We start from the raw sequence: 72,089 nt of genomic DNA, 5'->3' as shown, positions 1-72,089 counted from the left end.
CATTTCTTTCTTATAAACGTTTCATTAGAAGAATATTTTCTAAATGATGTAATTGGACACATCAAGTTGAGTTTTTGCCATTTAAAATTAATCTGGCCTGTTGAAATGCTTTGTCCCAATATTACACATATACAGAAGAAAAAAGAAATAAATTTTATAGAATCCATCAATCATCTATCTATGGTCTTTGAGCTAAGTTTAGCTGTTGTAACCAAGTTACTTTATTCTATAGAAACTATTTTTAATCTTTTTTTCTCTTTTCATCTGTAAACTGATGATATTAAATCATCTTCTTTAGACAACTGAGCTGTTACGAGTCTAAAATTATAAACTTCTTAATTTAATACTGAGGTATACACTTCTATTAACTGTAAAGCAAATAGCTATGTAAAGGTATTGTGGTTATGGCATTTTATATATTTTCCTTTATGTAGTAGTTACAATCTAATAAAATTGCATGAGAAAATTTTGAAAATTAAATCTCATTATTAATTATCTAGAGGCATTTTAAATTGTTCATATGCATGTGGGGCCCTCTTCAATTAATACTAACACTTACTTTTTTTTTAAGGTTTTATTTATTTATTTATTTATTTACAGAAAGAGTGTGCAAGCTGGGGGAGGCAGGGGTTGGGGGAAGAGCGAGAGAGCATCTCAAGCAGACTCTGTGCTGAGAGGAAAGCCCAAGTTGGTGCTCAATGTGGGGCTGGACTGGGGGCTCCGTATCATGTCCCTGAGATTAAGACCTGAGCCATAATAAAGCAACTGTCTCTTAACTGACTGAGCCACCTAGACATCCCAAGAGACCTAATCACACTTTTTAATAGGACAACAATAATAACATTTTGCAAAACTTTACAGAAATTATACATATTAGCATTCACGTGTGTACTTTTCCGTAACTCTAGTTGTGCTCCAAATTTGGAAGATGGGCTACCAAAATTCCCTACATAATATGCAAATTTTCTGATGCTTTTAAACACGTTAGTTTTGTGATTCATTTAAATTTGTCAAAAATATCAGTTAGTGCAAAGAATTTAAGTGAGTCCAAAACCAAATATTATGAAAAGTAAAAACAATGAAATATCTTAATATTTCTTTGACTACTGTCATAATAGTAACATGTGCCTCCATCTCTCTAGTATTATATCTATCTGTAACAAATTTATGAAAATTAGATCCAACCAAGAGAAAATCATCTGCTTAGCCACTTATACTGCAGTACCTCGTCATCATCTTGGATCAATAATTAAAAATGAACTAAACAGCAAGGCATAATAAAAGAAGAATGTTTAAAAAATTAAAATAAAATAAGGGAATCTGTGTGGTAGAGTGGGTTAAGCATCAGACTCTTGGTTTCGGCTCAGGTCAGCAGTGAGATGGAGCCTCGTATCAGGCTCTGCTCTCAGTGCCAAGTCTGTGGGAGATTCTCCATCTCCCTCTGCCCCTCCCACTTGTGTGTGTACTCTCTCTTTCTAAAATAAATAATTTTTTAAAAATTAAAATTAATAAATACAAGGAAAAACACTATAAAACTTCTACATAATATTCTCATTTCCATACCCTTTTCACTGAGAAAAGCTGGTTGAAAAGCAGAAATTTGGGGGCCACTGCGTGGCTCAGTTGGTTAAATGGCTCATTCTTGATTTCAGCTCAGGTCATGATTTAGGGCCTGGGATTGAGCCCCACGTGGGGCTCTGTGCTCAGCAGGGAGTCTATTTGAGGATTCTTTCTCTCCCTCTGCTCCTCCCTTTGTCTCTCTCTCTCTCTAAAATAAACATAATGACATGAAAACATAATGTATATAACAGAAATGTGTTTCTGAAAGAACTAAAAAATTTAAAGACTTTAGTTGAAGGAAGGCTACAGAAAAATTATGACCAATTACTGCTTCTGCATAGTGAGATCATGGATGTTTTCATTTTTTTCTTTTTGTCACTGTCTTTTCTAATATTTCTATAGTGACTGTGACAAAGCTGATTATGTGAAAAATAATTTGATTTTAGTTTTGTTACAACTTTCCCTCAAAAAATGCTGAATGTTAGTAATTCTACACTACAGAAATCATGTTTCAATACTGCTATACGCCTTTAGCTAAACATCATTTTAGGCAGAAAGTCTTAAGAAAACAAATGAATAAAAGTAAATTGGTGAAGAAAATAATTTCATATCTTTTGAAGGATATATGGGACATATTTTCCATTGAAAATTACTAAACCTTCCTCTGCTCTTATCAAAAGGGAATTTATCTCTTTTGTCCATAGGATGGATGATACTAAAAAATTGTCTTAAGGCATTGTGGCCACTGGACTTAGCAAAATCAGGATTCAAATCCTATTCCCCTGAATAAATAAGTTTGAGATCTCAAATCAGCCATTTCATCTCTCTGAAACTCAGATAGTTTTTTCTATAAAATCTATGTAATGGTAGTAGTTATTTTAAAGACATTTTAGCTGTCTTGAGGATTAACTAAAATAATATATATAAAACACCAGTGTGGGATAAATATTTTTGGAAGACATTTTTTTCCCTCCCCTTTGAAGAAAAAAATTTTAAAAGGTGATGATACTCATCTCTCCCTACCTGGATTTTTCCTTCTCTGCTCACTTTATGGACTCTTACATATGTAAACAATACCAGTATTTAAAATGGTCATTTCTGCCTAAATTCTTATAAGTTATACTCATTGAATAAAATTATTTTCACACAGAAAGCTAAGCTATCAATTTCTAACTTTCTCATTAAGTGTGGTAAATGTGTAGAACTTGACTTCAGTATTAGAATTATTCTTTTGCTTTTAAGATTGTTGGTTTTAAAGTTAAATTTATCTGGTTCTAGTAAAAACACAGTAGTTTTTACTGGAATCGCCCTCTTGTAGTTAACAGACTCCAAATATGATGCAAAAATTATTATTTGAGGGATCTGCAGAGGGACCAAACACAAGAAAGTACTGAAGGGCCTTCAGCTCTTGGATGAATGGTTGCTCACGTGATCATACTACAAAGTCATTATAGGACTAGGATTGGCTTAATAACAAGAAGTACAAAAGACTTTGTTCAGGCCTGAAAATATAGCTAAAGAAAACAATTTCCTTATAATGCATTTGCAATTTTTCTCATAAGTTTGAGATTGTTCCAAAATAAAAGTATAAAAGATGAAAGAGTGAAATAAGTATAAAGACCCAGTTTGAAGATTAACTGATGGAGACAGGCTTATATAAAAAACTAAGCATGGGAAAGCTAGTGTGTCTTTATTAGGATATGGCAAATTATATAAAAGTACTGTCAGAGACATGTTAGTAGCTGATGCAAAGGAACATACCTAATTTTCCTTAGTAAGAGAACTTTCGAAAGGTAGTTTTAGAAATGAATCACTATTCTTACTGAATAAAATTGTATGGTGTGTAAATCTAGCCAGAGGCATCAAGCTAAAAGCTTGGCATCAAATTCCATCAAGTATAAAATCATCTTGTTGCAGTTAATACTGTAACACTAGGGTCCTACTAGTAAATAAATAAATAAGCTCAGATTTTATCCTAGAACTCTTTTTTTCTGTGAAACAATAGAGACGTAGAGTCAACATTGCTTCCTGACATGAATCACAGTGCTATAAAACCAGCTTCAACTTTAAACATCTACACAGGAAGTTTTTCAAGTTAAATCCAGAAAGGACATTTTATCTGGTATGGTTCTGTATACACAGCAAAACAGCGAATGGAGTTTTCCTAAGTTAGGGGCAAGTAGAGTACTTTTTTATACTAGACAAGAATGGATCTGAAAAACGTACATTCTGATGGCAATGATTGAAATGGTACTGTTGGTCTCTTCCTTCCTGTTAGTGATGGTATAATTGGAAAAGAGTATGGGGTATGACATTCTACAGTATAAAGCATTCACTTTTAGATATATAGCATCTCCCCTTTTTCATATTCAGAATATGAATATTTTGAATGAATATGCAAACCCGCCTTCTTTTAAGTTGCATTCTTAAAATACCAAAAAGAAAAATGCTTGTAGACATTATGAATAGGGTCAAAATAACCTAGCATTATTTTTTTAAATGGTTTTCAGGAATCGAGCACTCTATTATCTTCAACTTGTCTCAGCCTCAGTTTCAGAGAAAGTGGGTATGAGGAAAAGACAAGGGACTGTTCAGACAGATCTCTCCTGATTTTCTTACCTCCAGCTGCAATTCACTATTAAAGTTTTTTCTATCTTTTTGAGGATTAACCTTGACTTTTGCTCCTTGAAGGCCCTTCCATTCGCCTTCCTCCCCCACTCTCCCACTCCATACCACCCCGGAAATCCCTGCCGAGGCAAGTGCCTATCCGTTGTGCACAGAAATGGTATCAGGTTTTAGTAGAGTGTGGAAAATCTCAAGTCACAACCATAGTTGCAGAGGTCAGCTAGGATCAGCTTTATCATTAACTTCTCCATCTGGCTTTCTGAGATATTTGAGTTGCTCTCAATTTTCAGTTGCTACCAGACCCAATCCTTAATATGTTGAGAACTCATCTTCTCACAGTTACATCAATTTATGTTTTTAGTGAAATACTTCCAAGTAAGGAGTAGACATCTCTGAAATGATAGTTTCTAGTAACCCAAGACTGTAGCGACCTCCGTTCTATGTGCAGCTAAATTAGGAAGCACCTGAGCCTGTTTCAGTCTTTGTCCTCCTTTCAAGTCCTTCTTCATTTTCTTAAAATTCTCATTGCGATAATCTATTTCCATTGGTTTTCAGCAACATCAAGTGCTTTTTAATATCTCTGACATATTCTATAGTATGTCCCCATGTGTTATGAATTTAAATTGTATTCAATTCAGTCATATGAATAAACTATAGAACAAACCCCAAATATTTAGTTTTGTAACACAAAAGATATATAGAATATAAACAATTGGAAGAATTTGCCAAATATCACTGAAAATAATTCCACAAATCTCTACCCTTGATAGTGTCCTTCACTAACATGACATCATAAGAATATTCTGGGCTTGCTCCCTAAAGGTGCCCTCTAAGCAGCGCTGGATGAACTCCAGGTAGTTTATATGCCGTTGTTGGCACAGTGTATAGATTTCTACATCGTTACTTATTTTGACAGTGTGCTGACATGGAGTGGAGCCAAGGTACAAATCTTGGGTTATACATGTAGCTCTGCCTGTGAGGGGCTGGGACTCTCTGCCATTGTGTGTGTACCTCACAAAAGAAAAAAAAAAATGCAATAGAGAAGACCTGATATGTTGTAAACTTTATTCAGGAATTTTCCACAGCAGGGCGCCTGGGTGGCTCAGTGGGTTAAAGCCTCTGCCTTCAGCTCAGGTCATGATCCCAGAGTCCTGGGATCGAGGCCCGAATTGGGCTTTCTGCTCAGCAGGGAGCCTGCTTCCTCCTCTCTCTCTGCCTGCCTCTCTGCCTACTTGTGATCTCTCTCTCTCTCTCTGTCAAATAAATAAATAAAATATTAAAAAAAAAAAACCACACACACACACAGAGGAATTTTCCACAGCAGACTAGAGTTTTGACTGTATGTGAGTCTCCTATTTGAATGACCTGAGGTCAGGTCTGACTGAGTACAGTTCCTGCTGAGATGCATGTTTTGAATAACACAGTGTTTCCTTCATCTCCCTCTCCTCCTCCCCTGGTTGGCTCATTTTGCCTGCCTGCTCCATTTCAGCATCTTGCAGACTGCATGCTACTTCCTACAGCCATCTACCTTAAATACTCAATTATTAAGCCAGAGAAAGATTGATTTAAAACTATTTTTAAAAGATTTTATTTATTTATTTATTTGATAGAGATCACAAGTAGGTGATCTGAGCAGAGAACCGGATGCGGGGCTTGATCCCAGGACCCTGAGATCATGACCTGAGCCACTGAACCACCGAGGCGCCCCTGATTTAAAACTCTTAAAAAAACATCTTGCTTTTTACTGTGGTAATTACAGCTTCCTAAAGAGTAGTAACATGTGGGGCGCCTGGGTGGCTCAGTGGGTTAAAGCCTCTGCCTTTGGCTCAGGTCATGATCCCAGGGGCTCTCTGCTCCGCAGGGAGCCTGCTTCCTCCTCTCTCTCTCTGCCGGCCTCTGTGCCTACTTGTGATCTCTGTCTATCAGATAAATAAATAAAATATTTTTTTTTTTTTAAGATTTTATTTATTTATTTGACAGACAGAGATCACAAGTAGGCAGAGAGAGAGAGAAGGAAGCAGGCTCCCCGCTGAGCAGAGAGCCCGATGCGGGACTTGATCCCAGGACCCTGAGATCATGACCTGAGCCGAAGGCAGCGGCTTAACCCACTGAGCCACCCAGGCGCCCAATCAGATAAATAAATAAAATCTTAAAAAAAAAAAAATGGTTTAAAAAAAAAGTAGTAACATGTACCTTAAAAAAAAAAAAGGAATAAGTCATTTAAGTCATTGATAAAGCATTTTATGCAGTATAGTCTATGACAAACACATTTTCACTATCCAAAATGTAATGAGATTCAAGAGGAAATTTTTAAAAGGACAAAATTGCCAGCCTAACAATAGGATTATTGGCAATAAAGATTAGCTTGGCAAAAACTAAAGGATTAGTCATACTAATTGTACATATTTAGGTGTAATTAATGTCAAATTATTTTTAAATATGCTAGTATTTGCATTATAAAAATATATAATAAATATGTACTTTGGAAAACATCATGCAAAGTGACTTTATTTAATCTAACTACTTTTTTTTTTGAGATTTTATTTATTTATTTGGCAGAGAGAGACGCAGCGAGAGAGGGAACACAAACAGAGGGGTGGGAAAGGGAAAAGCAGGCTTCTGCAGAGCATGGAGCTCGATGCAGGGCTCTTTTCTAGGACCCCAGGATCATGACCTGAGCCAAAGGCAGAGGTTTAAGACTGAGCTATCCAGGCACCCCTATTCTAACTACTTATTTTTTTTTTTTTAAGATTTTGTTTACTTATTTATTTGACAGACAGAGATCACAAGCAGGCAGAGAGGCAGGCAGAGAGAGAGGAGGAAGCAGGCTCCCTGTGGAGCAGAGAGCCCGATGTGGAGCTCGATCCCAGGACTCCGGGATCATGACCTGAGCCAAAGGCAGAGGCTTTAACTCACTGAGCCACCCAGGCGCCCCTTCTAACTACTTTTTAAAACAACTTCTTTAGACAGTGTTTAATCTTATCAAAGTGATAAGATCCTTTCAAAATTGAATTTCATTTCAGAATGTGATTTTAAAAAGTTGCTGAAGTGGCTACCATCATCCAAATCAAGAATTTCAGAATACAGCTTGATTATTATCTTTTTACATAGGATATCAACTCTGGGTGCAATGACCTGTGTTCTGAAATATCTTGTTTTTAAAAACTGTGTGGTAGACTAAAAATCAGATCTGAGTTCTCGTCTAGTGATTAGTCTACAGATAATCAGAATGGGCTTAATGACCTTGGGCAAGTTAACCTAACCAAACGTAATCTAAATTTTCAGTATAGAGTTTGGATTAAATGAACTGTGACAAGTAACCTTCTTTTTCATATCTGTTTTGTCTTGGTCAACTTTACATATTTGGCTGTCTTAGAAGTATTAGGAGTATTAAATCCATGCAGTTGGCTGTGGAATAGGGTTTTCAACCTTGACACTCCTGATATTTTGAGTCAAACAATTCTTTGTTTTAGTGACTGCCCTGGGCATGGTAAGATGTTTAGCAGAAACCCTGGCATCTTGCACCAGATTTTAGTAGCAGTTAAAACCAAAATGTATCAATCAAAAATGTACCCAATTATTGTCAAATGCTCCCTGAAGACAAAAATCACTTTGGTTGTGAACTGCTGCTATAGAAGGAAAGGTAGTGTTGTCCCATTTAAATAGATTAAATGTACTAATGCACCTTTTTTCTCTTTAAAGATTATTTATTTATTTATTTATTTGAGAGAGAGAGTGAGAGAGCATGCTCGAGCCATGGGGAGAGGCAGAGGAAGAGGGACAAATAGACTCCCCACTGAGTAGGGAGCACTATGTAAGACTTGATCATGACTGGATCAGTTAGGTGCTTAACTGACTGAACCACCCAGGGACCTCTAATATATTTGTTCAATCCCTGATGCTCCAATGCCATATTAGCTGATAATGGACAGAAAGTTTGATTTCCATTAATTGTTATTTTACTTCGTAAGTAATAAATCATGTGATTCTCTGACGTTCAGAAGGAAATGTATATTAACTAATTATTAATATTTCTATATACTGGTTATCAGTTTCAAGTATTTTTGCTTAAATGCTTCTGTTGATTATTATTTAGTATCTGGGATGATACTACAGAGTAATTTAAAAATTTTTATGAAACTGCTTATGATAGGATATGATAAAAACTAGGCCTTAGCTCATCAGTCAGTAGTAATCATAAGATTCAAATTAAAAAATTATTTTAGGATTTTTCTTAAGTTTCAAAATCTCTTAAATTCCTTTCATTTGCTGGATTGCATTTCTAGAGCTTAAAGGAAGCCAAAAAAGGAATTTGCATTTTGGGGAAGAACCACTTTTTTCATATCTTATTGTTGGCTTTATGTCTCAGGTACTGATTATGGAATACTTTTATTTTTTGAGCATCATTGCTTCTGTTCTCCCACTAATTTCTTAAAATAAGGTTATTCAATTTAAATAATGTCATTAATAAAAATGATGTACATTCACTTTTCAGAAATAAGATATGGAAAATGTAAGAAATTGCATTTCTTCAAAGGATTACCATTAGCCTAAAATAGGACTTTTAACTTTCTTGCTGGAGTACTGATTCCATTAATGTAGGAATCCAATCTAGAAAACAAATTTGTTGTGTTATAATTCAAAGGTAGCCACTGAATGACACCAAATACAAATTTATTGATTTATAATAAAAAATAAATGAATCAATATACATGTTTGAAAAATAGCAAATCCAGGGTGGGGAACATTATTTTTCTAGACTATGATTTAAAAAGTACCCTTGTAAGATGCAAGTTCTTACCAAATAAATCTAATATGAAATTTTGATGAATATTGAGTCAGATTAAAGAGAATTGGATGGTCCTTGTAAAAACGTATAAACTAACCATCCATATACTCATTTATTATACAGAATTAACTAAGCATCTAAAATGTGGAAGGGACACTGTCTAGAACTGTGAATATATTGATGAGAAAAAGAATTTTTATGGATCTCAAAATGAATATTGGTTGAATAAGAAATTCTCTACTCCATATACTGTTAATGATTCAAAAATTAACAACCTTAAATTATGGTAATATAAAACAGTGCATATTTTTATTTTGAAATAATTATAGATTCACAGAAAGTTGCAAAGAGAGTACAGACAGGTCTTATATACCATTAACTTAGCTTTTCTTATAGAACTATAGTCAATAAAGATTATCCTTGACCAAAATCTTGCCAGGCTCCTCTGAGCCGTCTTCTGAACTAGGCCTCAACCTTTGGCCTTTAAAGCCTTGAACAAACATTAGCATAGTTTCTAACAAGTAAAGGCATCATTCCTTGGAGGAAGCTAGCTAGTGCCTGCTTGGGAAAACTCAAGGTTGCCAAAAGAATTTACTATTTGTTCCAGCCAACAATTGAAGATAGGGCCTTTGTCTTCTTGTGCTAGTGAGGGTGGGAGTAAGAGCCTAACTTTGATATATGCCTGCTTAGCAAACCCAGATGGGTTTCTGACAGATCACCCCTCATGAGCTTTTTGTAATTTTGTACTTTTCTGACTCTTCTGAGTGCCCGTTTATCTCCTTCACTTATCTGTTGTTCTTCCTTTAAAACACCTAGTCACCTCTGAAAAAACTGATGTTCAGTCCAGTTCATGCTAGACTCTTCCCCGGTGCAATAGTACATAACAATTAAAACCTGTCCTTACCATTTAACTAGTGTCTATCTTTGACATTGTCAATATCAAAACCAGGATAATGACATGGGTACAATCCACAGAACTTATTCAGATTTTATCAGTTTTATTGGCCTGTGTGTGTGGTTTTATGTAATTTAATCACATCTAGACCCACATAACCACTGCCACAAAAAAGATACCTAACTTTTCTATCACCATAGGGTCCCTCTTACTACCGCTGTAGAGTTATATCTTTTTTCTACACCTCTTCCCAACACCATCCTTGTAGTTTTGTCATTTAAAGAATGTAGGTAAATATCATTGTACAGCATGTTTTCTTTTGAGATGGGCTTTTTTCTTTCAGCATAACTCCCTTGAGATTAGTTGAAATTGTTGCACTTATAAATAGTTTGTTACTGTCCATTTTTGAGCAATGTTCAGTGAAATGGATGCATTACAGTTTGTTTAACCATTAACCTATTGAAGGACATTCGGGGTGTTTTTGATTTGGGACTATCACAAGTAAAATATCATATGCATGTTTTTGTATCAGTATAAATTTCCTTTCCTCTGGGATATATAGCTGGTTTTAGATTGCTGAATCATATGGTAAAGGTATTTTTAGTTTCATTGTTGTTGTTTCCTATGAAACTGAAAAAAAAAAAAAAAACATTTTCCAGAGTGATTGTATCTTTTCACATTCTCACCATCAATTGATGAGAAATGATTTCTTTGTATCTGTGCCAACATTTGGTGACACATGGCAGTTAATGATGGAGTAATTAGCCTCATTCTGTGAATTAGGTCATATTAACAGTGCATTTACAAAATATAATTAGAATTGATATTTATATAAATGATAAATTTAAAATACCAAAATTTGTGAATAAAATGTATATAAAGTGAAATAGAAGAATGCGTTAATCTTCAGATTATAATATGTTGCTGTGTACGCTTTTAACATAATTGACAGTGCACAGGCACAGTTTGCAGAATTACATTAGAACAAATAAAATTGCTGTTATTTGGAAAGTTTATAATATAATTTAATAGTCTCAAAAATTGAAGAATACCAAGCTAGGAGCTAATAATAAAGTCAATTACAAGTTTGATTGGTTAGGAGAGTTGTAGTGTTATCTCAACAACATAGAATGAAATAAGCATTTGGCAATTATTCATCTTTGAAAATTTAAGAATTCTTTAACTAATAGTCATAGCAGATTAGGCAGTCCACAGTATGGTTTCCCCAGTGATAGTCTTCTCTTCTACTCTGAGTTTTGGAAGCTATCAAGCCCCACTGTTGTTTAAATACTTAATTTAACTCAACATTTTTTTTAAATTTATTTTTAATTTTTTAATAATTTTTTTAAAGATTTCGTGTTTTTAGTTATATGAAATGCTAAAGTATAACTGTATATTGGCCTATAATTTTTCATTAATTTTTATGTGGAAGAAAATGAGTATGTTTGCATATTATATATTTGCATATATATGATAGCTTGTATGCCTTGTGTGCACATATGCCTGCATGTAAATAACACATCCGTTTGCATGCACATACATGTGCATTTTTTCCCCAATAAAAATATCCATGATGTATTGGGCAGTTTGTATTTTCCAGGTATTGTTTTACAGCCTAATAGTTACATTATCTCATTAATTATCAAACCATCATATAGTATATTTTAAGGTGAAGGTTTGGAATTGTTAAGTTTGAATTGAGAAGCTATGTTATCCACTACCCTGTATTTTATTAACTTCAATAGGAAGAGAGAAAAAAACAGATATGAATAAATTAGTTACTAAGTTAAAACTCAGGTTGAATTGCAGCTCTGATAGAGGGGTTGGCAACTCCTCTCTCACCCACCCTATCCCTCAAACTCTCTCTCACACACACACAGAACAGTAATCTTTTAGAATCTAAAAGACTGTTTTATATACTTGGAAGTATTTACACTTGTGGTTTTTAGATGTTGTTTATAGTTATATATTTTGGTTATTTATAAAAATTCAATGATAAAAATCTACTGCCCCAAATTCCTTTTTTGAAGCTTTCTGAATTTCTATGCATAAATCCTGATTGGATGTACATTACCCAATTCTTTGTTTTTCAGTGTATCTATCTTAAAGCTTCAGTATTTTCTTATTTGACTCTCCAGACTCTACTAATTATTAATTATGTATTTACATTTAGTCATCTTTGTGGAAGACTAGTAGGCATTTTGTTTCTTCCGTAATGGTGTTTAAGACAGTCATTATTTTCAATGACTGTTTTTACTATTTACACAAATAAATGTTGGCATATTATATGTATAAAAAAATCTGCCATTTAATATATGTAGAAAATCATACAATGAATTGGGATCTCTGGCTTTCATTTAAAAAAGAAGGGTTTTTGAAATATAGTTTACATCAAATAGATATTTTAAAGCCCATTAATTTTGTTTCTTCAACATCATGGGAAGCCAATGTAACCAATCCAGTAGCAGTTTATGCTAGAAAGAAGACCAAGAAACATATTGAACACAGTTAATAATACTGTATTGTATACTCGAAATCTGAGAGTTCATCTTCAGTGTTCTCACCACCCATGCACGCATTCACACACAGACATGTTAATTAGGTAAATTGTAATCATCAGTTCAGAATGGATACATATATGAAAACTTCACATTGTACACCTTAAACCTGTACAACTTTATTTATTAATAAAGCTGGGGAAACCACTATATTCTATGACAAGCCTCCGCTGGGACTGACTTCCCAGGTTCCTGGAGTCCACTCGGTTACGCCATTCCTTCTCCTTAACGGCCTCTAAATCCGAACCTGAGGATACAGTTTGCTATCCTGGGTGGTATTTTCCCGTCCTAACACGCTGGGGTGTTACTTTGTCTTCAGTGGCCGTTTGCATATATACCTATCCATTATTCATTTTTTTACTTTATGTAAAATAAATATTTTTACTTTATGTAAAGTTTTGTATTCAATTCTCCATTCCTTAAGAGATGACAACAGAGACGCCTGGGTGGCTCAGTGGGTTAAGCCCCTGCCTTCGGCTCAGGTCATGATCTCAAGGTCCTGGGATCCAGCCCCACATCAGGCTCTCTGCTCTGCGGGGAGCCTGCCTACCCACACCCCCCCCCACCCCCATCTGTCTGCCTACTGGTGATCCCTCGCTTCTGTAACAAGTAAATAAATAAAATCTGTTAAAAAAGACAAATGACAACAAATTTTGCATGTCTGTGAGAACACCAGGCCCCAAGACCCGTCACCGGGTCAAGGAGCCCCACCATCCTGGTCTGTAGCAGGGATTCTCCTCAGAGGCGGTGAGGCCGGAAGTCAGAAGAGGGGCGGGGTTGGAGCAGCCAGGGCAGCGCCTGGCTGAGCGCCCGAGCTCGGGCGGCGTGTCTGACTGAAGTACTGGGCCACGAGGCCACGTCTCAGTCTGTCAGGCTGATGCGTCAAGGCCGGCCTCCCAGCCGGCTCGTCGCGGGAGTGTCTCAGTTCCACTTCAGAGCCAAGCTGTGCCCGCCATGGCTGGCGCGGTCTGAGGTGACAGATGCTCACGATAGGCTGAGGCCTGAGGTGGCCGCCGGCAGGGCGAGGCCGGGGAAGAGCAGCGCCCCTTGGCCGCGCACACCTGCTGCTCCTCAGGCTTCAGGCCCAGAAAGCTGACTCTGCCGGTGCCCAAGAAGGAGCCTCGGTGAGGAGCCGGTCCGGCAGGGGCTTGCAGTAGTTCCTCGTGGCTGCCTGTGGCTCCCTTCCGCAAGACGACAGAGCAGGGTGACGCACACCAGTCCCACGACGTGTGATCGCCTGTGAGACTCCATCTTGCCCCCGGACCGCTTCAGAGAGATCTTTGTTGGTGTGGGGAAGCAGGTGACCCGCCTGGGAAAGGCCATGTCCCCAAGGACGGGGGGCAGTCTTGAGGAACTGGAGGAAGCAAGTGGCCTCCAGGAGCGGAGAGTGGCCTCTAGTCACTTGTCAGCAAGAAGCCGGGACCCTCAGGCCACAGCTGCGAGGCAATAATCCTGCCAGCAGCCTCTGTCCAGGAACCTGGGGGTGGACCCTGTCCGGCCAAGCCACGGTCGGGGGACACCTTGATGACAGCTTTGTGAGCTCCTAAGCAGAGGATAACAGGTCAGCCCTGCTCAGACTGCTGACCCGCAGGCATGGTAAGATCATACATGTCTGCTGTTTTAAGTGGCTACATTTGGGGGAACTTTTATGCCACAATAGAAAATATATATGACATCAGGCTAGATATGAAAAAGATAACTTTCTAAAATATTTTGTAGTGAACATGCTTAACAGCAGGTTTCAGTGGAGGCAACGACGTCTAAAAAAAAGGTCATCAACTGCTTAGTTTCTATCAGATTACTCTCAAATAAGAGAATCCTGGAGAATAAACCTGGGAGAGAGGACACATCTTCCGCCCCTCAAGGAGAATACAGTGGAAGCAGATTTTGATAGCTAATTGGCCAATAATGATTATTTATCCTGGTAAGGGGTTAGTTTTAGAGGCAAGAGAAATTTCTAAATTTCAAGAGAAATTACAAGAGCTATTAGGTAGCCCGTTAGGAATTTTAATGGGGGTTATCAGTTCAAATGCCCATTATGGTCGTGAGGTAATATAAATAAATGAGGTGTGGCCAGAATAAATGCTTATGCGGTCATAATGGTGCTGCTAACTAGGGGTGTGTGCCCGACTGCAAAAGGTAGCTTCGGCTCAATCCGTGGCTGCAGATGACATTTGGAATGGAGTCTGCTCTAGACTGGGTTTCTCATCTTTTTAGGAGATTTCAGAGGCTTGTGTTTGTAAAGATCCAAGTATATCTTGTTAAAACATACTTAAAAATGTATTACCTGGAGGACCTTTGTTTGTGTCTCCTGGTTTACCACAAGGTTGCTTTATAGAATAGTCGATGGAACGCTGGGGAAGAGTCAAAGCAAAGTGAGTCGCAAAGAAAATCTTCAACTAGAAAAGGAGTGAATCATTTTCTTTATGCGGAGAATAGTCAGTCAAAGATACAAGTTTGGAGAAGGTACTACACCAAGATGACATAATCACCAGACATGGGGGGATGATGTTGGATCAATAATCTTGCAGTAAAACTCAGAGAAGTGTAAAATGCCCTTCACCCATTTGGGAAACAGGGACAGTAAAAGCTATAAGAAGGCGGTAGCACTTACATCAGCTGTATTTAATTATTTAATCATATATATGTACATATACATATATATATGCTCTATCATGTAATACACTGTTAAGGATGGAAAATATAAAATTAGCCTATTTACAGTCAACTGTCATTAACTCTGTGGGCTTAGGATTTGTTTACTGTATGCTGACAAAATTGACCCTAGAGATAAAACAACATCTGCCAACTTGAAACCAGTGAAATAATTGCTTATTAGGGAGGGGGATTTATAGATGAAATCAACAGATATAGGAATACTTGACAAATGTGTGTGGAGGATGGGGTAAGGTGGAATCATCCGTGAATACACTCGCTGTCAGATTGCTTTGAAATTTTGATACCCACATCGTTCCTTCTACAGTATATTGCCAACCATCTCTGTAAACATTTTTGCTGCCCTTAATTTATTACTATGAGAGAGTCATTTTGAATATGTCAAACAAAATGGAATACAGATGTAGGACTTTTGACTTTGATCACAGTGCAGATGTGACTACAAGCTTCTGGGATACAGCACTGTAATATCTTGGAAATAATTTGTTGTATATATGACCAGATTATGCACTAATTTAAGGGTGGATGATATGTAAAGTAAGCTTTTATTTATTGGGTCTCATTACTGGCCACTATTTTAAGACTTTAATGTTTGTTTCTAAGCGTCACCTCTGTAAAATGAGATTTGCATTTAAGCCAGCTGGAAGTGATTCAAGAATGGATTTCTGACAGGCAAAGAACAGCTGGAATACTGTTCCTCCTACATGGGGTGCAAAGGAAGATGTCTGGTTGGGTTTCATACAAGTATAAGAGGTGTTCAATGGCAGATGCCTATTTTTTTTTTTAAAATAACATGATATAGCAGAATAATGCTAATATGTTAAACCTGAACTTTACTTTGAAACGTAGAAAGAGCATTCTAATGGTGTCTAGCTAAGTATAGCCTGAATTTTTCAGTTTTTAACTGAAGAACAAAATGCATAACAAATTATTAAAATCATAGGTGTGGAGTTTATTTTGCCCAAGTAAACATGTCCATGCAATCAACACAGTGATCAAGAACCCCAGGACATCCGTGGCAGCCCTCAGGGCCTGTCTCAGTCCTACTCACACTCATCTCCAAAGGTAATCACTATCCTAATTTCTAGCACATGTGTTAGTTTTTACTGTTTTTGACACATAATTGAAATTTTACAGTATTTACTTTTTTTTTTGGTCTGGCTTCTTTCAGGCAATATTATTTGTGCGTGATTCAACCACATTACTGTGTAGAACATGTTTTGTTTTCTTTTTTTTTCCTTTATACTAATATATTATATTGTATTGTATCCTCATACCAAAGTGTATGTGCTCTATTATTGTAGGAGAGTTGCTCATATCCACTTTGGGGCTATAATAAATAGTTCTTCTATAAACATACATATATATCATTTTGTCACATTTTTACTCATATGTGATTTATACATGCTGGGGGGGGGTGTATAGAACTGCTAGTTCTAGAAGATACAAATCATCTAATTTAAAGATACTGCTGTGAAAATGAGTGAAAGAGACTTGATTTAAAATGGAGTCAGGAAGCCATGAAGGGAGAGAGGTCTCATGCAGGTAACATTTGTTTCAACTTATGGAACCAGCAGGAAGAAGGAAGGTTTCTACATACCTCAGTAACAGCAAACTGCCCACCACCTGCAGCCAGTGAGAAACTGCCATAACCTCAAACTCCTGTTCTCCTCCCTTATGTTCAAAACAACCCTTTATACTTTCCTCCAAGAATCTAGCAAAATCTAGCCTCCACTTTGTCTCTTTGGACTTCTATGGTTTGCCATAGTTTGCTTGTCCTAAATTGCAATTTCTCTGCTATTCCTAAATAAAGTCACCTTTGTTTAATTAAATTACCATGTTTTATTTAAGTTTGACAATGTTAAAATAGTTTTTTATGTTTGTCATAAGTAGTCTATTATCTCCATAACTTATTATTTGTTAGGGTTCTTAATTTTAGTAATTTCTGTTGGTGTGGTTTCTCATTGGGATTTAAATTGAATTTTCCTCTTGTTTAATGAGTTTGAGCAACTTTTACATGTCTCAAAGGTTTTTATGTATTCTTTTTTCTCAAATACCAATTTTACATTGCCTTGTTGCTGATGCTGTTGCTTCTTGGATTTCAAAAATGTTTGGATTTCCATATGAACTTTAGAATCTACATGCCAGATTCCAAAACAAAACCAACAAAATTCTGTGATCTGGAGAAGGCCTTAAATCTATAGAGACATTTTTGGAGAATTGACACTTATAAACATTCAATATTCCAATATATGAACATAGATAGTGAAAGCACTTAGGCTTCATTTATTTTCAGGATTTTGTAGTTTTCTGAGTTGAATGTTTGAGCAGTGTTCACGAGGTGTATTTCTAGGTATTGAAGTCTTTTGACGCTATGGTAAATGGTTTCATTTATTTCATTTTTAATTATTTTTAATGATATATTGATTTACATTTGAATTTTGTATATTAATATTTCATTCAGCACAGTTCAGAAATTCAGTTATTGATACTAATTGTTTTGGGGAAATTATTTTGAAATCTTTATATATACTATCTTGAGTCTGCAAAAATTATGTTTTTATTTCTTCCTCTTTAATCTTTGCATTCTTCATTTCTTAGTCTTTCATTTTATGAGTTAGTTTTGAATAGATGCTGTGAGAATGGACATTTATGCTTCCTTTCCAGTCTTCAGGAAAAAATACTTCACACTGAGAATATTGAATGCTGACAATTTTTGATAGTTTCCTGTGGAAAGCAGAATTTTAGAATGGCCCTAGGATTTCTGGCCCCTGATATACATACACCTCCCATTTTTTTTTTTTTTAAAGAGTCCTAACTTAGTTTTAGTCTAGTTTGCTAACAGATTTTATCACTAATGAGTGTTAAATTTTATCAAGTTAATTTTCTTTATCTATTGAGATTATTTTTTTTTCTGGTTGTATGGTAAATTAAATGATTTTGACTCTTGAATTATCTTGGAATAAACTTCACTTGGTCATGGTACTTACATTATTCTTTTTGTATATAGCTTGTTTGAGTTTCCTGATTTATTGGTTAGGATATTTTATCCATAGATTCTCTCTGTGGTCATTGTCTTGATATCCTAGTCAGATTTTGGAATCAAGAATTTGCTGACCTCTGGGAAACCTGTGTGGCTCAGTGGGTTAAGCCTCTGCCTTTGGCTTAAGTCATGATCTCAGGGTCTTGGGATCTAGACCCTCATCAGGCTCTCTGCTCAACAGGGAACCTGCTTCCTCCTCTCTCTCTGCCTGCCTGTCTGCCTACTTGTGATCTCTCTTTCTGTCAAATAAATTAATAAAATCTTTCTAAAAAATTGCTGAGCTCATAAAACCAGGTGAGAAAGAAAAATGTGTGTGTATATAATTTGGCAGAGGAGACATGTGGGATTTGATAATTTAGAAATATTTAGTTAACATTTTTTAGTAGATATAAGACTATCCAGTTTTTCTGTAATTTAATATGGTTGTAATGTTCTTTCTTTTTTGTCTCCATCACCTGTATTCTGTGGCAACCAAGATTTGTGCTCAGCTTCTTAGTCCATTATCAGCTACCTTCTGCTGGATTTTCCAGCTCCCATGTAAATTTGGCAAATGCTTTGAAAGAATTCCTTTCACTTTTTCTCTTGAGCTCTAAATGAAAAAAAAATCTTGCCTTATGTTAAAAGGTGTATTCATTATGAAGGGTTTTTCAGTAGCAAATTTAGTTGGAATTGTCTATATTTTAATCCTGAACCTGTGTTGTTTTGAACCAGTTTGGGCTGATGTTAAATTGTAGAGAATAGAGTGATTTTCTATTTTATCCCCTACTCTGGTTTTATTCCTTAATCCTGGGAGAAGAGTGACTACCTAGACACATGCTCCACAGTTAACTTTGCTACACAAGCAGTTAACTTTGCTACACAAAGTAACTTTCTTACTCAAAAGTTGTTTATTCATAAGAGCATTGCTCTTATTAGTCAAGGGAACCATAAATTCCAATTGTGTGTAGTGACAATAGAAGATCAAATAATGATGAATAAATTCCAGCAGATGGTAACATGTATTTATGCCAAGGAACAAAAGGTTAGATGTTCACTCTTCATCAGTACCTTAGCACTATGGAAGATCCTAGGATTAACTGAAACACTTGTGGAGAGAAAAGTTAGGCTAAACTGATTGATGATCACCTAAATTCATTGAGATTAAATTTCCACCAAATGACAATTGAAGGATTAATTAAATTATAGAAAAGTTTTAAATTTATGTTTTTGTATAATTGAGTTTGCAGTAATTACTTGTATCCACACTATACACATGTGTATATACACACACACTTGTTTTTCTTCTAAATATTGAATATAGTATTTATACCATTTGTGGTTTTTCACTTAAATCATCATGTTCCCATTTCCATTTTAGTGCATATAGATCTACATCATTTTTTTGAAATGTTTCTCATTATTTTATAGCACAGATAGAGTGTATTTTACCTAACTATCTTCCTATTGATGAGTATTAAGAGCATTTCCTATTTTTATTGTCACAAACAATATCATGAAATGCTTACTACCTGCTCCTTTTATTTCTGTAGTAAAAGTGGGTTACTGGCCAAGGGGAGTATGTATTCATAACTATTAGATAGTGTACTAGACCCAATAAAAAAACTGATGATTGTTTACCAAAATGTATTGAGAATATTCATTTTTACTAATTTTTTTAAAAGATTTTATCTATTCGACAGAGAGAGACACAGCAAAAGAGGCAGCACAAGCAGGGGGAGTGGGAGAGAGAGAAGTGGACTTCCTATGGGGCTCAATCCCCGGATCCTGAGATCATGACCTGATACAAAGGCAGATGCTTAATGACTGAGCCACCTGGATGCCCCTCTTTTTTACTAATTTTTCTGTAGTCAAAAATTACCCATTAAATCTAAACCAAGTCATATATGGAGAAAATTATTTTTTTTCTTTTTAATTTTTTTTAATTTTTAATAAACATATATTTTTATCCCCAGGGGTACAGGTCTGTGAATCGACAGGTTTACACACTTCACACACTTCACTTCACCATAGCACATACCCTCCCCAGTGTCCATAACCGCACCACCCTTCTCCCAACCCCACTCCCCCCAGCAACCCTCAGTTTGTTTTGTGAGATTAAGAGTCACTTATGGTTTGTCTCCTTCCCAATCCCATCTTGTTTCATTTATTCTTCTCCTACCCCCTTAACCCTTCATGTTGCATCTCCACTTCCTCATATCAGGGAGATCATATGATAGTTGTCTTTCTCCGACTGACTTATTTTGCTAAGCATGATACCCTCTAGTTTCATCCACGTCGTTGCAAATGGGAACATTTCATTTCTTTTGATGGCTGCATAGTATTCCATTGTGTATATATACCACCTCTTCTTTATCCATTCATCTGTTGATGAACATCTAGGTTCTTTCCATAGTTTGGCTATTGTAGACATTGCTGCTATAAACATTCGGGTGCACGTGCCCCTTCGGATCACTACGTTTATATCTTTAGGGTAAATACCCAGTAGTGCAATTGCTGGGTCATAGGGTAGTTCTATTTTCAACATTTTGAGTAACCTCCATGCTGTTTTCCAGAGTGGTTGCACCTGCTTGCATTCCCACCAACAGTGTTGGAGGGTTCCCCTTTGTCCGCATCCTCGTCAGCATCTGTAATTTCCTAACTTGTTAATTTTAGCCATTTTGACTGGTGTGAGGTGATATCTCATTGTGGTTTTGATTTGTATTTCCCTGATGCCGAGGGATATGGAGCACTTTTTCATGTGTCTGTTGGCCATCTGGGTGTGTTCTTTGCAGAAATGTCTGTTCATGTCTTCTGCCCATTTCTTGATTGGATTATTTGTTCTTTGGGTGTTGAGTTTGCTAAGTTCTTTATAGATTTTGGACACTAGCCCTTTATCTGATATGTTGTTTGTCCCTCTTTTGCTCAGCTTCTTAATTCTCTGTTATTTGGTATTCTGTATCACTAATTCTTTCTTCTGCCTCATTTATCCTAGCAGTGAGAGCCTCCATTTTTGATTGCACCTCATTAATAGCTTTTTTGATTTCAACTTGGTTAGATTTTAGTTCTTTTATTTCTCCAGAAATTGCTTTTATATCTCCCGAGAGGGTTTCTCTAATATCTTCCTTGCTTTTTTTGAGCCCGGCTAGAACCTTGAGAATCGTCATTCTGAACTCTAGATCTGACATCACCAATGTCTGTATTGATTAGGTCCCTAGCCTTCAGTACTGCTTCTTGTTCTTTTTTTTTTTTTGTGGTGAATTTTTCTGCCTTGTCATTTTGTCCAGATAAGAGTATATGAAGGAGCAAGTAAAATACTAAAAGGGTGGCAACAACCCCAGGAAAATATGCTTTAACCAAATCAGAAGAGATCCCAAATCATGGGGGAGGGGAGGGGATAAAAAGAGGTTCAGAAAGAGGAAAAAAAAAAAAAGAAAGAAAAGAAAAAAAAGAAACAAAAAAAACGAACAAAGAAAAAATGTAAAAAAGAAAAAAAAATATATATATACATATATTAGATAAACTAGTTAAAAAACATTAAAAGAGAAAAGGGTAAAAGGTAAAAAAAATTAAGCAGAAGAAGATAAAAAAAATTGAAACAGAAAAAAAATTAACTGCAAGCCTAAAGAATCATGGGGAGAAAGCCATGAGTTCTGTGCTTTGCTTTCTCCTCCTCTGGAATTCCGCTGCTCTCCTTGGTATTGAAACTGCACTCCTTGGTAGGTGAACTTGGTCTTTGCTGGATTTCTTGTTGATCTTCTGGGGGAGGGGCCTGTTGTAGTGACTCTCAAGTGTCTTTGCCCCAGGCAGAATTGTACCACCCTTACCAGGGGCTGGGCTGAGTAATCTGCTCGGATTTGCTTTCAGGAGCTTTTGTTCCCTGAATGCTTTCCGTAGAGTTCTGGAGGACGGGAATGAAAATGGCGGCCTCCCAGTCTCCGGCCCGGAGGAGCCGAGAGCCGGGGGCCCCATGTCGCGGCCAGCGTGACGAATCGACCAGGGTAACCATGAGGGCTAAGAGGATGATGAAAAAAGGTTAAGAGACAAAGAGATCGGGGCAGGAGGGACACTGAAAATGATGTCCAACAGTGCCAATTTTATTCCATATCTTACAATCATTTATAAGGCAGACCAGAATAGAAGGAGCATTACATCAGTACCTAGTTAGATGACCACAAGTTTCTGTAACAAGTTTACATTTACTACAAGCAAACCCTGTGATGCCAGGTAGTTTCGGCTAAAGCCATTAGCAAAACAATCAACCAGGGAATGGGTTATGGGAGGTACAGAACAACAAGGACTAACTAAGACTTCAGGACTCCGGCCACATTGTTCCCTTTTGTAGGGAGAGTTGTGTGGGAAGTCATAAAGGCGAACGCACGACACATAGCACAGACCCTTTCTCAGTGCACAAACTTTCCCGTCCTTAACCTTGTCAAGGTGTCTGGACTTTGAAGGAGACACAAGTCAGGGCCTGGTTTGGTCCTCAGCTCCAACCGGGCTGTGGCCTCCAACAGCTCCACTCCTCAGTGCGCCCTTCAGAGAATAGCGCCCAATTACTCCTGTCTCCCTGGCCTCCGGCTGCCCTCTGAGCTCACGGAGCCTGCGACCCGTTCAAGGTAACCCCAAGCTGAGAGCTTACTCCTCGTCTCTGTCTCTGTAGCTGGCTTCCCCATTCTAATACCTGCAAGCTCTGTGACACTCAGACACCCCTGATCCTTCTGTGACCCTGCGGAACCTGAGGCCATGCTGACCCCACGTGGGCTTCACCCCGGTTTAGCCTCTGGAACGATGTCCCTCAGTGGAACAGACTTTTAAAAGTTCTGATTTTGTGCTCCGTTGCTCCGCCGCTTGACGGGAGCCAGCCCCTCCCCCCACGGTCTATCTTCCCGTCGCTTTGGATTCACTTCTCCACTGGTCCTACCTTTCAGAAAGTGGTTGATTTTCTGTTTCTAGAATTGCTGTTCTTCTCTTCGATCTCCCATTGAATTTGTAGCTGTTTGCAATCTTTAGATAAGCTATCTAGCTGATCTCCTGCTACCTGAAGTAGTCTCAGCCTGCTACTTCTCCGCCATCTTGACTGCTCTCCCCGAGAAAATTATTTTTAATTTTCAATTAAATAAGGACAACTGTTTAGATTCTTATCTATTGTGCTTTTTTTCATCTTTTAGTTAATTTTTTCATCTTTTTAAAAAAGTTTTGAGTTCTAAAATTAAGTCTACTAATAAGCCCATCAACAGTTTCCTAATGACAGATTTCTAGTCACAATCGTCTTTTTTTCCTACAGAGGCCGTTTTACGAATTACGTAACTTCTTTTTTTTTATTACTATTATTTCTGTAGCAACCTAAATACTTTCTAAGGAGATTAACTGTGAACACCTTGAACAATAAGTTCTCAGCACAGTCATCTGACTAGACTTTAGTAGAAATTCACACTTTAAAGGAATGCCTATAACGGGCAAATATCTGATGTTTTAAATGCTTCTTCCTACATCAGTGTGAACATCAAACCTATGATAAACTCAAACTTAACTAAATATTTACAAGCTGATGATGTATTTTACCCAAGTGTAATTTCTGCTTGTTACCAACTTGACAAGTAAATATTAGACCTAAAATGAACATCTGTTTATGGTAAAGTGGCTAATAAAAATGCCTGTGGTTAGAATGGAGGAAATATTTTCACATCTCTTCCAGCATTTTAATGAAAATTTTATATGAAATATAGCAATTTTCATGAGGACATTAACATGCAGTATTATAAATGCTTGATTTGAAATATTTTATTAAAATTTTTATCTTTTTCTGCATTATCATTTATAACATAGTTAAGCAATATGAAAATGATATTTTGAAATCTAGTTGTAATATGAATGGAAACAATATTTCAAAAGATAATATATTTTTTGTTTGTTTCCACGCTGTTGAAGGATCTCTTAAAATAGTTATAGTCACTCTGGCAGATAAAGAATGTGTTAGGATGAAACAGAGGCCAGGTGTCCTTTGAGCTTAGCAAATACAATTCACCAAATATTTTAAGAAATAAACTTGCTGTCATGCAACGAGTTATAAGAATAAGAGTGTATAATAATGACTAACAGTAAAGATAAGAAGTAAAAACAAAAGTTCTGACTGTTATACCAAAGAGTTTTATGACAAATTAATTTCTATATCAGTAAAGAAGTGGATTAGGTCATATTTTTTTTTGAAGATTTTATTTATGTATTTGAGAAAGAGAGTGAGTGGGGGTAGGGACTGAGAGAGAGGAAGAAGCAGATTCCCCACTGAGCAGGGATCCCAGGACTCTGAGATCACGACCTGAGCCAAAGGCAGACATTTAACTGACAGCCACACAGGTGCTCATTGTATGGGTGTCACATTCTCATAGCTTACATGGTTGTTATATAAAATTTTACGTATGATCAATCAAATATTTAGTACTTGGATTGGAGGCTGAATTCAGAGAAAACATGGGACGGTTTAGGACTGAGTCTGCAGAGATCCTGATTAAGGCTCCAGAGTAGAATTCCAATTAACATTATAGGCTAAGTGTTTTTCATGTTAGGAGACTACTTACTGCCTCTGTTTTCTAGAATACCCCCATTTCAGATTGAAAGGAAAATAAAGTGAAGAAAATCTTTATTTTCTGAAAGGGAAGGAAAGTAAAATAAGTAAGTTGGACAATGAAGTAAAGAGGGGACTTGAAAATTAAACCTAAGGACAGAAAGTGCCAACGCTCAAATTCATAAATGCTAAAAGCAGAACTTCTTGGTTCATTATCACCAGAAAAGGACAGACAGTACAGGCAGTAAGCCAGAATATGCAAATAGGAGTGTCGCAATGAACTCTTTTGTGGAAATGGACACCACAAAATGTTTAGCTCATAGATGGAAGATTCTGAAAAAAATTAGCAAGTCAAGACTAAAGACCTGAAGAGAACAAAAACCTGAAGCTACTCTTTATCCTTTTACTCTTTTTCTTTATTCTTTCTTCAGTTTACCTCATTATCCCTTCACCTTTACAAAAATTACTTTGCTCTTCTCTCTGATTTAGAACACTAAGTATGTATGGATAGAATCATCAGGACTTGGGAATGCTTAAAACTTCAAGACTCACAAAATAAATGTATAAAAATTAAACTTTTAAAAAGGTAACAGGAATGAGGTTTCTGACGTATTTTCTAAACTTTCTTTAATAGGGAAAAGAAGTTAGCTAAGTGAACAAGGTTGAGACCTTGAAAAGAAAAATACTTTAGTGTTGTCCTGCTCAATTTCTATGCAGCATCAAGATAGTGTGAAAGACAAAATGCCCTGCATGATTAAGATGATGATTTTATTCAGCCTTACTGCATAGGAACAGTGCTCTTTAATGAGGAAGGCCTTAAAGAAAAGAAAAGGCTGGGCTGGGGTTTTATAGAGGTAGATAAACAAGGGAGTTATCTTTAAATCTTACGGGAGTCCATGGACAGTAAGTTTTCTAGAGAAGGGTGGTTTTTTTGAGGTTAGCATTTCTGGAACACAAAAGTGTGGGATGGATGTTCTTAACCATCACTAATCACTGAGAGTATAGAGCTCAAGTTAAATTCAGTATTCACCACTTCATGTGACCACTAAATCTCTATTTAACTGCAATAGTAACTTTAACTGCACTATTGTTTTGTTCAATATCCATTGAATAAGGTCCCAAGTGATAAATTCCTTTTAAAAGTCATTTCTAAGAAATAATACTAATTATCCTGAGGAATTGATTTTTGTCTTTTATTACACAATAAAAATTATATAAAACCATTATTGTTTTATCTGTACCTAAATTGAGAGCTAACTGCTCAATTACAGTGGCTATATATATAGTATTATATATATATATATAACTCATATATATGATGTTATCTGTGGTTCCCCATTATTTACATAGTAGTATTTATAAACATTCTATATTAGCAGTTTTATTGTTTGAATATATTTTTAAATATCACTTAAGATCTTTTTGGAAGAAAGTAACCTAGAAGTAGTAGCTCAAGGAAAATAAGGACTAGTCAACTTCTTCTGTTGTTTCTTTAAAACCTAGCTCATATTTGTTGAAATAATTTATGAATTCTAAAGAATTTTGAATTGAATCTGTGGGATCATGGTAGCAGAACAAGGATTATTTAACTATTGGTAAAAATGGTTATATAGGAATTATCAGACTGAATAGGTGTTTGGTAAAGGAATCACAAGATGGATTGTTAGAAGATATTAACAGAATAATTACAAAAGCCATCTCATTTTAATGATATGCAAAATCAGTGCTTAGATCAAAATTCCTCAGAAATGTTTGTGAAGTCTCCTTTTGCATTATTGTTTTTTAGTCTAGGCTCTCATTACTTGATTAGGGGAGAGGGAATGTTAAATGTTAGAACTTGAAAGTGACTCAAAGGCAACTTACTCAGGTAATTGGAATTCCTTCTAAAATTCTAGGACAGTGCCTCACACTTTTACATTTGGTCAGATGACAGCAACAAGCAAGTATTCATTGAAGAGAAAAGTAACTGATACTTGATTGCCTGCCTCCTGTATACCAAGTGACATTTATATAACTTATCTCATTATCTCTCTGAGATCACATTGCCCTTTACAGTGTTACTCAAATTGTGGCCTGAATTATTTTTGTAATCTGGTAGAGAATGCATATTCTCAGGCCACATCCTGATTAAAACAAAAAACAAAACAAAAATGTAAACCAAACAAAAAGTGGAATCTCTGGACTATGTGGCTTAACAAGTTATCCAGGTAAGTCTTTTAAACTAAAACTTGAGCAACACTAGTTTTTACCATTGTACTGTTAAGAAAAAAGGTCAGGGGCACCTGCGTGGCTCAGTGGGTTGAGGCCTCTGCCTTCGGCTTGGGTCATGATCCAGGGTACTGGGATGGAGCCCCGCATCGGGCTTTCTGCTCAGCGGGGAGTCTGCTTCCTCCTCTCTCTCTGCCTGCCTCTCTGCCTACTTGTGATCTCTGTCTGTCAAATAAATAAATAAAATCTTAAAAAAAAAAAAAAGGTAAAAGGTCAGAAGTCCTAAGCAACTGGCCCAGTTCCTTGTAGCTGGTGAGTTGCAGAATGGTAGTGGTTACTGAAATCATCACACTTCCTCTTTTCATTCACTAATTTATAGATCATTCCTTGGTCAGCCTGTCTGCTGAATCCCTTTTCACCTGTCCTTTGATCTTATGAGCCCCATTGATATATATTGATTTCTACTTTCTGATTATTGAACAATACTTCTAATGTCGTTTTATTCTCTAAAATGTTGAGACCCATGGTGAATCATTTCAGTTGTTTTCTTTCTAATATCCTAAACTCACTTACATGATTTCCTTGTGTTACATCTCATTAGTGAAATTCCCAAATTATATGTACCTGGATATTGGCTACTATTACGATAGCACCCAGGCAACTTGATTGACTGGAGTAATTAATATAACTTGCAGCATCGGGTCCATAATCATCACCGACCTCAACTGGATCTCAGCAATGTCACATATTACTCATATTTTTCCTTGTTGAGTCACTATCATAGTTTTACAATATCTGTTTTAAAATTTTTCTATTCTTGTCTCAAGCTGTGCTGACTCTACCTCCTTACTCTCAAGACATGACTTTGCCTTTTGTTTCTCAGATTAAATAGAAGCAATTATGTAACAATTCCTCTAAATTGCCACATCTAAATGTAACAACCTAAGTTAATAAATAAAGCCTTAGCCCAGTAATCTCCTTTGTGAAGGTTATCTTAGGTCAACTCTGGTCTATTTCACTCTTTACCCCTTCCATGCTAAAGGGAATGGCTTATTTCAACTTTTGTGCCACTCCAATGGCACAAAATGCCATTTGTGCCACTTCAATGCCACAATGGTACTTGGCACGTTTGATACTATATACTTACCTGGAATTATTTTGATCAAAAGTCTGTTTCTTTTAGTAATCTATAAGATTTCAGAAGATAAGAAACATACCTTTTGTCTTTGAAGCTTGGTTTGCTAATACTACAGAAGAGCAGTAAAAAGAATGAATAATATAATGGTGCAAATAAACCAGTTTCTCTTTTTAAAAAGAGGACGATTTAGATCTCCCTTTTGTTGGAGAATAAAAGGCTCCTTTATAAGATGACATACTAGTAGAAAAATAAAAGTTAATCTAAATTTTTTGAGGTCTTAAAAGCACTTTCTGAAACCATGACCAACAGCTTTTGGCTTAAAATGGATATAGTAAATGTTTCAATTACTATGGAAGAGAAGACATCAAAGGATATTTTATCTGGAAATACTATTTTCTAAACAGTACAGTCAAATGATTTGTTTTTCTTTTCCAACAAGGTAGTACCAAATTGCAGTGTAATAACACCACATAGAAGACATCTCTGATGGTCAGTTTCACCAAGGTTGTGGAGTCAGAGGACTAAGAGCTAGTTGATGGGTTTGGTTCCCCCTAACCCACTTCCCTTAAAGATTGCTGAAAGAGTGGAAAAGTATAAATGGATTTTACAGAAAGTGAAATGTTTTCTGAGGCAGAATGGCAGAGCATATTTGTGTTTTATAGAGAGAAAGAAAGAAGAAAAGAGAAAAGAAAAGAAAGAAAAATAAAAGAAAGAAACTAGACTTTCTAACAAGTTGGCTTTTCACCATAGGTCTGGCCAGTGTCCACACAATGCACAGTTTGACTGGTTTTGTTCTCTTTGTCCTTTTCTTTATTATCTTCGCTATATTTTCATCCTTGCTAGCTTTCAGCAGGAGTATAGGTTTTGTACACTTAGAAATTTATCAGACTGGTCAAAAATGAAATAAATATTATATCAAATTACATCAGCATTTTATGGGTTACATTGCCTAAAACATTAGTATTGTAAGATTTCAGTATTTTGGAGGAAATTTTAAATAAAATTAAGCAGATTTCTTAATTTTTTTTTTTTTTAGATTACTTAACATGATGTGCTTTCCAAAGGAGGAAAGAGTGCAACTCCATTTTTCAGTTATGTTTGATGATGTGATTTCTTAAACAATTCCAAACATTTTATAGAATGTAATAAATAATCTTGTTTTGAAACAAACAAAGGGATCTCATTTTTTAGTTCACAATACTGCTTATTTTCTCATTGTTTGATCTTGTATAATTTTTGTTTTGAGAAATACAACTAGAAGAATAGACGTATAGCACTTTACATGCACATATATGTTTTTCCATTGTTCACTTGGTTACTACTAATTTTAGTGAGGATAATTTTTCTGTAGATATGCCCAAAGAATTTTGGAGTTGCTTTTCATGTGATCTGAGTAATGAACTCACAATTGTTTCGTGATCAAATATAAAATTCATTTTGCTGAACATAAGGAAAATGTATATGAATTTCATTTTAATGTAGATAGAAGATAGAAAAAAATGAAGAGGACAGACCATATCAATATCTTTTAATTTGTTGAGTGTTTATTCTGTTTTATTGACCTTGCCAAGTGAATCACTTATATGATCTTATTTATTATTGATAAGAACCCTGGGCTTAGATGCCACCATTACCTCCATGTCATAGATGAGGAGACTTAAAATTCTTTGTTTTTTAAATTAAATTAAATTAAATTTGTATGTGTGTGTGTTCCAAAGTTCATTGTTTATGCACCACAACCAGTGCGCCATACAGTATGTGCTCTCCTTAATACTCACCACCAGGCTCATCCAAGCTCTCATCCCCCTCCCCTCCAAAACCCTCAGTTTGTTTCTCAGAGTCCATAGTCTCTCATGGTTTGTCTCCCCCTCTGATTTCCCCCAGCTCACTTCTTCTCTCCATCTCCCAATGTCCTCCTTGTTATTCCTTATGTTCCACAAGTAAATGACTCTTTCTGCTTGACTTATTTGAGGAGAATTAAAATGCTATAGATTAGGTGATCTGACTGTGGCTTCTTAGCAAGCAATAGAGCAGAACTGAAACTTATTTGAATTGACCCTGGAGCTCACACTCCCTGGTGAACAGTGGCAGGGTTGCCTCACACCAGCCCTGCTTAGAGTCAGATTGATTTAGGACCTCAGTAGTGAGATAGGTTTTAGAGAGCTTCCAGTCTAGAGGAGAACGACTGAAGAGATGAGAGAGGATGCCTATTGCCCAATTCACTGCCACCATCCTTGATATAAGCTCTCCTGAGTTGCCAGTTTGCTTCCATGTCTTGTCCATGAGGAAATCTTGTTATGTGGAGTGGAACTAGGATAATGATAAGATGAACATAAAGTCCCCATTCTATGAGATTTGGGGTGGCCTTTTAATAACCTCACAGGCTATTGCCAGAACTATGAACATGCTAATTTTTCCATCTCCTCTACGGGGAATACTTTTCAATTCTAAGAGTGAAGGGGTAATGGTATGGCAGATATCCCAAGCAGTTCTAGGAGTTGGATTATGGTTTTAACATGTGAAGAAATCCTAAGAAGAAATTAGGCCAACATTCAGAATACTTTGTACTTACTCCCTGACAAAAATATGCTAATTATCTTACCATCCCAGAAGAGAAATTGGTTTCTGCACAAATTGCTTCTGTTTATAAATTTTTTCTGAACTTCAGGCTTTAAAAAATTATGTCTCATTAGTTATAAATCGTAAACATTCTCAAATTTGAAACTTAAAATTTTATCTTTTGAAACCAATATTTCTCCACTCTCCATTTTCTCTCTTTTAATTTGTTCATTGTCAAAATTCTTAAAATAGTACTGTTGCCTCCACTACCTTTTCTTCCAGTCTCAACTTACTCTTTGTTATTCTTCCTCCCACCAATTTGCTGAAACTACTGTCTTTGAGAGCTCAATTCACCAAGGACCTACTAATTAACAAATTCAATGGTCTCTTCTAAGCCCTTACTTGACTAGACCTCTCCACAGCAATCAAAATCACAGACCACTTGTTCCTTCTTGAAAAGCTCTTATAACTGGAAGAAGAAAATGACTATTTCTTCCCCATAGAGAGATTTGGGAGAAAAATGGCCCTTGGCTAAGAATTTAATCAAGTACTTATAAGAAGTAATTTCAAAGGCTCCACCTGGTCTTAGTCTAGCAAAGGTAGCATGCTATAACAGGTATATGGGTCAGCATTAGCTCATTTATTATTCCACATAGACCTGAAATAGCACATTTAAAAAGGGGGGTGGAAGATAAAGGAAAGGGAGCATCATGGCACTGCATAATTATGAGACCATGCTAACTCCATTACAGGTATGCGAATTTGTGAGTTATGAGGCAAGTGGAAAATTATTTTTTTCTGTTCAGATTTGACACTGTTGTAGAAGACAATGCATGCATATGAGTGCGTATGAGAGAGATACACAGAGATTTTTAATATATTACAATTAGAAATTGGAAGAACAGAATGTGATGCCTTCTGACCTTTGGGAAACAACTGAAGGGTACAGTAAAGTGCTCAGGGCTGCTCCTGGGTTGCATGAAGGAGTTCTGATAAATAGGCAATTCTTGAGTATTCCATTAAGACACATGTTATTCTAGCCCAAATATGACTAGGGTAGTGACATTCAATCTGAGATGAGATCAATCTCTATAGATTGACTGTAGAAGGAGAAAATTTTGCTAAAACCAGTGCAAAAAGCAATGCAGACATCAATAAAGGTAGTAAGTATATTAAATTTAGATGTTGTCTCTTTTCTCTTTCAAATTTTTGAACTCTTACAATGCAAACATTTTGCCTTAGTCCTTTTTTAACATCATTGTCTCTTCCAGGGAGGTCTGATATTGTTTATATGGTTAGTAATTGTTGAATTAAACATATACATTTATGCAATGAATTAATCATTCACTAAATTTTATATTAACTTAGATAAATTTAATTATATAAAATGAAATGTGAAAAGTAGGTAGTATGGAATTCATTAATAGTAAACACAAAAATTATATAGTAACCTGGTAAGGCGATAATGAAATAGTGTAGCTATCTTTTTTTAGTAGCTATTTTTAATTCAATTTATTTAACTAAAATAAAAACAGGAATAAAAACAGGAACAAGTCACTCATTTCTCCAACCCCTCACCCTCCACCTGTGTCAATCGCTACTCCTTTCTATGTATCTATGGCCATGACTATTTATTTATTTACTTATTTACAGACTGCACTTATGAGAGAGATTATTAGATTGTATCTTTCTATTTGATTTATTTCACTAAGCATAATGCCCTCAAAATACATCCATATTGTCACAAATGATACAGTTTCATTCTCTTTTATGGTCAAATAATATTCCACTCTGTGTGTGTGTATCTCACATCTTTATCTCTTCATCTATCAATGAACACTTACATTATTTCCATATCTTGACTATCGTAAATAATGCTGCAGTGAACGTGGGGGTGCATATGTCTTTTTGAGTTAGCATTTTCATTTTCTTTAGATAAATACCCAGAACTAGATTTGCAGGATCATATGATAGGTTTTGTTTTTTTTTTTTAATTTTTGAGAAATGTCCATACTGTTTTTCATAGTGGCTGCACCAACTTATATTTCCATCAACAATGCATGAGTTTTCTTTTTTATCCACATCTCACCAACACTTATTTCTAGTTTTTTTGATAATAGTCATTCTAACGGGAGTGGGGTGATAGCTCATTGTGGCTGTCACTTGCATTTCCCTGGTTTTAATGATGTAAAGTGTCTTTTCATGTACTGATTGGGCATCTGTAGATCTTCTTTGGAAAAATGGCTATTCGGATCTTTTGTGCATTATTTAATTAGTTCTGGAGTTTTTTAAGTTGTAATAAGTAACTATTTTTGATGGTGTTAATGACAGTAGACAGAAAAAATGGGACCTAAGCTAATGTTTATAAAGTACCTGTAAAATGTGAGATACTTTGTATATACCATCATATGAAATATAAATAAATGATCTGAGATATAGGTATGTTAATTTCAGCATACTACTGAAGAATCCAGAATTTGAAAATGTTGAATAAGCAGCTCAGGAAAAGCAAGTAAGTTTCAACTTTCTTGTAACTACTATCAATTTATTCTGGCTGCAGAGAAATGATGAAAAGAAACCTTTGGCTATATCTCTATTCAATAAAAGGGAATCCTCATGGATTAACAATGTTTGCTTTAATCTCAGAAGGGAGATGAAGCTGTTCACTGCCAAGTATTGTTATCATTGCACTAATCCAAAATTGGAACAGAAAAATGAAAGTATGTGGTAGTGTTTCTTCGTAAATGTGGGAGAGAGTTGAAAGAGAGGGATAGTTGGGATTTGAGTTCAGATACAATGATATTTACATGACAACATTAATTTAACTTTAAAATCTGAAAAAAAAAATTAATCTATGTTTCTGATGCTGTAGTAATGCCAGCTGCCACTGAAAGAGACTTTAACAGTTTAAATTAAGTCCTTATATAAGTAATACCAATTAAAATGTTTTAACAGTAGGGCAGAAGATGGAAAAGTCACTCCACAGCTCTCTTCATTCTCAAGACATAGTTTGCCGTTTTTATATTTAAAGGTCTTTGTGAGCTTGAGTAATATATATGCATATTCCTGAGTTCAGATAGTCTTTCCCTTTCATGTAACAGTCACACTTAAAAATTCAAGTTATGGGGTGCGTGGGTGGCTTGGTGGGTTAAGACTCTGCCTTCAGCTTGGGTCAGGATCTCAGGATCCTGGGATCGAGCACCAACCACATCGGTCTCTCTGCTCGGTGGGGAGCCTGCTTCTCCCTCTCTCTCTGCCTCCCTCTCTGTCTACTTGTGATCTCTCTCTGTCAAAAAAATAAATATTTAAAAAAAAGAAAAACTCAAGTTATATGTGAATGTCTCCAAAAGGTTTAAAAAAAAAATTTGGTTCCCTTAAACTTTCTGTCTATAAGCAAAGGTTTTACAAAATAAAATGTGTTTACCACTAAGTCACTAAGTTAAGTAGGGCCTAAAAATTACCATATTAAATGAAATAAGAACTAAACGATGAAATTAAATATGAATGAATTGAGGAAAGTGGGGGAGCAGGGAAATCTATATTACCCAAATTACAGTATCTTTTGGTTTTAAGCCAACAATGCCATTGATGCTGTGATTCTGTCTTCCAAAAACTGGACATCTGGCATGGAGTACTAGTGATTTTCCAAACTGGAAATGAACATTTTAGACCATTTATAGTTACTTAAGTGAATTCATAAAAATATAAAAGGCCAACTAGTCTTTTTCTTCAGGGTGAACCTTCAGAATGTGAGTATTAGATGGATTATGTGGTTGTTTTTACTTGCCTACCCCATCCACTTTTGGTTTCCTCCCCAATTTGAGAATCAGGGGTCAACACCTATGGAAAGTATTAACAGAAACACTGTGCTGGTTGGATTCTGATTAGGTTTAAGAACCTAATCTCAGGGGGGCGCCTGCATGGCTCAGTTGGTTAAGTGGTTGCTTTTGGCTCACGTCACAATCCTGGGTCCTGGGATTGAGCCCTGCATCAGGCTCCCTGCTCAGCAGAAAGCCTGCTTCTCCCTCTCCCTCTACCTGCTTCTCTGCCTACTTGTGCACTCTCTCTATCTCTCTGTCAAATAAATAAATAAATAAATTAATTAAAAAAAAAAAGCAGAAGAACAACCTAATCTCAAGAGGCGTGGGGGGACCCTATTTCAACTAGTCCCCTGAATTGAGCTGGCTATCTACCAAACCACTCTGAACACCCACAAAATCAGCCTGAGATATAAGAAGATATATTTGGATCTATACCAACAGATTATCTCCTGCAGTTCATTTCAGGGTATGAAGTGGGGAGCCATGACTCTGCAGGCAGATATTGGAAGATAAATGGAAGGGAGAGGGAGCCTCTGGGACCCTGTGCACCAACAGAGCTCAAAAACCTCCCCCTGGGGACCAGGCACAGACTTGCAGACTCATAGCAGTGGAGAAAAGACTTTAGGGCAGCCCCCCAGATTGAAACCTGGAGCTGTGGGGGTGCACATGTGAACTGGGGGCATGTGGTTGTATTAAAAGCACAAAGGGCAGAGACATGCCTGGACCTGGAAGTGAGGCCTAGGAGTGCTGCTGTGGGGCATCCAACCCTGGATACTGCAGTTTTTAGCATTACAAACAAAAATGGAGTTAGTGCGACCTGGAGGGCTTTCTGGAGAACAGACTGCAATCTCTCTGTTCTGAAACAGAGATTTGGACATGGTCAATTCTGCTTTGACTCTCAGAAGAGAAGCAGAAAGCCACCAGGGAAAGCCACCAGAGAACAAAAGCTTCCCCAAACTTGTTTCCACTGAGCCCATGCCCCCACAACAGTAGGGAAGCGAGACTCTGCCCAACAGGGTTGCCTGAGTACAGCATGGCTGATCACTCCCCCAGAAGACAGGCTGAAAGAATAAGAGGCCAACAACCTTAAAATCCATGTAAAACAGATGCATCTTTCTTGGGTTGTGGTCAATAATTTGGACTCTGTACCTTCCCTCAGCCATCCCTCAACAGAATGACTAAAAGGAGGAATCCCCAACATAAGAAATATTCAGAGACTGTAACTTCTGCCACAGAACTAATGGGTTATGGATATAAGCAAGACATTGGAAATAGACTTTGGGGTAACAGTTATGCATACAATAGCTAGGTTAGAGAAAACCGTTAATGGCAACATATTCTCTAAGGGCAGAAGTGAGAGCTGATCTGGCAGAACTTAAAAATGCCAATATAATCTAGATACTCTAACAGCTAGGCTAAATGAGGCAGAAGAGCAAATTAGTGATCTAGAAGACAAATTGATAGTAAAGAAGGATCAGGAGGAGACCTGGAACAAACAGCTTAGAATCCATGAAAACAGAATTAGAGAAATAAATGATGCCATGAAATGTTCCAATGTCAGAATTATTGGGAACCCTGAGGGGGTGGAGAGAGAGAGAGAGAGAGAGAGAACACGAAAGAGAGGACTAGAAGATATATTTGAGCAAATCCTAGCTAAGAACTTCCTAATCTGGGGAATAAAACAAGCATTCCTGTGCTAGAGGCAGAGAGAACACCTCCAAAGATCAAGGAGAATAAACTAACACCCCGGCATGTGATAGTAAAACTTGAGATTCTTAAAACCAGGGAAACCATCTTAAGAGCAGTTAGCAGGAAGAGATTCCTTACCTACAGAGGGAGGAACATCAAAATAATGTCAGACATATCCACAGAGACATATTCAGGCAAGATATATTCAAGGTACTAAATGAGAAGAATATGCAGCCAAGGATACTTCATTCAGCAGGGATGTCATTTGGAATAGATGGAGAGATAAAGAGCTTCCAAGACTAGCAAAAACTGAAAGAATATGTTACCACTATTCAGCCCTGCAAGAAATGTTAAGGGGGGGGGGTTCTAATAAAGAAGAAAGAACCCAAGAGTGATGTAGAACAGAAATTTATAGAGATAATCTATGTAAATAAGAACCTCACAGGAAAATCTTTGAATAATCACTCTCAATGTGAATGACCTATTCACATGAATTAGTTCAGGGTTACCGAATGGATAAAAAGACAGGACCCATCTGTATGCTGTCAACAAAAGACTCATTTTGAACTCATTTAAAGATACATCCAGACTGAAAGTGAAGGGATAGAGAACCATCTTTCATGCCAACGGACCTCAAAGGTAAGCTGGGGTAGCAATTCTCATATTAGACAAACTAGATTTTAAGCTAAAGACTGTAGTCAGAAATATAAGACACTATATCATTCTTAAAGGATCTAGCCAACAAGAAGATCTAACACTTGTAAATATCTATGCCCCCAACATGGGAGCAGCCAAGTACAGAAGCCAATTTTTAATAAAAATAAACATATTGATAATAATACATTAATTGTAGGAGACTTTAACACTTCACTCTCAGCAATAGACAGATCATCTAAGCAGAAAATCAACAAAGGAGTAAGAGCTTTGAATGACATTGGACCAGAGGGACCTCACAGATGTATACACAACATTTCCACCCTAAAACAACAGAATATTCAGTCTTCTTGAGGGTACATGGAATTTTCTTCAGAATAGACCATATACTTGGTCACAACTCAAGTCTCAACAAATACCACAAGATTGAGATTATTTCCTGCATATTCTCAGACCACAATGCTTTGAAATTGGAACCCTGTCACATAAAAAGTTTAGAAGAACTTAAAACACTTGGCTAAAGATCATCCTATTCAAGAATGTTCGGGTCAAGCAGGAAATCAAAGAAGAACTTAATTCATAGAAGCCAATGAGAATGAAAACACATTAGTCCAAAACCAATGGGCTATGGCAAAGGTGGTCCTAAGGGGGAAATACATGGCCAATCAAGCCTCACTTAAAAAAAAAAAAAAAAAGAAAAGAAAAGTTCTGAACACAAAAACTATCTTTACACCGTAAAGAATTTGAGAATCAACAATAAATTAAGCCTAACCCATGTATAGGAAGGGAAATAATTAAGATTAGAGCAGAGATCAATGAATTAGAAACCAAAATTACAGTAGAACACTCAGTGCAACTAGAAGCTGTTTTTTTTTTTTTTGGTTTTGTTTTGTTTTTAAGAATTAATAAGATCAGTAAATCACTGGACAGACTTACCCAAAAGAAAAGAGAAGGGACTCAAATTAATAAAATTATGAATGAAAGCAGAGATACCATGACTAACACCGAAGAAATAGAAACAATAGTCAGAAATTATTATAAACAGCTATATGCCAATAAGTTAAGCAATCTAGAAGAAATGTATGCATTCCTGGTAAACTATAAACTTCTAAGACTGAAGCAGGAAGAAATTGACAACCTGAACAGGCCAGTAACCAGTAATGAGATTGAACTGGTGATCAAACACCACAAGGTTCAGGACCTGATGGATTCCCTGGGGAATTCTACTAAAAATTCAAAAAAGAAATAATACCCATTCTCATAAGCTGTTTCAAAAAATAGAAGGGGAAGGTAAACTTCCAGACTCTTTCTGTGAGGTCAGCATTACCCTGATCCCAAAACCAGGCAAAGACCACATCAAAAAGGAAAATTTCAGACCAATATCCCTGATGAATATGGATGCCAAGATTCTCAACAAGATCCTAGCTAATAAGATTCAACAGTACATTAAAAAAATTAGCCATCACCACCAGGTGGGATTTATCCCTGGGATGCAAGGGTGATTCAGCATTCGCACATCTGTCAGTATGATAGAACAAATTAATAACAGAAGAGAGAAGAACCACTTGGTCCTTTCAGTTGATGCAGAGAAAGCACTTGATCAAATATAGAATCTTTTCCTGATTAAAATTCTTCAGAGTATAGGAGTATAGGGAACATTCCTCAATTTCATGAAATCCATCTATGAAAAAACCACAGTGAATATCATTATCAATGGGCAAAAGCTAAAAGCATTTCCCTTACTATCAGAAACAGGGCAAGGAGGCCCACTCTTGTCACTATCGTTCAACATAGTACTAGAAGTCCTAGCAACAATAATAAGACAACAAAAAGAAAGAGAATGTATTCAGATTGGCAAAGAAGAAGTCAGACTCTGTCTCTCTTCACAGGTGACATGATACTTTATGTGGAAAACCCAAAAGACACTACCCACAAGTTACTAGAACTCATACAACAATTCAGTAATGTGGCAGGATACAAAATCAATGTACAGAAATCAGTTGCTTTCTTATACACTAATAGTGAAACTGCAGAAACAGGAATGAGAGAATTGATTCCATTTACAGTGCTGATTCCATTTACAGTAGCACTAAAAACTGTAAGATACCTTGGAATAAACCTAATCAAAGAGGTAAAGGATCTATACTCAAGGAAGTACAGAACCTGCATGAAAGAAATTGAAGAAGACATGTAAAGATGGGAAAACATTCCATGCTCATCTATTGGAAGAATAAACATTGTTAAAATGTTGATGCTGCCCAGAGCAATCTATACCTTGAACACCATCCCGAGGAGAGTACCATCGGCATTTTTCAAAGTGCTGGAACAAACAGTCCTAAAATTTATATGGAACCAAAAAAGACCCCAAATCACCAAGGAAATGTTGAAAAACAAAACAAAATGAAACAAAATAACAAAATAAAACAAAGCTGGGGCATCATGTTGCCTGATTCGAGGTATATTACAAAGCTGTGGTCACCAAGACATCATGATATTGGCACAAAAACAGACACATAGACCAGTGGAACAGAATAGAGAGCCCAGATATGGACCCTCAGCTCTATGGTCAAATAATCTTTGCCAAAGCAGGAAAAAATATACAATGGAAAAAAAGACATTCTCTTAATAAATGGTGCTGGGAAAATTGGACAGCTATATACAGAAGAATGAAACTGCACTATTCGCTTACACTGTACACAAAGATAAACTAGAAATAGATGAAAGACCTCAGTGTGAGACAGGAATCGATCAAAATCCTAGAGGAGAACATAGGCAGTAGTGACTTTGATATGGACCAAAGCAACTTCTTTCAAGAGCCATCTCCAAAGGCAAGGGAAACAAAAGTGAAAATGAACTTTGGGACTGCATCAAGATAAAAAGCTTCTGCACAGCAAAGGAAACAGTCAACAAAACAAAGAGGCAACCCATGGAATGTCATTTGTATTTGCAAATGACATTACAGATAAAGGACTGATATCCAAGATCTGTAAAGAACTCCTCAAACTCAACACTCAAGAAACAGATAATCATGTCAAAAAATGTACAGAAGATATGAACAGACACTTCTTCAATGAAGACATACAAATGGCTAACAGACACATGAAAAAATGTTCATCATCATTAGCCATCGGGGAAATTGAAATCAAAACCACATTGAGATACCACCTTAACACCAGTTAGAATGGCAAAAATTGACAAGGCAAGAAACAACAAATGTTGGAGAGGTTGTGGAGAAAGGGGAACCCTCTTATACTATAGGTGGGAATGCAAGTTGGTACAGCTATTTTGGAAAACAGTGCGGAAGTTCCTCAAAAAATTAAAAATAGAGCTACCCTATAACCCAACAATGCCCTAATGGGTATTTATGCCAAAGATACAGATGTAGTGAAAAGAAGGGCCATATACTCCTCAATGTTCATAGGAGCAATGTTCACAATAGCCAAAGAGTGGAAGGAGCTGAGATGCCATTCAATAAACGAATGGATAAAGAAGATTTAGTTCATATACACAGTGGAATATTACTGAGACATCAGAAAGGATGAATACCAAGCTTTTGCATCAACATGGATGGGACTGGAAGAGATTATGCTGAGTGAAATAAGTCAGTCAGAGCAAGTCAGTTATATGGTGTCACTTATTTGTGGAACATAAGGAATAGCATGGAGGACATTAGGAGAAGGAAGGGAAAAATGAAGGCAGGAAAATCAGAGGGGGAGTTGAACTGTGAGAGCAAGAAACAAACTGAGGGTTTTAGAGGGAAAGGCAGTGGGGGATGGGTTAGCCTGTTGGTGGGTATTAAGGAGAGCGTGTATTGCATTGAGCACTGGGTGTTAAATGCAAACAGTGTATCTTGGAACCCTCATCAAAAACTAGGGATGTATGGTGACTATCATAACATTAAAAAAAAAAAAAAGAATCTAATCTCAAAAACATGAGAGGACAGGAGTAAAGAGAAATTCTCTATTCTCCTTCACTTTGGAGATTTATTTTTTTCCATAGCTGCTTCACTTTACAGTTAGGAGCTGAGTAGTCCTTACTAGTTCAAGCAAGAATCACTGAGGAATTTAAAAATCTTTCTTTCTTTCTTTCTTTTTTTTTTTCTTTTCAAGTACAGATAGTAATGGCTCCCTAACATTACTTAAGTCTCTTGATGTCTCACTAAACCTTATTTGCTCCATTAGTCCTGATTATAAGTCCTTAGCAATCTCCTCATGTTAGTCATATGGAACAAATTTTATTTCCTTCTGGGAATGTCTCCAGTCCAAACTGTTTTCTTGTTTTGGTTGCTCTTTTCTTCTTCTATGCTTATAAATGTGTGTCTCTTAATGCCCTGCGTTTGCATCTTTAGTCCATGTCTAGTTTGTCCTTCTTTATCTTTCCTTCTTCCTTCTTCCACTTTAAAAGTGGTTTTCAATAGAAATTTTTTTAATCTTACCTGTTTTATTAATACACCACACGGTTAAAATGAGTGACAGTAGCTGATAACAGATCAAAGTACTCTCTTCCAGGTAACATTCTCACTTTTCTACTGAGCCGTGGTGATGTTCTGGGGAGAGGCCTGCAGTTTAAAGAAGATTAGCACCTGAGGTAAGCTCTGGTCTTAATTATCTCATATTACAAAGATCTGGTAAATGCCTATTATTTTATGTCAAGTACAGGCACTTCTTGATCCAAGACATCAAAAATGATTGATCACCCTAATTCATAGTATGCTTTGAATGGATAATACATAGCAGAATAAGGTTGTTGAAAAGATAATGCAAATAGTTTCTAATCAGTAAAGAGAATTTTTAGAAAGTCCTAAAGATTCAACAACAACAAAAACTATTAGAACTAATAAATGGATTCAGTAAAGTTGGAGGACACAAAATCAACTATAAAAACTTGGCATTTTTGTATACAAACAATGAAGAATCTGAAAAGGCAAATAAAAATTATACTCACATAGCACCAGAAATAATAAAATACACAGAAACAGTATTAATGCAATTAAAAGACTTGTAACTAAAAATTATAGACATTAATGAAGAACTAAAAAGCCATAGGTAAATGGAAGACACCCCAAGTTTATAGATTGGAAGAATTAATATTGTTAAAACATATATACCACCTAAAGCCATCTATAGATTCAGTGCAATCTCTATCAAAATCTCAATGGAGAAAACAATCATAAAATTCACATGGAACCATAAACAACTCTATATAGCCAAAGCAATCTTGAACAAGAAGAACAAAGCAGGAGGCATCACACTTCCTGATTTCCAAAATATATTACAAAACTAAGTAATGAAAACGGCATGGTACTGAGAAAACAAAGCAGACATATAGACCAGTGTAACAGAATAGAGAGCCCAGAAATAAATCTATATATTTACTTTCAACTGATTTTCAAGATGTATGTCAAGAACATACAATGGAGAAAGGATAATGTCTTCAACTAATGGTGATGGGAAAAATGAATGTTCACATACAGAATGAAATCATATCCCTCCCTAATGTCTATAAAACACATCAACTCAAAATGGATTAAAGACTTTAATGTAAGACCTGAAAGCATTATACTGCTAGGAGCTTTTTGACATAGGTCTGGGCAACAAGTTTTTGGTTATGACCCCCCCAAAAAAACGGCAAGAAAAGCAAAAATAGACAAATGGGATTATATCAAAATAAAAAAAAATATGCACAGCAAGAAAAAAAATCAAGAGTGAAAAGCATTGTATGGAATAAGGGAAAATATTTGCAAACCGTAATCTGAAAAGGGCATTATATCCAAAATACATAAGGAACCCACAAAACCCAATAGCAAAATGGAAAACTAACTGTATTAAAAAATTAATAGATGTTTCTCAAAAGAATACATACAGATGGCCAACAGGTATATGAAAAAAATGTGCAATATTATTAATCACCAGGGAAATAATAATAATAATAATAATAATAATAATGGGATATCACTGCATACAGGTTAGAATGGCTGTTACCAGACAAATGATAGTAAATATTAGTAAGAATGGGGAGAAAAGGAAATCCTTGTACACAATTTGTAAGAATGTGGATAACCATTATGGAAAACAGTATGGAAGTACCTCAAAAAATTTAAATAGAAGTACCATGTGGTTGGGTAATTCCAGTTCTTGGTTTATACCCAAAGGGAATGAAATCAATACCTCAGGTATCTGTACTCCCGTGTTCATTGCAGTATTATTCACAATAGCCAAGATGTGGACCCAACCAGGATGTTTGTTGACAAATGAATTTATTTTAAAAAAATGGAATTTAGATATATTCACAATGAAATGTTCTTCAGTCTTAAAAATGAAGGAAAGTTTGCCATTTACAACATGGATGTACCTGGAGGACATTATGCTAAGTAAGATAAGCCAAATACTGTATGATCTCACTTATATTTGCGATCTAACATAGTCAAATTCATAGAAGCAGAGGCTAGAAAGATGGTTACCATGGTCTAGAGGAGGGAGAGATGGTGGTTAAAGAGTATAGTGTTTCATTTATGTAAGGCAAATATGTTTTAGAGATCTAATCATAGGGACAGAAACTATAGTTAATAATAAGAGGGTAGATCTTAAGTGCTCTTGTCACAGAGGGCAAAAATAACTGTACGAGATGATAGGTGTTAGTTTGTGGTATTCATTTCACAGTGTATATGTATATCAAAACATGGGATGCATACCTAGATATATATATATTTTTTTTTTAATAAAGAATAATAAAGTAGGGGAGAAGAGCATATATTTTGTTTTATTCTCTTCTGTGTTAGGCTTTAATTTTTAAAAATATTTTTATTCATTTATTTGAGAGAGAGAGTGCGCATGAGCAGGGGGTGGGGGAAGAGAGGGAAGCAGGCTCCCCAGTGAGCAGGGAGCCTGATGTGTGACTTGATCTCAGGATTTCAGGATCATGACCTGAAGGGAAGACAGATGCTTAACTGACTGGGTGACCCAGGTGCCCTAGGATTTAATTTTTAGAAACATCTTTTTATTACCATGCAGTGATTTTGATTTTTTTTTTTTTAAATTTTGAGGGGGTTGACTAACAGAATATACAACAGTGTCTCTTACTTAGTTGTTACCTAGAATGTGTGAAATTGAATTAAATTTTCTACAGCTTGTTTTCAGTTGAAGAACATATGTTCTAAATCCTTTCAAACATGAAATTCTCAGGGCCAACTGTTTATTTGTAGCACCACTTAATATATTGATAGATTGACGCCATATGCTCAAGTGGTACTCCCTTTAGATAATACAGTAAGCCTTGTTAATATCTCTGGAATTACCCAGAAATTTGGAGGAATACCGAAAGGTTCACTCATTTCAGATTTATCATCTATGTAACCTAATGTTTAATCAAATTTTCTATATTTATTCAAAACTTTGAATCATACATAATAAATCTGTTTTGGAGGGCAGTGACTACACCTGGAAAATAACAAAGGATAAATTGCACAATGTTTTCATTTGACTCTTAAGAGTTAAATAGGTTTTGCATTCATATTACCTAATTTCTATGATAATTTTGTATATTAGACATATTGCATTTTCTAATATTTCAAAATAATTTTGGATACAAGGAAATAAATTCATATAAATCCTTTTGAGTTCATATAAGATGATGTTATCTTATTAATACTAAAGAAAGTTTCATATGCTTCCTCAGATATAATTAAAGCATCTGACCATTAAAACAAACCATTTTTATTGATTTTTTCTATTTGCTCAAATACTAATGTGTAATTTTGCTGTGTCAGTAAATTTTTATAAGATTCCATTGTTTTTGAATCAGTGGATTCTTTTTTAGATGGAAAGTAAACTTAATAACATTTTTACCTAGATTTTGTATTCTTTGCATCTCTCATCTATAAAGGTTAATAGTGAAATACTTAAGTAAACACAAAGTTTCTAAGAAGAAGCACTGAAGTGCATATGATCTAACATAATGTGCTTCACAGAAACTAGAAATTGGATTAATACTGCTTGCTCATGCTTGAAGCACAGAAAATTGCTCAAAGGCAGATGGATGGAGAGTGAAAAATCTAAAAATAAAATTCCCAGTGGAAATGAGGATTTTCACAGTTCAGATTGGTTTCTTCTAGGATATAAGTCTTGGGACACAGAAGAAAACCTTACAAGCAGGGCATTTAAGAATAGTATAAAATGTGTGTATGTATATGTGTGTGTATATATGTTTTTGTACATGTGTATGTTTACAATTATATATGCACACTTACAATTGTGTGTGTCAGGAGAGATGGAGAAAGGAAGGAGAGGGGTATGGAAATCTGAAAGATTTCATAAATTAAAAAAACAGAATTAACAAAATTAGATCTGCTCTTTCTTTGTAGCAAAGTGTTATTATTTTTTCATCTTACCTGTGATTCTTTTACAGGTTTCTTTTAGTAGACTTTCAAAATTTAACCTATTTTAATTAAAAAACACAGTGGATCTTAGCTTTTTTTAAAATTTTTGTTTTAAAAATTCTAGATGGTGATACAGTCTCTGTAGGTTTATAGTTATTAACTTCTGAAAGGCTCAGTTGTCTAACTGATGTAATTATAATAGTTATAGGTAAATCACATCAAGTGTACATAATGTAATAAATTATCTTAATTAGGAAAAATTAATTATGAATGAAAATTTATCTAAAAATACTGCATTGTGCATAACATTGGAATAAATTCCTAATCAGAAAATGTGTTAAGTAATCAGGTTTGATACATATGTCTTAGCATAAGGAAAAAAATGTCTACCTTATTTTATTGTACTTTACTTTTTTGCACTTCTCAGATATTGTGCTTTTTATAAATTGAAAGTTTGTGCTATCCCTGTTTTGAGTAAGTATCAGCACTGTTTTTCTAACAGAATATGCTAATTTCATGTCTTTGTGTAATGTTTTGTTAATTCTTGTAGTATTTCAAACTGTTCCCATATAACACAGCAAACTTAATCATAAATGGACTGTTTGGATTGTTCCACTGATCAAGCATTCATCCATCTCTTTCCCTCTCCTCAGGCCTCCCAATTTCCTAAGACACAACAATATTGAAATTAAGACTCATTAATAACCCGTATAAAGGCCTATAAGTATTCATGTAAAAGGGATAGTTACATGTCTCATTTTAAATCAAAGCTAGAAATGATTAAATTTAGTGAGGAAGGCATGTCAAACAAGAGCTGAGCTAAACTTAAAGCTAGGCCACTTGCACCAAACGATTATGAATCATAGGCTAGTTCTTGAAGGAAATATAAAGGGCTACTCTATTGTACACATGAATGATAAGTAAGTGAAATAGCCTTATTGCTGATATAGAGAAAGTTTCAGTGGTCTGGGAAGAACAAACCAATCATAATATTCCCTTAAGCCAAAGCCAAATCCAGAGCAATGCTCTCTTTGCAAGTCTATGAAGGCTGAGAGAGATGAGGAAGATACAGAAGTTGAAGCTAGTAGAGGTTGGTTCATGGGTTTTAAGAAACCCTTTCCATAACATAAAAGTGCAAGGTGAAGCAGCAGGTGCTGATGTAGAGGTTGTAGCAAGTTATCCAGAAGATGTAGCTAAGATAATTAAAGTGGCTACATTAAACAGATTTTCTTCTATTGGAAGAATGTCATCTAGGATTTTCGTAGCTAGCGAGAAGTGGATGACTATCCTCAAAATTTCAAAGGGCAGGCTGACTTTCTTATTAGGAACTATGCAGTTGTTGGGGCGCCTGGGTGGCTCAGTGGGTTAAGCCTCTGCTTCCACTCAGGTCATGATCTCAGGGTCCTGGGATCGAGCCCCGCATTGGGCTCTCTGCTGAGTGGGGAGTCTGCTTCCCCTCCACCCCCACCTGCCTCTCTGCCTACTTGTGATCTCTCTCTCTGTCAAATAAATAAATAAAATCTTAACCAAAAAAAAAAAAGAACTATGCAGTTGTTGACTTTAAGCTGAAGCCAGAGCTCATTGGTCAATGAAAATCCTAGGGCCCTTACAAATTATGTTAAATCTACCCTGCCTATGCACTATATAGGGAACAATAAAACATGGATGACAGCACTTCTGTTTACACTATTAAGATCTCCTTGGAAAAAAGATTTCTTCCAAAATATTACTGTTTATTGACAATGCATCTGGTCACCTGAGAGCTCTGATGAAGATGTACAATGTGGTTAATGTTACTTTCATGCCAGCTAACATATCTGTTCTGCAGCTAATAGGTGAAGGATTAATTTTGACTTTCAAGTCTTACTATTTAAGAAATATATTCTATAAGGCTGTAACTACCATAGATAATGATTCCTCTGATGGATCTATTTAAAAAGTTTATGGAAAGGATTTACCATTTTAAGTGACATTAAGAACATATGTGATTCATAGAAAGCAGTCAAAACTTATCAGCATTAATGGGAATTTGGAAGAAGTTGATTCCCACCCTCAAGGATGACTTACTGGGATTCAAGATTTCAGTGGAGGAAATCACCACAGATGTGGACTTAATAATAGAACTAGAGTTGGAAGTGGAGCCTGAAGATGTGAGTGAATTTCTACAATCTGATGATAAAACTAATGGATGAGAAGTTGCTTATGCGTAAGCAAATCAAGTGGTTTCTTGAGATGGTATCTGCCCCTGGTGAAGATTCTGGGAAGATTGTTGAAATGACAACAAAGGATTTAGAATAATACAGAAATTTAGTTGATAAAGCAGTGGCAGGATTTGAGAGGACTGACTCCTATTTTGAAAGAGGTTCTATTGTGGATAAAATTCTGTGAAACACCATCACATGCTGCAGAGAACCCATTCATGAAAGCAAGAGTCAGTTAATGTGGAAAACATTTTTTTTTTAAGATTTTATTTTTTAAATTATTCATTTGAGAGAGAGAGTGAACAAGAGAGCATGAGAGGGTAGGAGGAGCAGAGAGAGAGGGAGAAGCAGACTCCCCACTGAGCAAGGAGACTGATGTGGGGCTTGATCCCAGGCCCTGAGATTATGATCTGAGCTGAAGGCAAACTCAACCCAATGAGCTACAACAGCCCCAGAAAACCTCATTGCCATTCCCATAGCCACCTGAACCACCTCCCTGATTAGTCAGCAGGCATCAGCAATGAGACAAGACCCTCATTAGAAAAAAGATTTTAACTCCCTTAAAGCTCAGATGATGGTTAGCATTTTTTAGCAATAAAGTGTTTTTTAATTAAAAAACACTTTGGTATATGCATTATTTTTTTAGATATAATGCTATGTGCATTATTTATTTTAGATATAAAAAGGTATGTGCATTATTTTTTTAGATATAATGCTATTGCATGTTTAACAGACTACAGCATAGTGTAAACATAACTTTTATATGGACTGGGACACCAAAAATTAATAATAATAATAATTTGACTCAGTTTATTGTGGTATTTGCTTTATTATGGTAGCCTGGAACTGAACCCATGATTATCTCCAAGATATGCCTGTATATTAAACTAGTGAATTTTATCATTATCATAATTATTTGCTATCTGGTAACTTGGTATAAATACAAGTTTTAAGTATACCCACTTACATAAAATGCACTTATTATGTTTATCTTTGTTTAATTTTAGAAACTACTGAAATAAAAGTGTTAATATTTTTATTAGTGGTAAGTCTTGCTTGAATAATCTAATTTTCTTTAGTAAAAAGGATAAAATGTTTAGAAATAATGCTGTTTCTCCTCTATTACTAACAACAACCTACACCAAATATTCACTAATGATAATTCACTAATTTCCTGATCATTTATTTTATAATGGCTTTAGTTCAATAAGCCTTATATACATGAACTACAGTATCAATCAAACTCTTTATTCTGAAAGAGATAATTATACTGTATTTAATGATAGTTCTCTAATAGACTTAATCTGAGGAGGTAACCAGCTTATAAGGAGTTAAGCTTCTCTTTTTACCAGTTAAAGAAGTTTGACTACATTGGCTTATTTTCTGCGTGTCTGTCTAATGGTTCTATAAATTAGCAAAGAAAAAAGCTCTGTGGTGACCTGATAATTGCTTAAGCTTTGAAGTCTGGAGAGAACACAGGCTTGTCACATGATTGCTCCTTCAGTCCCAGCCTCACCATGGATTTGCTGATGACCTTCGTTGATACCTTGTACCTTCTCTGTAAATGGAAAAGGTCGATGATCTCCCAAGGCCCTTCTCAGGCTATAAATGCATTTTAAAGAAAGGATTGTGGCAGCTGTTCTTCATCATCTTTGTCATCAAAGACAAAGAAAAATTACAGAAAAAATGGACTTACAAATCAGGAAGGTTTGGTATACCAAGAAAAGTCAAGAACTCTAATGAGCCCTAGTTGTCAGTGATGGCAACGGGCTGATTTTATAGGTGGTGGCAAATGGCAAGTCTCCTTTGGAAAAGAGAAATTCTTTGCAACAGTAATATATGTATGCCCATCTAAATGACAGCTTTGAATCAAGTTAGTTTGGTTATATGCATATATACATAGGAAAGAGAATTAGCATTTCAAGATTATTGAAACTAACATCATATAAACATGCTAAATGACATATAGTAGGGAAGGATTGTCTTTAGTATCAACAATATAAATTCATTAAAGAATTTCAGGAGATAATCCAATTTGTTCTCAAGTCCTAGCATCAATCTTTTTAAACCTTTAAAATGAGAGTTGTACACCATCCAATGAAAGTTGTATACCATTCAATTAAAGCTATACACCAATGAATATTTCCCGTGTTCGATGTGTTTTTCCATTTACAGTCAAAATATTTGCATGATTTTTTTAGTTATCCTAACATCTGCTAAAGTTGTCACTCTCCTTAAAATAAGACTAATAATAAATTAGAATATAGAACTACATTTCACTAAGAATGAATATAAAGATTTTATTCTTAGAAATTCTCACACATCTCCCATTTTTAGAAGTGAAAAAGCATTTTTACTTGGGGAACAAAAGCCGAAAAAAAACAAACTTAAATACAGGAAAAAATATATATCTGATTATAAAGATGTAAACAGGAATTTCTTAGAAATCACCACTCTGTTTAAAACAAACTATTTTAATTCTAAAATAAACAAACAAAAAAAACTTTATGCTTAAGAAAGAAAAGATCTTAGTTATACAAATTTGAAAACTGCTATAACCATAATACTCGTAATGTGGTTCCTTGAGTCAAGTTTTTCTAAGATGATTCCCTTTAGTTTGATGGGAGGGTACAATGAATCACCTAAGACAAAAAGTTTAAATAAAAATTAGTAGTCTAATTTCATACAAGAATCATATATTTTTAAAAAATGAAGGCAATTATCAATAACAGTATCTTTAAACAATTTATTCTTTACAATTTTTCAATAGTGTTTGCTAGGATAGTAGCATTCCATATCTATTTTATTTTGTATTTCTTCTATATTTTATTCATTCAGAGTTCTCAAAGACATGAATTTTCACAAGCATTAAATTATTAGTCAGAAAAACATCCCAGTACTGCCATAGTTTTCTTCTTCGAAAGCATAATGTTTTACGTATTTTAAATGTTTTGATTATTTTATTTATTATTTATTTTATTTAAATATTTAAATATTATTTATTATTTTATTTTAAATGTTTTAAATATTTTTATTTTTGCTAATTAAAAAAAGTAGCTACTTCCACTTTATCAAAAACAAGACTGCCTTTAAACTTGGTGTTTAGAGCTCAGGTACATGGCCAGAAGGAAAGCTGGCTTAGTTAAAGCACTCTTTGTCCCACAATTTTAAGGGAGAATGACAGAACTCCTTTCCAAATACATAGGATTTTAGAGTTGTTCATAAAATTAAGTTTATTGATTTAAATAGCTTGCTTTAGAGAGACAGTAGATCAGAAGTCTCATGTGGAATCAATCAAGCTGGACAGAGAGAGAACATTTTAATGATAACCTAGAACTTTTATCCTTTAAAAGTTCCTGGAAGAATAGAGATTTTATCGACAACAAAAAAATAGAGTTTCGGGCATCATTTAATTCGAAAAACAATTTATATAATATTCTCTAAACATCATTGTAAGCCTGTTGCATATATGAAAAACTGTAAGCAAGTAATTCTGGGGAAATGTTTGAAAATATTTTTTCATATTTAATCAAAAACAAAGATTCCTGGTGAATAGGGCTTATCAAAAAGTACATACTCATGTGAAAATTTTGTTCCTCCAATACTACAAATGGATAGAAGCATAAAGCATGATCACTATTTTTTTTTAAAGATTTTATTTATTTATTTGACAGAGAGAGAGAGAACATAGGCAGGCAGAGTGGCAGGCAGGAGAGGAAGAAGCATGCTCTCTCCTGAGAGCATGGATCATCAAGGGAGCCTGATGCAGGGCTTGATCCCAGGATGCTGGGATTATGACTTGAGCCTAAGGCAGACTGAGCCACCCAGGCACACTGCATGATCATTGTTTTTAAGTTGGTTCATTTGTTTTATGAATTTTATATACATGATTTGTTTGGTCTAGTGATAATAAAATAAAATAAAATAAAAAGGCCCAGTAATAGTACTGGTTTGCATTCTGATAAAATAATAATCAAAGCAGATATAAAGTTAAATAAAATGAAAAAGCAAGCATACTGAAAAATAAATGAATGCAGGGCATTTTAAATTATAGATCAAATTCAACATCACAGTTAATAGTATAAACTGAAAAAAATAATCAGTCTCTTCACTAATACTATATAGCCTTGATTGTTGTAGTTTGTAGTATGTTTGTATGATCATGTGTTCTTGAGAACAAGATCATTAAATGTTCATATTCTTTCCCTAGTAAATGAGTTTCTACTGAAAATACCATTCTCTTCAGCTTTATCAAGTAGAGACTTTTTTTTTCCCCACCCCTAATGTACTTAATTCAGGTATTCAGAAAAAACTATCCAAGAGAAAGTACCAACACTCATGAAGACACTAGGGCCTCAGATGTTTTCTTAACTCAGGGCTATTCCTATCACTCCTTCCTTCTCCAACTCAATGACTCAGTACCTAGTGTGGACAATGAAGGAAGGGGTCTGACCTCTTCTGCAGCTTCCTGAAAAAGCACCACAGTCACTATTTTGCCCAAACTTGCAACTTCCTACAAAACCTCTATTCTCTATTTCTGATGATTTTTTAAAAATTTAACTCAAGAGAGTTGTGCTCAGCTGGGAGTGGGAGCTGAGAACAGATCATTCAACAATAATAATTGTAGACTTAAATACTCCACTTTTAATAATAGAAGGAATAACTAGGGAGAAAATCAACAATGAAACAGAAAACTTGAACAATATTATAAACCAAATAATACCTAAGAGAGAGAAAGAGAGAATATTATATATAGGTAAAATATATATTATATATATCAATACATATTAATATGGTATATAATTGTAATAATTAATATTAATATATAATTCATATATAATTATATATATACACACACATATATATGTGTATATATGTACACATAGACTCTCCAGGCTACAACAGTCAACCATTAGGTTATCCATTAATGGTCACAGCTCCTGAGCTGTCCTGGAGTTTGAGGTGGCATGAGAGATGTAAGTAATATCATGAGTGCTCAATAAATTTAAAGACTACTTACAAATAAAGCCACAGTTGAAAGTATAAAAATTCAAAATTTTCTGAAGAAATCATTGTAACTGAGCAGAAGCTAAGATTATTGTAGAAAGCCTTTTTTAGAGACAAAAGATGTGAAAATGAAGACTGAGCAGAAAAAAGAGACCATGCAGTCAAGAAAGAAAGATATGGAAAGAGACTACCTAATAAGAAGACATCTTAAATGAGGTCTTGTATCTTGCAATTAATCCAGATGCTCACTAGGATCAGAGAAAAGAGGCCAATAGGAAACCACGGTGAATATAAATAGCACTGAAAGGGAATACTAGGGGCAGTGAGTTTAAAAAAAAAATGCATTTTTTTTTTGAAGGACCACCTTAACTTAGCCTTCAGATTTTTTTGCTCCCAATATACAAGATGCTTGCAAGCCTCTAACAACCATTGACTAGCAATATGAGGCCCATGTAACACACTGAATTTCAATATACAGAAATAACTGCTTTCATTAGCTGCCAACACAGCCTAGAACAAAGTCTTGGCAGAAACCAAGTAAATCTGTTGAGTGGATGGAAATACACTTTTCCCCTGCCATGGTTTCCTAGTAGGAGTCTTGTCCATGCCTCTAGAAGCCGGCTGAAATAACTAAATCCACTATTAATTGTTAAAGGTGTATAATTATTTTTACCTCTTAAACTTCTACTGATATCAGAAATCAAATTTTGAGTCTTTATTTATCTGTTCCTGAACTATAGCATGAATAAAATTAGCATTTTCTGATTTCACAATTCTTCAAAGAAAAATGTGTGGGTTTGCTACCATGAAAATCTACTTCTCAAAGAGGCATTTCTCTTTGGGATAACACCCAGGCCAGCAGTTAGTATATTAGTGCATACTATTCAACATGTAATTCAGGTAATTATGAATGTAATCTAAATTCTAGTCTAAAATCTAAGCATATGGAATGTCTCTTCCAAGAACCACTATAGAGGATTTTATTTAAAAAGAGGATGTTGGAGTATTGGATATAACAAGTAGAGCTAATATGTTTGAAAAAAGTTATTGTGAAAGTGTAATAGATAGACTTTTGTTTCTCTTATTTAGAGATAGTATGATAACTAGGTTCAAAGAATTACAGAGGTGAAGCTTAAAGTTCTAAGTCTCCTTAGCTTCTATTCCAAACTCAAGAGCACCAATAATCCTGTCTTAGAAATCAATACCTAGCTAGTTTGGGGGGAAAAATAATTTTCAATAGAAGAGTAATACCTAATTTCCCACATAAATATGTTTCTGTCATAATCAACAGTCTACTGGCACCTTTTTTCAGGAAGAAAAAAGCTGTAAGTACTTACTGAACTAACAGAGGAGGTGTGTATGATAAACAAACACCTTGAGGTTTGAATAAAATAACCAGTCAACCATGTAATATATATCATTTTTCAGCCTTTTGGAAATATCAAAAAATTAAAACTGAAATGGTGAAACATTTGTTTCTTTACTTAATGCTGAACTCTTGAAGACAAATAATGAATAATAATTGCCTGACAATTATTGAAAATTACATATTTCAGAAAATCTCAATTTTAACATGGGTGTGGTTTGATTTCAGAATTTTTTAAGAACTACTATAGTTTTTAAAATTATATCTCATAGAGAATCTTGATGATTAAACATGTTCATAATTCAATAAATCCTACTTGAATAAATAGTGCTATATACAAAAGCTGATGGAAACTATGTGGGAAAATTTGTGTAGCAGCTGGGTTTTCTTAAGAAATTCTTTTCAGATAACACTATTTTGACAGAATGTTACCTACTTCAATCACTACTAAACCATCTTGAGAAAAGAAAGTCAAGGAGAGTTGCAGGGGTTTTTAACTGTTTGATGAAAACTTCATCACCTTTCCTTTGAAGTGTAACTTTCTCTTGAGAGGCTGAAGGGAACTCTGAAGGAGATTGGCAACTGAAGGATCTGAGTGTTATAACTCTGTGATCCCTTCATTGTATTTATTTGTGGGTAAATATTTTATAAAAGTCTTCAAAATAAAACTTACCCATCTCTGGTTTTTAGCATCCCCTTTGGTTTAACTAAGTTGCCTTTCTTCTCTTGTCTTAATAGGGAACCTGAAGTAAGGACTTCTTACATTTCAAAATCAGTAAGTCCCTAAAAATATATTTTCATACTATGAGAGGTTTTGTGTATAAATCAATGTTAAATCTGAATTATTTCAAATGAAGCTACCTGTTATTGGAAATTTTTTTTGCAGTTTTTCTTATTAGTGTTTTAATCAGAATCATTAATATTAATAGTGAACTTGATTGTGTTTGATCAGTTTCAAATTTTTATTAGAGATCTATGAGCTCTTTATGAATGAATATGACATTAACTGAAAAGGGCGTTGCCTCTCTTACTATATAAAAATACACATTTTAAGTCTCAATTGTTATAGAACATACTTTTTGACTAAAAAAAATTCTGTGAGAAAGCAGACCTATCAGAAAAAAAAAATCTTTAAGTCAAGCAAAAAAATTTTCAGTAGACTTTGCATCTAATTTTTCTGAAACTGTGGATGTTATAAAGTCAAAGCTAACCAAACAATGATCTGGTTCATACTTAGGAATAAATAACGATAAAGAGGAAATTCAGGGAGTGATATTCTAATGTGAGTACCTTAATGTGCTACTGTTTAAATCCACCTATTGCAAAAGATTTTATAGTACTGTTGCTATTAATACATCATGATAATGGGAAGGAAATTACAAATACCAGTTAAAATGTGATCGACTTAATTGAACCTCAGTGCAACTTGAGTGCTACCCAGAACTATTATGATAAACTCTACAATATTGTGACTAGTGAGAAAAGTTGTTTTAACTAGATCCCAATATCTTCTAATTCATGTATATTTTTTAAAGTAGTTCTTGGGGACCTGGGTGGCTCCATTGGTTAAGACTTTGCCTTCGGCTCAGGTCATGATCTTGGGGTCCTGGGATCGAACCCCAGGTCAGGCTCTCTGTTTAGCAGGGAGCCTGCTTCCCCCTCTCTCTCTGCCTGCCCCTCTGCCTACCTGTGATCTCTGTCAAATAAATAAAAAAAATCTTTAAAAATAAAATAAAATAAAATGGTTCTTTGTGTCTGTATGCTTGTATATGACATTTTATTAATTTCCTTTTTGAGCACACACAGTTATTAAGCCATAAATTCAGGACAGTTTTAGTCTAATAAAAACCAAGATTGCCTTGTCACTTCTTTGGAAAATTGTTTAATGGTACCACTCACTACTCCTGTCTCTTCTCTTTAGCTCTAGCACATTAGCTTTATGGCACAAAATGTATACCTCTATCTTAACACTTTTTTTACATTGTGTTATCAGGTTTTACAACACTTATGGGCCTTGGGAAAAAATGTACAGCCCTGAAATGGTTTCTTATTATATTTGATATTTTTCCTTTTTCATTTCATTACCTGAACTGAACATATTTCCTGGCCCTTATTAGATCTCAATGTATATTTTAAAAATAATAAGTAAGTGCATAAACAGTGTGAATTTCTGCATGCATCTTGTTATTAGAAATAAATTGATCCATTTTTCCTTATTTATTTGCGCTTTAATCCATTTGTTCTGTTGGAAGGGAATGTGTAAATTGTTATAGTCTTGACTGTTAAAATTAATTTTAATGTAGTTAGGTAGAGTGGGCTGAAAAACAGTCAAACTACCTTAACTCAAAAATTCACCTCGAATAGTAGCATCTGAGTTAATAATTGCTGGGAAGAAAATTCTTCCTCTAGTTCTCAGCCTTATTTTGTAATTTATAAGATAGTTAAATATATGTCCTGAAGGTATCATGACAGGAGTAATAACAGTAATGGAAGAATGAGCCCATCTATAAAATCAATTAAAAAGTAAAATATTGGGTACCTAGGTGGCTCAGTTGGTTAAGCATCTGCCTTTGGCTCAGGTCATGATTGCAGGATCCTAGGATTAAGATCCACATTGGACTTTCTGCTCAGTGGACAGTTTGCTTCTCCCTCTACCCTTACCCACTAGCTCATATCTCCCTGTCACTCTCAAATAAATACATAAAATCTTAAAAGAATAAAAAAGGTAAAATGTTAAACATGTAATGACATAAAAGAGCCCTTTATAAGAACCATTGTATAAAACTTATTGATACCTATTTGATAAGTAACAAATAAATCCTTTTCTAGAGTAATAATATAGGATCTGCATAATAAAGTTCATAAAATTCCTTGAGTATTAAAATACAACTTGGATAGATTATTGGGAATTAAAAGAAATGCATTTTCTATGTGTTTTAAATTATTCCTGTGTGTATGATTGAAATATATGTGTAGAGGAATTTATAAAATATTTGGAAGTGCTATCAGGAACTTGGGGATCTCTTAAAATTTCTTTCTCTGTCATCTTTTGAATATAGCTTTCTTTCCTGTGATTGTAAGATGCCTGCCTCACCTTCAGAATCTTTTAGGACATCCTGAATCAGGACAAACAAAGGGTGAAAGGGCATGACATCTATAAGACTTATTTGCCCCTGTATACCTCCCTGGAAGCCTCATCCCATGAAGCCTTTGTACATCCCATTGGCCAGGACAGATTTGCATGGGCACCCTTAGACTTAGAAGGTAACTTTGGAAAAGGTGGTTTTAGATTGAATTCGTCAACCAACCAGTAATGCTACTGGTTTTGCTTAAAAGTGATGCAAGAGACAAAACAGAAAGATTAAATAAGAAGTATAATAATGTGTTCAGTTTTCTTACAGTGCCCTTTTGAATGGTGCTTTTGTATACAATATAGTAGATAGAAAGTGTTATTAAGAATCGCTGGTGATTTGCTTGGCTTTACTTCACTGATGTCCTGAAGGACTGACACACTTACTCTGGAGGATATGAAAAGTAGGAATACTCTCACACAATACAAATTATTACTAATATGAGATTTTTATATATTTCATGTTTCCTTGGAGAAATCACTCAAACACAAGCACTAGATACCAACGTAGAAGTTGGTAAAGGAGTATCTATATTAGTTTCCAGCAACCAAAATTGAATTAATGTTGAAGGAGAGTAAAACTGAATAGGACCTGGGCTGATTCTTGGCCACATTTGCATGAGTGCCTCTCATACCTCCCTTGAGACTGCAAAAGATGAGGTAGTCATCCAGGTCTCCTTTGGAACTTTTTATGTCTTAGATTAGAACAAGGTTTCACAGTGTTTTTTATGTCATGGCAAAACAGAACATGATAATATTTGAGATTTGTTCAGTGATCCCATGAACAGTTGTTTGCAATCTTGGGGCATCTTTAACCCACTCATGGGGCACCTTTAACCCACTCATGGCTTCTCAGCATGTCACAGTAAATTGGTTGGAGGAATTATTTTGTATACGATGTTTTCTGCATCAGGGCTGGTGTCTATCTGCTGAGCAAACCCAGCTCTGAATGAGGACAAAAGGAAAACTCCAGATACTGACTTCTATTCTAATGGCTGATTTCCTTTACTCCCAAGACCTAATTTCCTCCATTTGTTTATAGTACAGGTTTGTCTCCATAGCCTTTCCAATCCTGGTGCCTCCTTTTACTAAAAACAATTATTTCCCTTCTTATGCATTCTGCCCACCCCTCAGGGCTTCACTGTTGTTTGTTTTTCATTGAGTTATATTACGGAGTATGCATCCTGAATAAAGTCAGTCTTAGGCAAAGTGTGTGCAATCTTTGGTTTTCCCACAAAAATATCTTACTATAGCAGTAATTATTATAAAACCATTTCAGTTGGCTTTAACCTTTTTTCCTCTTTTTAAAATTTAAATTCAGTTAGCCAACATAAAGTATATCATTAGTTTTTGATGTAGTGTTTAGTGATTCATTAGTTACATATAACTCCTATTGCTCATCACATCATGTGCCCTCTTTAAATACCCATCACCCAGTTACCCCTTTCCCCCACCCACCTCCCTTTCTGCAGCCCTTAGTTTGTTTCCCAAAGTTAAGAGTCTCATGATTTGTGTCCCTCTGTGACTTCTTCCCATGTGGTTTCCCCTCCTTTCCCCTATGATCTTCTTCACTATTTCTTATATTCCACAAAGGAGTGAAACCATAGGATAATTGTCTTTCTCTGATTTATTTCACTTAGCATAATAACAGTGCCAACCGTGTTGCTGAAAATATTTATCCTTTCTGATGGCTGAGTAATATTCCATTGTATGTATGAACCATATCTTCTTTATTCATTCATCTGTTGATAGACATCTAGGCACTTTCCATAGTTTGGCTATTGTGGACATTGTGGAGCATCCTTTCTTGATTAAAACTCTTCACAGTGTAGGGATAGAGGGAACATACCTCAGCATCATAAAAGCCATCTATAAAAAGTCCACAATGAATATTTTTTTTTCTCTAAGATTTTATTTATTTATTTAGTTAGTTGACAGATCACAAGTAGTCAGAGAGTCAGGCAAAGAGAGAGAGGAGAAAGCAGGCTCCCTGCTGAGCAGAGAACCCAATGCAGGGCTCAATCCCAGGACCCTGGGATCGTGACCTGAGCTGAAGGCAGAGACTTTAACTCACTGAGCCACCCAGGCACCCCTGAATATTATTTTCAATGGGAAAAAACTGAGAGCTTTTTTACTAAAGTCAGGAACATTTCAGGAATGTCCACTGTCACTACTGTCACTCAACAAAGTACAGAAGTCCTAGCCTCAGCAATCAGAAAACAAGAAGAAAGAAATTGCATTCAAATTGGCAAAGAAGTAAAACTCTCAGTCTTCACAGATGACTTGATACTTTATGTGGAAAACCCAAAAGACTCCACCCCAAAATTGCTAGAAGTCATTCAACAATTCAGCAACATGGCAAAATACAGAATCAATGCATATAAATCATTTGTGTTTCTATACACTAACAATTTGACTGAAGAAAGAGAAATTAAGGAATTGATCCCATTTATGTAAAAATTGCACCAAAAACTATAAGATACCTAGGAATAAATCTAACCAAAGAGGTAAAGGATCTGTACTCTAAAACTACAAAACACATCTGGAAGAGATTGAGGAAGACACAAAGAGATGGAAAAATATTCCATGCTCATGGATTGGAAGAATAAACATTGTTAAAATGTCTATGTTGCCTGGAGCAATCAACACATTCAATGCAATCCCTATCAAAATACAATCAACATTTTTCACAGAACTGGAATAATCCTAAAATTTTTATGGAACCAGGAAAGAACCCAAATAGCCAGGGGAATATTGAAAAAGAAAACTAAAGCTGGAAGCATCATGACTTTAAACTGTATTACAAAGTTGTGATCATTGAGAGAGCATGATACTGGCACAAAAACAGTTGACTTTAATCTTATTTGATGTTTCATGTAGATCAAAAATTCTTGTAGATCAAAAAATAATTGGACATTCTAAATATCTGTACTGACAGCATTGCACTAAATATGGACAATTAATAAAGAATACTTCAAAAATATAACTTTTCAAGCATAAAATTTTATGGTATAATAAAATGCACTCGTGACATCCAGTATTCATACCTGGCAAATCTTGTTTGTTTTTTCCCAATGCACTGAGTCTTCCCAAATATCAGAATATCAGATACTAAAAATATGTCAGTATTTTCCTAAGATATATGGAAAAAGTCACAACATAATGCCACTTTCACACACAGTAATTTCCCAATTTTTGCTCAATATTCACATTTTTCAAGGTGTCTTATAAGTGATTATAACATTATTTATCTGAATACAAAAAAGGATCATATATTGTGATAAAATGTCTTCTTAATGTTAATCTATATCTTCTCCTTTTTTCAATTGAAATAAAATTTATGTAAAATGAAATGCACAGTTATCATGATAATTCTGAGTTTTGGCTAATATATACATCCCTGTAAACAGTACCCCAGTCAAAATAGATATAGTTCCATGATTCCAGAAACTTTCTTTGTACCTTCTACTAGTCAATTGCCATCAGCCCATGGTTCTCATTTTTCCAAAACCATTTAATTTCTTATCTAGAAAATCATAAGTTTACCATGTATAATGTCTTCTTTTGTGATAGATTATTTCTTTCAACAAAATGTTTATGAGCTTCAGCCATGTTTCCCATATTATGTTTTTTATTGCTGAGTAATATTTCATTATATTAATATATCACATTGTTTTCCTTTCTAATATTGATGGGCATCTGAGTTGCTCTTGATGTTTTGCTATAATAAATCTTCCATAAACATGTTACATGTAAAATGACTTTTTGGTACTTATACTTTCATTTCACTTGGTTAAGTATTTGGAATTGTTTGGTCATAAAATTTGACTTTAAAAACAAAACTACTGGGGTACCTGGGTGGCTCAGTTTCTTGAGCACCTGACTCTTGATTTCAGTTTAGGTCATGATCTCATGGGCTGTGATACCAGGTCCAGTGTTGGGCTCCATGCTCGGTGTGGAGTCTGCTTGAGCTCCTTTCCCTCTCCTTTTGCCCCTACCCCCACTTGTGTGCTCTCTCTCTCTCTATCTCTTTTTCTTTCTAAAATAAATAAATAAAATCTTAAAAAAAAACCTGTCAGTGTGGATTTTTTACTTTTCATTCTCATCAGCAGTGCAGAAACATCTCAGTTCCTTCACATTATGTCCAAATTGAATTGGGTTTTTGGCTTTTTATTTTTGATATATAGAAGCTTATATTTCTTATATATCAATTTTATCTAATATACAATCTATAATATATATTAAATATAGACACTGTACATTAAACAAAAATATAAAATGTGTACCACAGTAAGGTACAATATAAATAGGATTTATATGTGTATAAATAATATATGGGTGTTAATATAATATATATTATACATTATATAAAGCATAATATAAAGTACAATACATACTATAATATAGTATAATAAACACTGTAATATAGCCTAGTATAATACAATATTAAATATATAATATTACGTATGTATAAGTTCTATGTTCTATATCAAATTACATGTTAGGATATAAGTCCTTTGTAAGAATTATGCCAACTAGAGATATGGAAGTGTTTTTCCCAATTTGTGGCTTGCTTTTTGTTTTTTTAATGGTATTATTTGATGAGAAAATGATTAAATCTTTATTGATACTTGGTTGATAAATTTTTGTGTTTATAGTCAGTGTTTCTTATAGTCTCTGAGAAATCACAGGTTGCTAAAAGATAAGAAAGATATTCTATTCTATTTTCTTTTAGAAAATTTAAAATTTAAACTTTTACTATTAGATCTGTGGAAATTCCAAATTAGTATTTTTTATGCTGTACAATAATGATAAAGGATTACTTATCAATGTTCATCCATAGGTTTTGAGGTATTTCTTCCCAAACTGAATTGCTCTGGCGACTCTGTCAGTATTTTATTTATGTTATATGTGGATTAATTTCTGCACTCTCCATTCTTTTCTATTAATTGCAGTGTCTATTTTTATCAGTCACACACTTCCCTAATTACTATAGCCTTATGGAGAGTCAGAAAATCAGGAAAAAAAAAAAAAACCCCAAAACTTTGTATTTTTTTTCTGTCAAGTTTTCTGGCTATTCTAGTCTTTCTCATTTTTGTATACATTTTATAAACATTTTGTCAGTTTCTTCAAAAATATGTTGTTATTTTGGTTGGGATTGCATAGACTCTATAGCTTGATTTTGAGATAATTGACATCTTAACACTGTTAACAAAACATTTTCCTAAGAGATTATATCTATTTATCCACTTGTTTTCCTTTATTTATCTCAGTAATGTTTTTGAACTTTTAAATGTGGAGAACTTGCATGTCTTTTAAAAAAACATTTCTAAGTGTTTCTGTTTATTTATGTTATTGCTAAGGGTATTTTTAAAATTTAATTTTCTTAGTTCTATATACATACTATATAAAAATAAAACAGATTTTTTATAGACCTTCCTCCTTATAATTTGTCTTAATTTATTTTTTAATTCTACAGATACTTATACATTTCATATGATTATATCTACCTATATCAATCTATCTATCTATCCTCTATCCTGCCTTCTTTAGGGAAAGACTTTTCTCCTTTTCAGTCATTGTACCCTATATTTATTTTTCTTACATTCTGGTGCTTAACAAGGACAATGTTGAGTGGGAGCCCTGAAAGAAGACATCTTTGCCTTTTTTCTTCTTTCAGAGGGAAAATGTTTCATTGTTAAGTATGATGTTAGCTCTAAGTTTTTCACAGGTGCTTTTATTCAGGTTGATAAGATTTTCTTCAATTATTTTTGGCTGAGTGGCTCTATCATGATTGGATGTTGAATCTTTTTTTTTCAAATTATTTTTCTTAAAATGTTCAGATTGATCAAGTAATTCTTCTAGCTTAATACAGACGTTAGTGCATTGATTTTAATACTTTTTTTCTAATGTAGGTATTTGAATGATAGATTTGCTTCCCAGGTGCTTCATCAATGCATCTCACAAATTTTGATAAGTTTAGTTTTCATTTTTATTTTAAAAATAGTTTCTAGTTTTCTTGTGTTTCTTTTTAAGAACAAATGTTTACTTATATGTGCTTTGTTTATTTTTCAAATATTTGATGTTTTTTAAAGTTTGTTATTATCATTTTTTTAAAAAGTTTTTATTTACTTGACAGAAACCACGCAAGAGAGGGAACACAAGAAGGGGGAATGGGAGAGGGAAAAGTAGGCTTCCCGCTGAGCAGGGAGCTGATGTGGGGCTCGATCCCAGAACCCTGGGATAATGACCTGAGCCCAAAGCAGATGAGGTGCTTAACGACTGAGGCACCCAGGTGCCCCTGTTATTGATTTTTAATTTAATCTCATTGTGGACAAAGAACAACAGTTTGTAAGATTTAATTATTTTGAAATTTGAGTGGTTTTATGGCCCCCATTTTAATATAGCTTAATAAATGCTCCATGTACACTAGAAAAGAATGTATATTCTGTGGTAGTGGGAGTATTGTTTTATAAATTTAATGTAGTTTATGTTGACAGTGTTGTTCAAAAACATAAATGCTTGAGTTTTTTGTGTGTATGGAATTGTTTTCTCAGTTACTGAAAGAAGAGTGTTAAAACCTCAATATGATTTTTGTCTTCTCTATTTTTTTGATTCTGTTATTTTGTCCATATATTTTATGACTCTATTATTAAACACATGTTCATTTGCATTGTTTTACTAAAAAAAAAAAAACTTTTTAATACATGACATCATCTCTTTATCTAATGCCTTATTTTAAAGTCCATTTTTCTCTTCTGATATTAATAGAGGCAGTAACTGTCTTACACATATACTTTGTATGGTTTATTTTTCCCCTCTTTTTACATTTAATCTATCTGTGCATGTAATATAGGCCAATCTGATATTGTCTTACTTTAAATCTGAGTGAGTAGTTCTTAATGTTTAATAAAATTGTTTTTGTTTCCTCTTTCTACATCTGCCTTTCTTGTTCTTTTGCCCCACTTTTATATCTTTTCTTTCCTTTTTTTTTTTTTTAAGATTTTATTTATTTAACAGACAGAGATCACAGGTAAGCAGAGAGGCAGGCAGAGAGAGAGGGAGAAGCAGGCTCCCCACAGAGCACAGAGCCTGACGTGGGGCCCGATCCCAGGACCCTGGGATCACGACCTGAGCCAAAGGCAGAGGCTTTAACCCACTGAGCCACCCAGGCTCCCCTCCTTTTTTTTTTTTTAGTTGTTTGTGCATTCCATGTTATCCTTGCAATTTGCGTTTTAGAATGACTTTTCATATCTTTTCTAGTGCCTGATCTAGAAATTAAAACATATTTCTGTAATTTATCACAATCTACTGAGAGTTAATATTATACCACTCCAGGTAAATCTAAGAAATTTATTGCAATGCAATTCTCATTTACCCTTTACTATACTTAATACTATTATTGTCACATATTTTACTTCTTAATATATAATGTACCCACAGTACAACTTCTAAAAAAATTCGTTCACTTGCTTTTAATGAATTTAAGAAAAGAAAATGAAAAATTAATCCTTATCTTTATAATTTGTGAAATCCTGCATTTTTCCAATAGATGTGAGTTTCCACCTAGTAAATATTTCTTTTAAACTTGAACTTTTCTCGTAGTGTATAACTATTAGCTTTTCTTATCATAAAATATCTATTTCACCCTTATTTTGAAAGATTGATTCACTGTATATAGTATTCTGAATTAACTACCTCCTTCATCCCTTCCCTGCCCCCCCAACTCCACTCATGAACTTTGAAAAAATATCCTTTGTTTGCCTCTGGCATCCAAAGTTATGAGAAGTAAGCCATTATTCTTATAATTGTTTTCCTGTGTGTGCAACCTGTTTTTAACCTCTCTGATTGCTCTTGAGAATTTGTCCTTGAGTTTGAGTGTGATTATGGTAGGCACAGTTTAGATTTTCTTTGTATTTATCCTGCTGTGTGTATCCTTAGCCTCTTGGATTGTAGATCAAAGTTTTACAGAACATTTCTAGGTCATTTATCTTGTGAAACTACTCATAATCTAATTCTGATAGTATCTATGTGGTAGCATGAAGTATTTCCTCTGCTCCATATATATATATGCATATATATGCATATATATATAGACACAGAGTTTGGATGAAACTAAGTTATGCTTTTGGGGGGAGTGAGAGTCAAGAATACTTTATAAGTGACATATTTTAAAAAGCAAGTAATGTTATTTTTTTGCACTGTTTTAAAATAGTAATATATAGATTCATTTCTTTATTGTGGTTGCAAAATAGTAATGATGTAATTCTGTCATGGTTTATTCATTTGTTAGCTGCACTGCTTTTAAGAATTGAAATAGCTCACATCACCTGGTTCCATGAAGTACAGTGCGTGAAGAGAAGACAATAATACACTAGATATTTTGACATTTACTTATTATCTTTCTAAATAACAAGGTGATTGTCTAGTATTCTCCAAGGTTAAACCTTTTAAAGTATATATAAGAACTCTTGGATATAGACATACTTTAAGTGTTCTAATGTATGGAAACCAAAATCGCATTTTCATGCCAATGGAAGCCCAGTTGCCTTAGTGCTGTTTCCTCCTAAACGGATACCATTACCATAGGGTTATTGTAACTGCCAGTGGCTTTTCATCATTTGCTCATGCTTTAGAGTTCATGGAGATACCTTGTTCTCTAGTTTAGTTGTACATTTTACCTGTAGGTTTTGGTTGCACTATACTTGTTGAAGAGATATGGGGAATGCAGTAACTATCTTACTGTTGTCCTTAAAAATCTTCATATGAGTTTTTTAAATAAATAAATGTTGATGGTACTATAATTGTTCCAATTGCTACATGTTTTTGAAGTTATTTGCTATGTGAGCTAATGAAAAGTCAGGCAGTATGATAGTGACTTACAGGGCATAGTGTGCCTTAACTGCCATCATGGTGGTTTGCACCAAAATATGCTCTGCTGGGAATAATGACCTACCATGCTGTCCAAGCCTCTTTTGAGATAAATAGGGGTCATATTTGAAAAAGATTGTGTTAAACAGTCTTTAGGGACTCTTTGGGTATTGTGTACGCTTTCGGTCATGCCTAATAGAAAACCATTTTTATGAGAAATCAGATATTTATTAGTTTCAAAAGCAAAACAGAAGTTTTCTTTCTACTGTGAAATATTCTTGGGTATTTTCCAATTATAACTCAGCATAATTAATTTGATTTGACAATTTTGTTGCCTTTTCTGTCCTCTGTTAGTATTAAATAAAGAAGCACATGAAACAACGTACTAAATTACAAGAACCCTCTCTAGTAAACTTTAAAGCTTTTATGGCATTGTGATTAACATATAATCTCTCATTAGTAGTTTTCTTTGGAAAAAACTGTACTTGTTGAAAGATGAATTTGCTTCAGAGATCAGTCTGGTGGTTTTATTTCAAAAAGATACTGACAATAACCAAGATACATTGTTCTAAAGAAGAAAGAAGCTAAACCACCCTCTTACCAAGGCCAGCTATTGACTGCTCTGATCTATTTCCACTCTTTAACCACTTAAGGCAATTCACTTTCATTTCTCACAGGAGGAGATTTGGGAGTGCATCAAAGAAAAACTTGAAATTGGGTTAACCCGTTTGTTCTCAGTTTCTGCCAAATGGCATCAGCTAACTCTAAAAAGGAAGGAAAAGTATGGAGTATCCTGAAGACCTGATTTCAAAGAATATAACTGAAACTCCCGGGGAAATGTGTGATCATTTTTGTTCAGTTGTTTCATGCAATTTATTTTTTTAATTTAATTAATAGAAACCATTTTGCCTCTACTAGGTAAGTTCGTGTTACAATTCATTGGAAACATATTTTACTTTATATATTTTTTCACTTCAAAAGGAGCACTCATTTTAGTTCTCTATCATTTGCTTTGCCGTCTGCTTCTCCAATTTAATTTCAGATTCATTTAAATTATGTGAATATGACCTGCTCAAATAAGAAAATTGATTTGTGAAGGACACTTTTTTATTAGTTAAAAAAATGGAATATTTCTGTATACAACCTTAAATATACAGCAAGTTGGTCTTAACTAGGTCACAGCATCAATGGTAATAACATAGATTGGATCACTCAGCTTGTTCTTGACACCTATTTGGTTGTAAATGGGATCTAGTTTCACTAATTAGATGGCTTTCCACAAAGTTGGCTGTTACCCACCCTGGGGTTTTGTTTGTTTGTTTGTTTGAGTTTGAGAAAACATATGACAATTTTCTGTGCTTTTTAGGTGTGCAAAAACAATAGCAGCAATGGCAGAAATAGTTACAGTGGCAACTTATTTATTACAGCCTTTTAACCTTGCATTGGAATTATGGTGTCTTTTCTTCAGATTCCTAGATGTAAAGTAGTAGTTGCTTTATTAGCATTGGGGGTTGTGATGACTTCTTGCTTTCAGTATATCACCAAGGGTCCTTCAAGTATTTTATAACTTACGTGAGTAGCAAACTCCTTCTAATAAATCTCTTACTGGTTAAAGTAATTAGAATCTTGTTTTGTAAACTGTATGTTGATTGATCTAGGTGCTGAAAAAGAACTAATGATACACATACTTATATTCATATTTTTTTACTTCTCCATTTGCAATTTCTTTTTACCTTCAAATATCTATTTGAGGATTATTTTAATTTCTGATAGAGGGTTTTTATCAAGATAAAATTCAGTTTGCAAAACGCCCGTGTTGCTTTAGGAATGGTGCTGTACTCTTCCTATATTCTTCCCTGCTTATAAGTGTTTATAAAAATTCAACAGGAGAGTTAATATTAAAAAAAAATACCAAAAACTGTGTGAAATTAAGACTGTCAATCATCTATCTTTGTTTTAGTAAATTGGAAATGCATTCCACTCAGTGTGTAATAATTTGGTTCTATTTTGTAACCTGAGGCAAGGAATTTAATGTCCATTTGTCAAAATGCCCTGGTGTAAAGCTCCCTCCTCCACCCCAGAGTGGAACCACAAAGAGTCTTTATTTACTGCTAGTAGGAGGGTCATTATGAAAACAAGACTTCCTTGCCTTCTGGCCATAAGCAAATGTTTTATAGGACTCAGGAAAGCAGGTTGATCTTGAATAAAAGGTACAAGGAAATAAGAATATGTTGTGCCAGGCAAAGCAGTTCTCAAAAGTAAATAGCCTAAGGGTAAGCAAGGCTGGGGAAGCATATTCTGCAGGTTAGATGGTTTAACAAGGAAAACGGACACTTTAAACAAGTTTTGGTTTTAGCAAGAACTCTAGGTTAGTGGCATATTATTGTTCGGGTTACACAAAAGATTCTAATCTTTACATAAACCTAAAACAAGTTGCCAGTTTGTTTTCAGTATCTTTAACAGGTGCATGTCTTTGTCAAAACTGAGGTACTCTATACTTAAGATCTGTGCTTTCAATTGTATGTAAAACTTATATCAAAAGAAAAAAAATTTAAGTGTACTCTGATGATATGTATGCTATTAATGGAAAACTGTAGTGATATCTGACATTTAATTTGTAATAGCTCAGAAATTAGATGGAATAATGGGTGGATGGATAGAATATGGATATATATGTAGTAAATGAAGTATAGTGAAATGTTAATGGTGGGATCTTGGTGGATATGTGGATGGATATGGTAAAATTCTTTTAACTCAGTTATATGTTTGAAAATGTACATAAAATATTTGGGAAAAAATAGACTTAAAAAAAAAAAAAGACAAAAGCTCCATAAGAGTTTTGTAAACAATATGAAGTTTGAAATAAAAAAATTATAAGTGGGTGTTTATATTTCCTTATATGGCAGAATAGGCAGATGACCAGCATGCCTAGGTATGGCATATAAGAAGACGTTGACTCCATGATCAGCTTTACCATTATCCTTTAAATAACCTTGGTGAAATCAAATAAATGATAAAATGAAGATAATAATATGTCCCGTGATTCTCAGAATTGTATTGTGAAGATTAATTTTCAAATTACTATGCAAATATAAACTTACATTATTTAAGTTAAGAATCCATTTAATAATGCTCTAAGAACACACAAATCCAAAGCTTGCTTTTTACATACAGATTGGGAAGGTCAGGAAGTGAAATTTTCTTCTCTAATCCTTGGAGGTTCCTCTCTCTTCTATTTTAGGCTGCCGTTAATTGCTGATAAATGGTGGCAATTTGTTAGAAGCAGACAGTATTGTATCTAGTCAGTGGAGCAGAGGAAAAGGATTGTGAAGCAAAAATTCTAAGCTCTGATGGAGAGAACAGTTGTAAAAAAAAGCAAAAAACAAAAACCAAAAAACCAGTTTTGACGTTTAATATCCATTAGAAAAAGGAAGAAATGATATGCTGTTTCTAAAATGTACTCCACTTTTAATCAATAAATATGGAAAGGAGATAGTCTACCAGCATTTCCATAGAGTTGCTGATAAGAATGAGTACCGGGTGCATTCATTTCCTATTCTGTCATTACAGATTAATCACCATAAACATAGAAGCTTAGAACACACATTTGGTATGTGACAGTTTCATGGGTTTGAAGTTCAGATACAGGTTAGCTGACACTTTTGTTCAGGGCCTCACCAGTTAAATTCAGAATGTCATCAGAGACTACTACCTCTGGGTCCACCTCCAAGTTCATTTAGTTTTTGAAGAGACTACTACCTCCTCTGAAGTTCGGGATCCACATCCAAGTTCATTCAGTTTTTGACAGAATTTAGTTCCCTTTGGTTGTATAACTGAGCTCCCTGTTTTCTTGATAGTTGTCAGTCAGGCTTGTTCTCAGCTCCTAGAGGTTTCCCTTGGGTCCTATCCATGTACCTTTTTTGCAATATAGAAACATGCTTCTCCAAATCCAGAAGAAGAATCTCTAGTCTGTTATGATGGATGTGGTTTGTATAATATAAGATAATCACAGAGCTGATTATCCCCTTCTATTTAGAGGTCCTGCCCACACTCAAGCAGACGGATTTGTACAGAGGTGAATATTTACACTAGGGACAGGGACTGTACAGAGGGAATATGTACATCAGGTGACAGGAATCTTAAGGACCATCTTAGAATTCTGCTGACCATGGGGAGCTACAAAATTAATATTGCCTTGAGTGAGAAAACTTAGAAAAATATCACATTCATCCAGCATATCAAAGATGAATAATTCATGAATAGAAAGTATAATACTAAAATATTAGAGCATTAATGATTCTTATAAAATAGGCAGAATTTAAAGTGAGTGAGATGAGTAGGGGAGAATTGGTACCCCAGAGAGAAAATTACATTAAAAAAATTGTAGCGCTGTAGTTTCATAATCTATACAGAATCCTTAACATTAAGTGTACACACTTAAATCAGAAGTAGTGGATCTTTTAGGGAAAAAAAAAAGTCTCATGATCCAAACGCATATCACTGGGACATGATCGATGTCCTCACTAATGCACCTGACAAATTGGGAATAAGAGCTCACTATGGGGGCACCTGGGGTATTTCAGTTGGTTAAGTGTTCACCTTTGGCTCAGGTCATGGTCGCAGGGTCCTGGGGTTCCTGCTTGGTGGGAAGCCTGCTTCTCCCTCTCCCACTCCCTGTGCCTATGTTCTCTCTCTTGCTGTGTCTTTGTCTGTCAAATAAATAAATAAAATCTTTTAAAAAATGTTCACTATGGCCTGAGCAACATTAAAATAAATTTTTTCATTCATTTATTCATTCACTTAGTAAATGCTTCTTGATTTGTGTCCAGACACCTAACACAATTTGTCATCTTTCTGTGCTGTATAAATATGAGATAGTCCTCATTCTTAAGGACCTCCCTTTCTACTACAAAAAATATTCAAGAAGAAAATGATAAACATGTGGGGGTATAATGATGGTGTGCATAGGATTCTTCAGATGCAAAAAAGAGAGGCACCTGATTTACACACTCTTGGTCTGATATGTGATAATGTGGATAGTGATACTTTTGCTGCTGTAAGTACAAGTTGAATTGGGCCAAGAAGAGAATCAATTGTTGCAAGTAGAGTGAAGCGTATATTCAAAGAAATGAAGTCATGGCAGGTTTTTTGGGGGGAAGGACCTAGGTACTTTGTTTTAACTAGAATACAGGTGGTATGGCAGGCATTGGCAAGGATGTGAAGAAATAGGGAAAACCCATACATGAAGGATAAATGACTAAGACCTGGGTAGAAGTCTTCACTCTGTCAGTAACAAAGGAGGTGACTTCCGCCAATTAATCAAGTTCAGGTTTCTCATCTTAGAATAAAGTATGTTACAGGGTATTATAGACCATAAGAGATAAGGGTTTTAAAAACCTGTTCATAGAAGCTATCATTAGCTAGGTTATTACTTAAATGCCAGGCAAAGAAAACATTGAAAACAAACAAACCAACTAAACTTTTTTTACAAGATCTAATAAGGGGTCTAAATAGATTAAATTAGAGTGGGTGATAGCAAGATGAGTTTTGCTTCTAGAAATAGTGCTCTGTCAAGAGATTAGACTATTGTTTGAAGGGGGTTGACACTGGAGGTACTGAGACTAGTAAGGGAAAAAGAATAGGATTTTATGATAAGATAATGGTAGTAAAGAGAGTGAGCAGGGGATGGGTTTGAGAGATCTACAGACAGAATCACCAAAAATTGACGGTAAACTGAGAAGGAAGAAACTTGAATGATTCCTGTGTCTCACAGTTAGTTGAATTAATAGCAGCATCATATACTGGAAACAAGATGAGCTATAAAGAAAACAAAACAAAAGGTGATAATAGCACTTCTGATTCTTCTATCTTCACTCCAAAGTTTGTGGTGGGGAGAATATGCAATTTCAGAGTTGTATGGTGTTAAAGAAAATGATGGGCAGAAGAAAGAACAAACTACTGACAAAGATAGAGGGAGAATCCTCAACAGTCAAAGTGGGAAGACTAAGATTTTAAATTTTATAGATTTAGGGTCTTTAAGCACATTCCTTTGCAAATACTACATGAGATAGCCAGGATCTTGGAGAGAAATGGAGGCAGACTGCCCAGGAAGGCTGATTAGACTGTATACTGCTTAGTTTGTCAAAGCTCCTTATATCTAATTATGGCATGGCCCAGAAATAGCCAGTGCAACCACCCGCACAGAGACCTGAGGCCTCAGACAATAAATATGTCTGCAGGGCACAGTGTGGCTTGGGGGGTGTAGGACTGAGTAAGAGTATTTTGAAAAAATTTATTTTCTCTAAACTTTCTCAGGGCCCTAGAGAGTCCTCAGAGGACTGAGATGTAATGTCTTACATCATAGATAATAAATGTTATTTGACT

The 72,089-nt window shown here is 35.0% G+C and overlaps 1 long non-coding RNA gene across 1 annotated transcript; it reads left to right on the top strand.

Annotated features, from left to right (window-relative positions):
- The first annotated feature begins 33,043 nt into the window (after positions 1-33,043).
- LOC132002814 (uncharacterized) lies at positions 33,044-54,516 on the top strand. The gene is made up of 3 exons (XR_009400023.1): positions 33,044-33,104; positions 41,265-41,343; positions 54,443-54,516. It is a non-coding gene; the product is annotated as an uncharacterized LOC132002814 (long non-coding RNA).
- The last annotated feature ends 17,573 nt before the right edge of the window (positions 54,517-72,089 follow it).

Source organism: Mustela nigripes, chromosome 15, assembly GCF_022355385.1.
Source record: "Mustela nigripes isolate SB6536 chromosome 15, MUSNIG.SB6536, whole genome shotgun sequence".
Taxonomy (NCBI): domain Eukaryota; kingdom Metazoa; phylum Chordata; class Mammalia; order Carnivora; family Mustelidae; genus Mustela; species Mustela nigripes.
The sequence above is the reverse complement of the archived record's forward strand: the minus strand, read 5'-3'. Positions and strand labels throughout refer to the sequence as shown.